Source organism: Anabas testudineus, chromosome 11 (genome assembly GCF_900324465.2).
Source record: "Anabas testudineus chromosome 11, fAnaTes1.2, whole genome shotgun sequence".
NCBI lineage: Eukaryota > Metazoa > Chordata > Actinopteri > Anabantiformes > Anabantidae > Anabas > Anabas testudineus.
In genome coordinates, this window is record NC_046620.1 from 6,443,250 (window position 1) to 6,513,107 (window position 69,858).

The 69,858-nt window shown below is 41.3% G+C and overlaps 7 protein-coding genes across 11 annotated transcripts in view; 4 read left to right on the forward strand and 3 right to left on the reverse strand.

The window, feature by feature from the left end:
- cdca5 (cell division cycle associated 5) overlaps positions 1 to 748 on the forward strand; it is a 1,585-nt gene extending 837 nt beyond the window's left edge. The window contains exon 1 of the mRNA XM_026349374.1: positions 1 to 748. This exon is cut by the window's left edge and continues 837 nt beyond it. Coding sequence (XP_026205159.1) covers positions 1 to 55 — 55 coding nt within the window. The 3' untranslated portion in view covers positions 56 to 748.
- A 10,315-nt stretch (positions 749 to 11,063) lies between these two features.
- Positions 11,064 to 14,440, reverse strand: LOC113153281 (UPF0500 protein C1orf216 homolog). 2 transcript variants are annotated; one of them, XM_026346838.2, is made up of 2 exons: positions 14,168 to 14,298; positions 11,064 to 12,646 (listed from the first exon to the last, which is right to left on the reverse strand). In XM_026346838.2, the coding sequence occupies exons 1-2, from the start codon at positions 14,170 to 14,172 to the stop codon at positions 11,551 to 11,553; spliced, it is 1,101 nt and encodes a 366-aa protein (XP_026202623.1). In that variant the 5' UTR covers positions 14,173 to 14,298; the 3' UTR covers positions 11,064 to 11,550. The 2 variants fall into 2 exon arrangements, 1 of the variants encoding a protein (XP_026202623.1); XR_003297966.1 differs by lacking the exon at positions 14,168 to 14,298 and adding an exon at positions 14,316 to 14,440 and having other exon boundaries at positions 12,510 to 12,646.
- A 3,510-nt stretch (positions 14,441 to 17,950) lies between these two features.
- LOC113155425 (claspin) lies at positions 17,951 to 28,492 on the reverse strand. Its single transcript, XM_026350147.1, has 24 exons — positions 28,281 to 28,492; positions 27,311 to 27,428; positions 26,798 to 27,210; positions 26,307 to 26,459; positions 25,992 to 26,054; positions 25,824 to 25,896; positions 25,632 to 25,734; positions 24,907 to 25,499; positions 24,622 to 24,810; positions 24,259 to 24,419; positions 23,966 to 24,156; positions 23,812 to 23,864; positions 23,461 to 23,654; positions 22,770 to 23,307; positions 22,548 to 22,581; positions 22,349 to 22,436; positions 22,113 to 22,246; positions 21,865 to 22,026; positions 21,555 to 21,676; positions 21,262 to 21,392; positions 20,938 to 21,061; positions 20,344 to 20,423; positions 19,604 to 19,765; positions 17,951 to 18,430 (listed from the first exon to the last, which is right to left on the reverse strand). The coding sequence occupies exons 1-24, from the start codon at positions 28,305 to 28,307 to the stop codon at positions 18,305 to 18,307; spliced, it is 4,032 nt and encodes a 1,343-aa protein (XP_026205932.1). The 5' UTR covers positions 28,308 to 28,492; the 3' UTR covers positions 17,951 to 18,304.
- Positions 28,493 to 30,602: 2,110 nt separating this feature from the next.
- Positions 30,603 to 50,075, forward strand: ago4 (argonaute RISC component 4). Of its 3 annotated transcripts, none has more exons than XM_026347955.1 (19): positions 30,603 to 30,807; positions 36,499 to 36,670; positions 36,785 to 36,905; positions 37,621 to 37,802; positions 38,556 to 38,692; positions 39,058 to 39,192; positions 39,758 to 39,845; positions 40,045 to 40,192; positions 40,340 to 40,459; positions 40,684 to 40,845; positions 42,770 to 42,918; positions 43,496 to 43,680; positions 43,781 to 43,940; positions 44,177 to 44,357; positions 44,446 to 44,589; positions 44,709 to 44,843; positions 44,939 to 45,040; positions 45,395 to 45,594; positions 45,904 to 50,075. In XM_026347955.1, exons 1-19 carry the CDS (start codon positions 30,789 to 30,791, stop codon positions 46,010 to 46,012), a joined length of 2,649 nt encoding a protein of 882 aa, XP_026203740.1. In that variant the 5' UTR covers positions 30,603 to 30,788; the 3' UTR covers positions 46,013 to 50,075. The 3 variants fall into 3 exon arrangements, with proteins under 3 accessions (XP_026203740.1, XP_026203741.1, XP_026203742.1); XM_026347956.1 differs by having other exon boundaries at positions 44,177 to 44,348; XM_026347957.1 differs by having other exon boundaries at positions 42,785 to 42,918; positions 44,177 to 44,348.
- Positions 50,076 to 51,977: 1,902 nt separating this feature from the next.
- Positions 51,978 to 54,288, forward strand: LOC113155515 (claudin-4). Its single transcript, XM_026350293.1, has one exon. The coding sequence runs from the start codon at positions 53,054 to 53,056 to the stop codon at positions 53,741 to 53,743; it is 690 nt and encodes a 229-aa protein (XP_026206078.1). The 5' UTR covers positions 51,978 to 53,053; the 3' UTR covers positions 53,744 to 54,288.
- c19h1orf109 (c19h1orf109 homolog (H. sapiens)) lies at positions 53,886 to 55,964 on the reverse strand. The gene is made up of 4 exons (XM_026350294.1): positions 55,511 to 55,964; positions 55,008 to 55,187; positions 54,801 to 54,919; positions 53,886 to 54,560 (listed from the first exon to the last, which is right to left on the reverse strand). Exons 1-4 carry the CDS (start codon positions 55,777 to 55,779, stop codon positions 54,520 to 54,522), a joined length of 609 nt encoding a protein of 202 aa, XP_026206079.1. The 5' UTR covers positions 55,780 to 55,964; the 3' UTR covers positions 53,886 to 54,519.
- A 143-nt stretch (positions 55,965 to 56,107) lies between these two features.
- Positions 56,108 to 59,913, forward strand: cdca8 (cell division cycle associated 8). 2 transcript variants are annotated; one of them, XM_026348798.1, is made up of 11 exons: positions 56,108 to 56,177; positions 56,502 to 56,594; positions 57,112 to 57,240; positions 57,963 to 58,003; positions 58,118 to 58,199; positions 58,319 to 58,386; positions 58,564 to 58,646; positions 58,751 to 58,849; positions 59,115 to 59,244; positions 59,372 to 59,458; positions 59,582 to 59,913. In XM_026348798.1, exons 2-11 carry the CDS (start codon positions 56,504 to 56,506, stop codon positions 59,615 to 59,617), a joined length of 846 nt encoding a protein of 281 aa, XP_026204583.1. In that variant the 5' UTR covers positions 56,108 to 56,177; positions 56,502 to 56,503; the 3' UTR covers positions 59,618 to 59,913. The 2 variants fall into 2 exon arrangements, with proteins under 2 accessions (XP_026204583.1, XP_026204584.1); XM_026348799.1 differs by having other exon boundaries at positions 58,121 to 58,199.
- Positions 59,914 to 69,858: the final 9,945 nt, after the last annotated feature.

Here is a 69,858-nt window from a genome sequence, read left to right on the forward strand (position 1 = left end):
AAAGATGAACGCAGAGTTTGAGGAAGCAGAGGAGTTTGAGCTGGTCGTGGAGTAAATGTTGACACTGAAAGACTTGGACAGACTGAAGACATGTCATCTGTGTCACTGACATGCTGAATAAACTCTGGCACTGGGAGGGACACTGTCCAAACATTGAACTTTTTATAGATTTCCTGTTCATATTATTGTTGCTGTCCATCATTTGTTGTTTCATGGTTGTTTGTTTGTTTAAATGCTCTTATGACGTATAGACACATGTGTTGATTCAGTAGCTAAGATCTAAAGACACACAAAAAACTTTATCCAGATTTGGTTGTTCCTGAATTGTTTTATTTTACAAGATGGAAATTGACTTGAGTTGCCACAGTTTTGTGAATCTCTCTTCAAAGTGGCTTATTGGATTAACTTCTCCTTGTAGTCACAAAGTTGTGAGACTTGTGATACATTATAGTAAAATATATGACAGTTTAATGCAGATTTATGCATGGTATCCTGTGAAACATTGGCAGAAATCACACAGTCAAAGAGCAGAGCCGTCTTTCTAAGCCAATAATAGAACTGAATTAATCTATTTCTTCTTCGTTCACTGTATTTTTAATGGCTGACAGATGTAAGCAACAGTTTGGAGGTTTCGTAATTTCAGAATAACAAATTAACACTTGCACCTATCAATGCTCTCTGACTATTCTCTCACGTCTTTTCTGAAACACGTGGGAAAATGTTTTGTTTATGTAAATAAACCAGTCAAGCTACCAGAATTTCTAACAGACGTAGAAGTTATTTCCATCACAGTTCTGTTCATTTGTTCTGCCTGAACAGTGCATTTAATCAGGGTTCACTAAGATTATAATGCGAGTGGAGGGTCAATCTTTAGGTTTGTTATATACAGTATATTTATAATATAGTCAAGTTGACACCATAGTTTGGAGAACTTCTAAGATATAAGATTACACTGGTGAATGTGTACTGCTTAGCGCTCATTAATGCACATGTTAATCTGCACAGGGCATAATCAAGCACTAACAACACTTTCTTACACGCTGCAGCATCCTCCAATGAATATGTTGAGGCAGGTTGAATGAATGAGTGGGCGATCTGTCTGGATTTAATGAGAGTGGTGGACAGGTAAAACATTTTCCTCCAGAGTCTCTTAAAGGTGTAAGTGGATGTGTTGCATAATTTACACTAACAAGGGGGGGATGTTATCAACTCTGACACCTGCCTCTAACTGAGGCGTCTCTCTTAGATAAACTGACATAATATGTTAATGCACATGCAGCTGAGACAGACACTAAAGTAAAAATGAATAAATAAGTAGAGAAACATAAATACAGATGCTATAGTTGTTTTATTTTTCACATCTCAAGCCAGATAAACACATATGGGAGGTTGTGAATGCATCATAACAACGGAAATAAATAGTGTTCAGGCTGAATTGTAATGCAGACGAAGGTACCGAAGAAGATAAAGGGTGGTAAAGGACTTTAATCTACTTCAGTGAGGCAATTTTTCCAAATAACATAAAGTAAACTTGGGATTTTTGAGGCCCTTGTTGGTCTGGGACCCTGGGTAGTCGCCCATGTTGCTCAGCGTTGAATGCAGGTCAATGAGTGAATTACTATTACTTAAAAAATGATAAACAACTAAACACAGAGACAGTACGACCAGAACTAGATGCAATACAACTAAAAACAGACTCAAAAAGAATGATAACAGATTTAAAACGACTAAGAGGTGACACATTATAATGAAAAAGAACAAAATCAGATAAAAAACATGTGAAATGACCAAAAGCAGGCGCAGTGCAGCAACAAATAGAAACAATGCAACAGTATGGGGCTCTTAAGTAGGATGGTTGGGGGCCCTTCACCTGTCTGTGCCCATAGGTCTCCTAATCCATCCATACACAGACTCTTATAATTGCCTATTACTGTTAATGAAGACAGTCCTGCCACAGCTTTCCCAGCAATACATTATTACAAGGAATCACAATAAATAAACCCTGAATATGTTTATGTAAATCGGGGAGGGAGCTGCAGAGGGTTGCTGACGAGCGCGTCTTCACCTGCCTCACCGACCTTGAATCCGACACCTCTGATCGAGCTGTGAAGTTAGATGTTTGCCTCTGCTCAGAGCACACAGGCTCACATAGTATTTGTGAGCGAGGAAGAGATGCGTGGAAAAATAATGAGTGTGTGTTCGAGTGTGTCGAGTAAATCCACAATTTGCTCACGCATTTGAGTGTGTGCAAAGCGTGCTCTATTTTCTTCCTCAGGTGCCATTTCATGTTCATACTCTTCATTTGGCATTTCAGCTCCCTAGGAGAGGCCCCCTTTTTTTTTTTTTTTTTTTTTTTGCAGAGCACAACACATGGTGGTTTTTACTTTTGTATATTTTTAACAAGGTATTCATGTCTACTTGTCACTACAACTGAAAGTTACAAACAGGGTGAACTGCCAGACACTGGTATTGATTTACAACACTGCTGCTGCTGCTGCTTGCTTTTGCTTTTCATGCTGATTTTTTTTAGGTGGTTGGATATTTTACACTCATATTCATGTGCTTTTTTCCCCCCTCTCTGCTTTTTCATCTCTTTTCTTTCCCCCCCACCCCTCACATTTCACTCACGGCAGTTGTCGCTGGTTCAGCTTGACTGCTTCGTTAGGGCTCATCATTTGCATTCAGATTAATTATCTAATTACCGACAAATGTCCGGCGGCCACCCCACACTCCGGCTCGTCAGCTCTCAGCCTGTAATTATTTTAATCATTTACTTTCATCTGGAGCGTTCCTGCCATACTCCTGTGTTTAGAGGCCATTCTTAATTACCCTGCCAAGACACTCTTTTCATGAGAGGGAGGGAGGGAGGGAAGGGGGAGAGGAGAGGAGTTGGTTTGAGGGAGAAGAGAGCAATTGGGTGAGGGAGTGTGTGTGTGTGTGTGTGTGTGTGTGTGTGTGTGTGTGTGTGTGAGACCAATGGGGATCCAGAGGCTTTGACAGCACAGAGGAAGCTCCCTGCTCTGCTGGATGCTCTCTCCTCTCTCCTCTTTCTTTCTCTCTCTCTGTCTCTCTCTCTCTGTATCCCCCCTCCCCTCCTCTCCCACCCCGCCCAAACAACTTCCTCATCTCTCTCCTCTCACCCAGCCACCCCTCACCCGCCCCGCTTCCCCCCGTTATACTTCCTCCCTTTTTCCCTTTATCGCAAGCACACACAGGAATCGCCCGTGGGCTTCAGTGCTCTGACTGCTAATACACTGACACACACACACACACACACACACACACACACAGAGGCAGACAACAGAGTCATGCGCCCTGTTTGTGGCACTCATCTTTCCACTATTTGCCTGGAAAATCCATACTCCCCTCAGCTCGTCTGTCTCTTCCTCCGTCTCCCACCATCCCTCCATCCATCAGACCTGCATGGCTGCACTCTGCACGTCTATCTGCTGCCTGTCTTTCTCTTTCCATCTCTATTTCCTCTCCCTCTTATTCCCAGTATTTGGACAGCCTTGTGTCAGGCCTGCTGCTCTCTGTCCTCGATGAGAGATGATGGGTCATCTCTTTTCCTCCCCCCTGCCCACTCCTTGTGTGACCAGTTCATAATGATGCTCTCACTCAACCCTTAAGCCACTCACCCCTCTCCCTGACTGCTCTTGTTAAGAAAAGCCAGAGTGTGTGTGAGCGAGAGAGAGATACAAGCTCTGTAATTGGGCTCTTGAATATTTAAGTCACTGGGGATGAAAGTTTAATGAAAAGATGATTATCTACCAGTTTATCACACCACTGTTTCATATTTCATTTTCATATTCTCGTTCCAAGCTGCATTGGCCGTTTTGGCAGCTGTTGATACAGAGTTTATGATCCACTGCTGGTTGGAAAATACTGAGCAAAAAAGATCCTGGAGACACTTAAAAGACAAGCAGAAGGGATCCTTTAGGATCAAGAGTGTCTTCTAACATCTCATCTTGTGCTGTCTCAGATTGATTGTTTACTTCTGCAAAGAAATTCATGTTGGCAGCTACATTGTCCGTTTTGGCTGCAGTGGACATTGAAGGTTGGAAAGTACAGAGCGGCAGGAGAGGCGAAGACCACACGTTTAGAGCAAGATGCACCTAAAGGAGATGAAGAAGAGACATTTATCACCTCTGAGGAACAAAAGTCATTAGCTTTTAGTTAACACTTTTTGTGCTATGAACCGATTTAGTGACAGTGAAGTTTTATTTCTGCTAAAATCAGAAAACCGCTATATTTCATTTTCATAATCTCTACTTAAGAAACAGTGGATAGAGTTTAGTTTATGTTCCAGTCTGACAATAAAAAAACATGATGCACAGCAGAATATTCATTCGTTCGTTATTTCTGTCGACCTCTACAAAAATCCAACGTTGTCGGTTCTTTTTTTAAAATATTTTTTGCTCTTTTTGTTTATTTAGTTTGTTAAATTTACATTTTCTATTACAATCTTCACTGTTGTTTCAAAGTCTACTTCACATCACTATTATCAATTCTATTACTTCAAGCACTCGAGTGTCAAGATGAGGACCCTAAAATATCAAAATAAACTTTTGAAATGTTTAAATTTTTAATAGCAACCTGTAAAATCTTCCTGTCACTAAACTCCCAAATATAAAAAAGACAAAATAAGGTAAATTTAAAAATGCAGATAAAATGAGTTCACTGTTGTTTAGTGTTACCCATGGTCATTTTCACTAATTGTTATCATCTACATGCTGCATGTGCACATCATTGTAAAAAAATAGCTTTTCATAGAAATAACAAGAATAATAATTTACACTTTATGGGGAAATTATTGCGGACGGGCTGTATAAACCTGTTTCCTCTGTGCACGCTAAGACACAAGAGGATCATTAGATTAATAATGAGGTAAATTTACCATTACCGTCATTTCTTTTAGCTGAAAACATCAGATGGCAACTTCACAGTGATTTCAGCCCGTTCTGTTGATTGTGCGTCACCTCTACAAACACCCTGAAGACAGTTCAATAAAAATCACAAGGACACTCTTTCTTTTATGTAACGGTGAAGGATGTACAGACGGCTGTTTGTTATTCATTCTCATTATTCATAATGGTGCTAACATTAATCCCTTTTTGCTAAAAGATGGTGTGAAAAAGCATTGAGTGTTTTGCCCTTCTGCCAAACCCCAGTGGAATAACAAGGTCTGCAGAGTTTCGAGGGGGATTATGTTGAGGACCCACACATAGCCTTGGGCCACAGTTTGGACGGCAGAGATTAGAGACCAAAGTAAAGTGCAAAGAGGCCATTTCCAGGCAGAGATTCAGCGTACGTGGGTCAACATGGGCGACTGTAATCTTCTCTGATAATGCGTTCTGGTTAAAAGACACCGATTTTTTTAAATGAAGGCATGAAAATAAAGATAAAAGCTGATGCTTCCACATGACGTGAGATTAGTCTGTGAATTTAGGTGGCGAACAATTTGCATTCTTTGTGTTGTTTGATTAATTTCTGGCAAAGTTACAGAGAGAAATTCATGAGCTGCATTATTAAACAGCTTCAGCTTCATCTACAGGCCACCATATGTTGATGAATGCACTTGAGAAAATCTCAAATTCAATATCTTGTATGAAAGAAGCCTCTGGGGACTGAAGTGAGACAGAGTTTAGGAGTGTGTTAACCCGGCCTTATGAGTTACTTGGCATTCACTTAGTCCCACAAAACTCCCTCGAAAAATGTGGGATCTCACTGCTTATCAGTTTAATCCACAATTTCACGGCGCTGAGACGGAGACGACCTGCGCCGCTTGTAGCTTTTGTGGACAGGGTGTCACCGTTTAGCCCTATCTCTTGGTCGATGGTGGGTGGGGTGGGAGACCAGCTCCATGCATTGGTCGGGTGGGAGGGAGAGGAGAAAAGAAAAAGAGCAAGTTAAATGGAAGTGACAATCTGCAAACATTCCTGCTGGCAGCTGCGCGGCATTCTCCACAGTTCACCCACCCTGTGCACAGGCACCGGCCCCCTGCGACCCCCGTGCTCGGCACACGCACCTGCTGCTCCCAGTTGCTCTTTCACTGACAGCCAGATAAGCTGTGGGCGGGTCCCGGCCGGGACTCCACTCAATGTGCTCTTGAGAAAACCCCTTATGCGTGAAAAAGCCCCCTTTCTCTGCCTTTTGTCCAACACAGTTTTATGGGACAACATTGGGCATTATGAGGTTTGGGGGATTTTTCACGGGACTCTATAGAAGGGTATAATCCTTTCAAGCACGGGACGAATAAAAAAGTTTTAACCTGCTGTTTTCATATTTATTAGCTGGTTATAGCAGACGAGGCAGCTGAACCATTAACAGACACACACACCCTCCTCCTCTTCTTCTTCTTCCTCCTCCTCCTCCTCAGACACACAAGCGCCACGTCCTGGAATCAGAGTCTGACAAGACAGGGGCCCTTTAAAGGACCTGAGTGCTTTAACTGAATTAGCCAAGAGAGTCAAGTGGGTGAGTGACACTCATGAAGACTTAAAGTGGTAAAGTTCAGTCAGTCAACAGGTTGTTAAAACACACTATCAGGTGTTAATTTAATATTCTGAATGAGCGTTCGACTTGTTTTTGTCTCCTTTGCCAATTAAAGTTCTGATAGCGACGAGCTTCTTTACGTGGATTTCAATTTAGGCCTCAGCTCAAGTCAAATTAAACCAATTTTCAGCACCAGTAGCTCACGAGAACAATTTGATTTTCTCATGCAATAACACTTTAAATTATTTAAACTCAATAACGGAGCTCTGCAGGAATGAGCATAATAACACAAAATGATAATTAATAGCAGAATATTATGAGAAATTTAATTAAACAGGTACTTTTCCCTTCTGTTGCATCTATCTATCTATCTATCTATCTATCTATCTATCTATCTATCTATCTATCTAACTATCTATCTATCTATCCTGTGTCTGTGTTGTGTTGTTTCTCCTCTGATAACAGGTCTTTCTATCCAGTTCATCATACACAGGCCTCAGGCCGCAGCCTCTCCTCCACCCTCTCTCACCCCTCCTCCCTCCCTGCTCCTCTACCTCCCTCCATCCCCACCACCACCACCACCACCACCACCCCCTTTCTGTCAAAGCTGATTGTTTCCACGCCAGCAGAGTGCTGCAGGCGAACACACTGTCACACTACATCAGGCAGAGGGGAGACGGGGAGAGAAAGTGTATGATAGGGTATATATGTATTTCTGTGTTCAAAAGCTCCGCACAACAGCCAAAGCTGCGGCTGCAGCAGGGAATCCCAAACTTTTTCATGTCAAGGGCATCTGAATACAAGACCGCAGATTTTGTCCTGAGGAATCTTAATCTGAAAGGACTTTCAGTGATGGAAGAGGATGATATAACTGTATCAAACTGCTGTAGACAGGACAGGGAGGTAAACGTGACAGCAGGGAGAGTTAAAGCTTTACATGAGGACTGTGGTGGACAAGAGCACGACATGTTTCTCTGATATGTACATTGATAACATAGGAAGAAACGGAAACTTTCAGCTTTAAGACAGTTTATAATGCAGAATATTTAACTCCATTGTAAATAAGATTTACTGTGTCAACGTCGACCCAGTTTGACGAGCAGGTTAAGAACCAATTTCTAGTTTGTAGTTTATTATTAGAGACAACAAGCTTTACTGTCACCTGTCACGATGTAGATCACAAATTGTTCACTATTTTTGACATTCAAAACAGCGAAGAGTGCACAGTTTGTATTATTATTTACCTTTAGTCTTTAGGGTTTCTATAATTAACCGAGCCGTGCTGTATAAACACATAATGGGTCTATTTAGATTTTTGATTTTTCCAAATATTAGCAAAAATATCTGTCTGAATTTTAGGGAAATAAATATGAAGTGTTGAATATTTCCCTAAATATCATACAGTTTCTCCACATTTCCACATTTCTAACTTGATAAATTATACAGTATATATACTTATTGATAGATATATGTTTTTAAGTGAGGCGCTGGAAAAATTCTGAAAACACAACATGTATTAAAGTAAAAAAAATAAAGATGTCACCACTGTATCAGCTGAGACTTAAAAAATACCTTTTAAGCTTGTGACCTCTTAAATCACATTATATTAAATTATAATTTTAATTTAACCAAAAAAGTGAGTTTTCAGCTGAAATTAACTGAAAAGTGAATTTATTCTTATTTTTATTCAGCAGATTAAATAAAACAAAGCATGGAGACAAATCTGAGAACATGTGCAATAGGATTTTTTTTTTTATTTGTCCTGCCAATCATGTCATGACTCCTCTGCTTTATGTTGTCCTCGACCCCCAGGTTGCTCTGCATGATATTAATCAACATGTGGTGCAAAACAATCCAGTGCTTCCCGGTGGGAACTCTTTCATGGATCCCAGGTGCGCCCTCCCCGTGCCCCCCCACCACCACCAGCACACACCCGATGGTTAAATGCACTACACACACACACACACACACACACACACACACACACACACACACACACACACACACACACACACACACACATTGCTGCCACCTTGCGTAAAAACAGGGAAACGGGAGCAGGTGACGGTCTGACCTGAGCGGGACTGTGATGGAGTGTCTCCCCCCAGTGGACACTGTTCACTGACGTGTGAACGCGAGTGTGATGATCCAGAAAGGGTGGAATATATTTTGATGGAGATTTTAATTACTCTACATATTCAGCAGCAAACTTTTGGAAAGACTTCTTTTTGGACATGAGGGTGGACTGAGGTGAACCATCAGAGGAAACATTAGAAACACTGCTCCAGACTTTATTGTGATTTTATCTTTGTTGATTTACTCCGCACAGACCCACTGTGTAGGATGTTTAACTCTAACCTATAATTAGAAACCAGACTTCTATGTAAAGCTACAATAATAAGGATATAGAACGATGATTTGAATGGGGCACTTATAAACATATATAACAATATAACATATATAAGAAATGTCTGTTATGGGAATATGTGAAACAGCATTAGAAACTATAGTAAATATGTTAATGTCACGAGTGCTGTGATCACACTATAGAATTTATTAGTGATTCCTCTGCAGTGGAATAAATGCACTGCATAAAAAAAACATTATAATCCTTTGTCAGACAGTGAAACAGGAATAATGTGTCTCGCTGCTGTTTGGAGGCGAACAAGGTGAAGTGTTTTACAAAACAAAACAAAACCAAAAAATAAAAAAATGCAGATCTGCCTCCTGGCGCTCCGGGGCGCCGTAGGGGTTCCACACGGCCCAGCTGTGCGCACCTATCTGCTCCTCAGGAAGTTTTGCACAGGAAAAAAAAAAACGCGATTAACACCTAACGTGCCATCTCCATGTCGTTTTGCTTCATGTTTTATTTCTGACTAAAACAGCAGGTTTGCAGAGCCAGACACAATGCACGTCGTCAGTGCGCAGCCAACAGGAGCCCCGACGGTCACACCAACACAGACGAACGTCTTTATGGTGACTAATCATGATTTTTCATATCAATTAGGTTCAGATGACTCAATAATCGTACTGCATAGAAACAAACTATCTTTATTATCAGTAATAAAACTAAGCACTAAATTCGGGGTTGCCAAGTGGTCTGCGTTTTTGTGGTGTTTGTGCTTCTGTATTGACATTTTTTGTCTCTTTAACCCTTTAGCTCATGAGGGAGACCACCTCAGGAGACCGTTTGACCTCTGACCTTTTGGAAAAGTGCAGGAAATTAAATGTAGATTAAACAGTTTGTCTGTGTGGTTAATAAAGTCTTTTGAATCTGTCTAAAAAATCAATTTAACTTCTGATTTCACAAAATCTATGTAGGCTATAATCCTTAAAAAACTAATTAGCCTATGGTTGCAGTAAATTATCGAAAACAATCGTTTATTAAAACATTTATTACATATTGACATTTATTACTTTAAAAGTTGTTAATTTCTTAGAGCATTTTGTATTTAGATTTTATTAATAGCCCGCTTTTTCACAACCTGGCAACCTAAATGTCGTCCAGTCTATAACTAGGACATGTTTTATGAACCACTAATAAAACTATTCATTACATCCTATAGTTGTCTCATGTCTGTAGACCTTTTCTTCTCAGACATGTCTCCACCTGGGGCTGATCAGGTAGCTCCACTTCCCCTCAGCTACATTTACCATCATGCGCTTTATTTGGCTGATTTTACGACCTCCTCTAACTACCCTGAAATCGCGTCTCGGTTTACAGAATCGCCGTCAAAGACACGTTTGTTTCTCGTCTGTATCCTTTTTTTTAGATGCTTTTGCTTGCACGCTGCCTACAAGTAACTATCCCGGTGTAAACATGTTATCCGCTCCGCTTTGACGCCTCGCAAACATCCACCTTCATCCAGGGAACAAGGGATCAATATGGAAATCGACTCAAACATCCACTGCGGTGCCTGCGTCCAAGAGAGGCGATAAGCTCTCAAAATAAACGGGAGTTAGTTGGGAGGCATGGTCGGGGATTATCCCAAACTTGCCCCGGGGTTTGGCTCTTCTGCGCGCAACCGGACCGGCGTCTGTTCACCGAGGCCGGATTGGGCCTGTCGGGCCCCGGGGCGCAGAGTGACAGGCTCCCCCGGGGCCTCCTGCGCGGCGAGGACCCCCACGACTCAGCTCAGGATGGAGATTATAGGGTGGCAAAGCGGCTGGTATCTCTGTGAACATACGCGCACACACACACATGCGCACCCACAGAGCGAGAGGTGAGATGATCTCGGAGCGCCCGCGGCAGCAGCCGTGCCCAGAAAGATTGACGCTGGAGCCTCACACGGCTATCATCCTCCCTGCAGAACACACGGTCCCCAGCCCCGTGTGATGAGCCGATACAAACCAACTCTGTTCATCACACAAAGACGCGATTGTGAGCTGAAAGGTCATTTGCTCAAGGGCACCAGAGGAGCAAGAACAGTTGGAGATAAAAACTTCTTCAGTCAAATGTGCAGCGAGGGAGGTTGATAAACCTTGAAATCAACAAGCTGATCTGGAAAGAAATGAAAGCTGTGGGACCTTAGATTCATTTATTAATAATAGGAATTTGACTCAAAACGTGTTTGGATAGAAGGTCGTTTTATTTCTTCTTTTAATTTATAATTATTTACAGCATCCCAGGTATAAATCATCTGTAACACTCTTAAATCTGTCTCTGTTCAATCTCCAATATATTTTGATACAGCAGGTGTTTTCTACTCACAAGTCAAGACAAACAACAACAGCATACACACACTCAACACTTTTCTATTAACATCATATCAATATTTTCTCGTTGCTTAGATTAACTACGTCCTGTCACATATTTCGATCTGGTGAAGAGGCAGCGACAGAGACACGTCGTCCTGAATGAAGATGAGGCCGATACATTTACTGATGCTCGCTGTGGAACCAATAAAGGAAAATCAACGGCACAAGTTTGTGTCATTACAATCAGTAACATGAATCAAACATGATGATGGGAGATTGTCTTATTGAAGGGGGAACGTCTTCAGGACAGAAGCAGACTCAGTAACCACTTCCTGTTTCCCTCCCTCCTCTCTCTGTTTATGACTGGCTGACGGTGGCGGTGGGAGCAGCGGTGGTGACAGCGGCGGCAGCGCCCATGCGCAGCAGCTCCTTCCTGTGTGTGAGGATGACGTCGAAGCTGGACTGCAGGCGGTTCTGTTGCTCCTGGACGCGCCCCTGCAGGGTGCGGACCCAGCGGATCAGCGCCAAGCGGCGATACATGGTCAGCTGCACCTGGTGCTTCTCCATCTCCTGGGCCTTGAAGCGCTCACGGTCCCGCAGGGTCCACACTGCGCCCATCAGCTCAGGCATCTCGCCGTCCGAGTCTGACGACCGGTCTTCACCGTCTTCCTCTTCTGCTCCTTCCTCCAGAAGATCCTGCGACTTGCAGCTGGAGATGTTCTGTCTCTCAGCTGCTTCTGTGTTTCCATTTAGACTCTGGTCGCTTTCCTGATGGTTCGTTTTTGGTTCCCCGACTCCGATACGGTCCCAGCCTCCCATGAGCATCCCTTCGCCTCCACTCCCCAGGTTGAGGGAGGACACGCTCCCGCCGGACTGGTAGCTGAACTCGGAGTCAGACTCGCTGTCGCCCCATTCGTCATCGTCCAGCTCTGCATCCTCCACTTCTTCCCGTTCCCTGAAGCTGCCTTTCCTCCCCTGCAGCTCTCTTTTCTCTCTCTGCTTCTCGTCATTTTGACTCATCATCACCCTCCCTTCCTCTTCCTCCAACCTCCGTTCCTCTGCGCCGTCAGGGGGAATGCGACCGTACCCGTCATCGCCGCTCTCGATTTCAGGCAGGGGCTCCAGAGGGCTCCAGCAGGGCAGGCGGGATCGCGGTGACAGGAGACCTGAGTTGTGGTGATACCCAGACGAGAGCGGGGAGTTTGGGGGGTCGCGACCCAGTGGGCCTAAGTTACGAGGACGCACCTGGTTTCGGTTCTCATCTCCTCCTCCGTTGCTGGTAAAGCTCGGATCATCTTTGCCCGGCAGGAAGTTAAAGTTGCCGTCTTTATCACACTTCCTGTTTCGAAGTGAAGCAGAAGACTGATTGGTGTTGGCGCCTCCCTGACCTCCATAAGCAGAGTTCAGAGGTTGGTCCTGATGGTGAAGCATCACTGACCTGGACTGAGACTCACTGAAACAACAAGAAACAGAACATTTGCTTCATTTTAGACCAACACATGCGACCATACCACAGAACTGTGTTTGACAACCCTATAACCCAAAGGTTTTAGTTCATGGATTCATCGGATTCTTAATTATATTTAAGAATTTGAACGATTTGGCTTTTTGTTAATGAAAAAACAAAGTTTCATCACTCAAAGTAGTTAGTAGTCTTTCTGCATCATCACCAAACACATTTCGATCACGAGACATTTGACATTTGAAACCCTGAACAATCAGCTCCAGGTTGGTTTTATTTACAGAGCCCAGAATCACAAATAGTAATTATACATGATCAGGTTCTTTATAATCCGATCTGTGTTCAATAGTTACAACCTTGATTTGGTTGGAAAACACTCTACCTAAAACAACAAAAGAGAAATGTCTGAAAAAGTGACAGAGAAAGTTCAAGTCCAACAGGTTGAAGGGTCAGCATCTGTGTTTTCCTGTAGTTTCTCTCACAGTTTTTTTTTCTGTCTGGCTGTTAATTCAACGTTGTCTGATAATAAACTCTATACTGTTGCACAATGGAAACTTCCCAGAAGCACAAGCGTTCTCAGAACAAGCCGCTGCATTATCAAGCCATGGTAAATTGAGGTTGACAGTAAAATAAAGATGACTGAATGTTTACTGTGACAGATTTTTACAAGCGTTTTCCCAGTCGCTGCAACATGAGTCAAAACCTGCAGCTGCATAAAAAAACGCATTAAGAAGCCATCAGTAGCTGGAAAAACAATGGCATAGATGAGCCAAAGCAACAGTGAAACTAAGGAAAAGGGGTAAATTAAAACACAAACACACACACACACACACACACACACACACACACACACACTCCTGGGTCGCACCAAACTCCTTGTTTATGTCTGTAACTACAGGCTGGTCTGCGCACTCCACTTCTATTAGCATCAAATATTTACATGTCTCCTCAGAATGGAAATTTCTCTAATCCTGACTTCAGGCTGCTGTCAATCAACACCCCAGCCCCCCCCCCCCCCCTCCTTGTCTATGCGGGCGCGTTCACGCCGGTGCTGAAGGACAGCTACTGTGGCTCAGTCGGGGGCGCGCATGTTGCAGACACTATTACGAGTAGAAATAAATGATTATGTGCGTGAAGTCGATGCGGGTAAAACCATGAACGCTGCAGGAAGAGGATGGAGAGTCTGCTTAGAAATAGACGTTCATTAATTTATCTGTATTCACGCGACGACTGACGGAGGAAAACCAAAGCGGACGCGCTGCTGCGCATCCAGACGCACGACGACAAGCGTAGAAAATGCGACCAATGGCGCTCAGTGGATGCACATTTACAGCACGGTGATGGATATAAGGTTAAAGAAAATCCGGAAAACGAGCATCGTGCATCATAATTCATCCACAGACGGACACTGAGGTTAAAAACATTCTCACTATTTGCTGTAAACCTGAGAAAATGAGACGAAAACGCAGAAATGCGGGATGTTTGATCCCCGTCGCGTTACGTAACGCTCACCCCATAATCAGTGCGTCTCCTCTCTATCCTTCCTCAGCAAAATCAACCCCCAGACCCTTCCTTTCATCTCTTATTTGCCGGTTACATAAGTGAAGTGACTGACACTGACCACTGTGACTAGATCTGCATGAAGCGGGTTTGTTCTTACCTTTTTAACGGGGTTGCTGTTCGGTGGAGACGCCTGACGCTGCGCCCTCCCAATTCCACCCCCCTCCTCCTCGTCGTCCTCCAAACCTCCTGTATATGCGATGTTTATCCTCCTCCTCCTCCCCCCTCCATCCTCTCAGTGCCACTGTGATCAGCACCGGCTGAGTAACACTTCCTAAACTGGGCTGGGACTGGAGGAAAAGGGAAACGAGCAGGAACAATGTGAGGACATAGATGGTCTGAATATGAAACAACACCAACAACCAGCTGACAGCATCAGAGTTATTAGTACAAGTTCATAGAGTTTCACAAAAACAGGATAAATAAACAGCTGACATTTGATCATATGATCATCTGCATGTTAGAGACTGACAGGGACAGTCCAGGATTAAAGCATTATTACATAACCCAGACACCACAGATCTGCTGCACTCCTCAAATTCTGTCCTGGGGAAGCAGAAACTTTTCTTTTTGGATTTTTTTAGCTCATATTTTGCACAACTAAACACTTTGTGTGGGGTTGGATCATTAATCTTCACTGTCACTGTAAATAAAGCTTCTCAAACCTGGATGGAGGTAGTTTAACCCTATTATTCCTAAAAGATTTTCTCAACCACATCAGGTTGGATGTGAAGCATCTGTGACCCTCCATCCAGCAGGTTCTCCTATTTCCACAGAGAACTTTCACTTTTCTTTACCTGCAAAGTCATGCTAAGCAGAATTATAGTTGGAAAAATATTAAAAGGACTTTGGTCTGGTCAGTCTGTAATAGATTGATTCAATAATCACAAAGATGGAGGTAATTAAAGTCCCCCTGCACTCAAGATATGTTTTTCTCATTTTGTACTTCACTGTGTTTTGCTCAGTTTTCTTTTTGACACTAAAAGTAAAGTTTCTCCGAGCTGCAACTGAAATATGAAGGATTATAACTTCCAGTAATGAGACGATAACAATGAGAATAAATGTCACAGAGACATTTTGTTTTGAATTATTACATTTTCAAACATCCAAGTAGATGAAAAATTTAAGACTTTGTGTAGAATAATCGTCTGCTTTTATTGTACCATTGAAAAAAATCTCAGAGTGAATATGAAATCACAACAGTAAATGCCAACACTTCTAGTTGAACATTGAATGCACCACGCTCGTGAAGTTGGTTTTGCAGCATCGGGTTTAAGCCTAACTAAACAGAGAGTCAGAGGTTAAAAGTCTTATCACAATATCAGGATATATCTACAGTTCCAGGTGTGTTTAAGGAAGCCAAGGTGTTACCCACAATGCAACACTGACAGTAAACATCATGACAAAGGCAGAATTGCAGGATTTGTTGCAGTGTGATATTTCTCCAAACGGGTGACTGATTTCTTTTGTGATTGTCAATCTCAGTTTTAAGGGCATGGCAGCTGGTTGTGTGTGTGTGTGTGTGTGTGTGTGTGTGTGTGGTGTAGGGAGGCTACATCAGACAGACTTAACAAGTGTTCACTGTCTCTCTCCTCCCTGCATCTCATCCCCCCTGATATGTCATCGCTGGCGGCAGAAAAAAACCTTGCACCACCCCCCTACCCTTCTACACACACATACACACACACACACACACACACACACACACACACACACACACACACACACACACACACACACACACACACACACACACACACTTCTATCCCTATCCTCTCCCTCCTTTTCTCCTTCAACAACATCCCCATTCAAGTGCATCAGCTGCAGGCATCCTTACTCCCTCCCCCTTCCCATCGTTCACTAGTAGCCTAAGCACATAAAAAATACATCAAACACAGCCGTCCGCCCAAGGCCTCGTCACACGCAAAATCATCTCTCTCTCCATCTAGCTCTCTAAATAAAAAAGAAAAACCCAAGTTACAAAAGACAACTACAGAGGACACTGATAGAACGAGTGATAGTCTGAACTCGGAGGACTGAGGGTCGTCTGCCAGGCCTCCTGAGGGAAGACAGATTATTGTAATGTTAACTCTAACCACGCTCTCTCGAGCTTAGACACATGGAAAGAGTAAAAAAAGGAGCATGACTTACCTTGTGCATAATAAGACCTTGTTTGAATTGTGCACAGCCTGCAGCACCGTGACCCACTTCCCTCAGTTCAGCTCCACGTCTGCTCCAGCACTAGCCTCGGCTGTGACAGTGGCCGAGGGCGGCCTGCAGCACCCATGGGCTATTCTGTCAGATCCTTGGTGCTGAGTTTCACAGACACTGTAAAGAGAAGCCTGCTGGACTTTGAGCTCACAGCCACGGCTCTTAAAAAATCAGCCAAATCAGGCAGGATGTGCTAAATTGAAGCACTAATCCAGCACGAGGTCGCTTTGCACACTAATTATACACTTTTTATTTTAGGCATAGATGTGAGTAGACACACACATACAGTGCATACGTCATGACACAAGCACACACACCCTTGGGTGCAACAGCTCTTGTTTCTCTTCAATTATTCCACCCTCTGCCCTTTCTCCTCCTCATAATCTGAATGAAGCCAGATCCGTGTCCTCTAGATATTTAGAAGCAGGGTCTCGATGCCAAAACATGTAACCTTCCTGCTTTTTTTCAAGTGTGGTGTGAATTGGGAGTTCGGGAGTGGGGGGGGTGGATTTACAGCACTGACCTCGTAATTCCCTCTCAGGAGTTAAACAAAGTTGTAAAATTCAGTTGTGAGAAGTGGGTATGGTGCTGCAGCGATGCACGCAAAGAGAATAAAAAGCAGAATTATGCCAGAGCTGAATTACTCCCCGACTTGCACAGGCATTATTCCTATTAAATTCTAATTAGAATTAATTTCTTGACCCTGCAAACAGACCCTCAGGATTTGGAATCAAGTCTTTATCTTGATTAATTGCATTGTAATGGCTCCAAAGTAATGAAAGATGCAGCTCCACAATTAAATCTATCAAATTGCTCCTTTTCTCAAAGCCTCCTGGACCCAAAATTCACAGAAACGCCACCGTGGTTTTGACACACAACCCTTAGATAAACAAACAAAACATCACCTCTTTGCAAAAGGTAAAAGCGTCATCACTGCTTTAACAACACGGGGACGTGTACGAAGGCCTGCCTGCAGGTACAGCAGCTCACCATAGGCTGGGCCCACCATGAGGTTCATTTCAGACCCTCCTGGCGTTGGCCTCTAATGATGTGCAATGGGGCTTCCTGCGCCCATTCCTAACCCCAGGACCTCCTCCTAATCACCGTGGCTACTAATGAGATGGAGAGACATGCAAGGGCTCGTTAGAGGACCTTTCCTTTAATGCCGGCCTATTATTAGCCTCTTAGCAAATCATTAGTCTCTAAACTGCAATTTACGTTTGAAACCAAGAAGAAAAAGTGAAATAATGAGTGTTGAGAATTGTTAGCAAAGGGCAGGCAGAGATGTGGAGATGGGACTGGAAATGCATGTGAGGCTGAAAGCTTTCCCACTTTAAAATTTAAAATGAATTAAAATAAAGCTAAGATTTTAGTTAAATTTAATTTATCCGATGACATATGTGGGAAAAAACACTAGACATACAGACCTGTTGCATGTTTATCCGTTTACTTTACACCAACACTGCAGCTGGTAACATCACACCTGAGCAGGGAAGACTGAAGCAAGCAGAGCAACGTCTTAAAATACACTTTTATTTACAATGTAAAACAAATACATTTCAATCCTCAATAGGAAGTCCCTAACCTTTAAAAAACTAAATCAGTCCTATTTACATGATAAAACATTTTTAAAAGAATCTCACGTGAGATGTGAACGCTTCAGGCATAACGGATATAAATGTAGACACACAAGTTTGTATGTGTAAGACCAAGTAAAACATCCCAAGATGCCATTTTAAGGCAGTATAAACATGTAAACACACACACGACCATTTGTATTTGTGTAAAAAATGCCTTGGCCTGTGATAAAATAAATTCTGTCTCCTCCTTCATCGGTCAGATTTAGCCGAACCCCAGTTCTCCTAGTGTAGTGTGACTTTAATGGTCCAGGAAGCTGAAGATGCTTCTCTGGGGCCCTTTAGTCAGTCCAGTGGGTTTGTTCTCCCTGCAGATCCTCTTGGCTGCTGGGTTCTCAGCCTCCACCTGCCCCCTCTTCTTCATCACCTGAGGATCAAATACTTTCAAAGTTAAATCATGTTCACACCGATGTAGCTGTATGACCGGAAAAATCTAAATAAATACATTTAATTAGTTGTAGTTTAAGCTTTAAGCTTAAGATTTTTCATGACTTCATCTAGATTTTCCACTCTGCTTCTTGTATGACATCATGTTATACATCTACCCTGTAATTACGAGTCTGTTTATGTTTGCTTTAATAACTAACCTAATAATTGTTTTGATTTATTATTAGTTATTGAAGAAACTGATTAGAGGGAGTATTTAACACAGGGTTTCTGAATTTTAATCAATAATACTGATTTATACGTTTAGTATTTTAATTAAATTATGCACCAGTATCAAAGTAGCTTATATAAAAGGTGATATATATATATACATACAAAATGATAGGTTAAACATTGCCTGTATTATTACTGTTTTAAAGATTCTTACTCATCTTCAGAATCAGTTAACGAAAACCCTCTTTCACTGACAAATTGTGAACTTATCCTTTAACTAGATCTCCTGTGAGCACTGTGGGATTTGGCTCCACCTGGTGTCACACATGGAGAATGCGTCAAAGGATAAATTCACGCATCTGTGACATGAGTGGTCGCTCTAAGATGTTAGGAAACTATTTTGTTTGTGTGGTTATTTCAGGAGAGTGAGATCTTGCCAAGCAGAATGAGTTGGGAAATGAAGGGGGGAGTGGTGGTGGTGGTGGTGGGGGCTAGTAGTGATTGACTTTCACTGTTTAAGCAGTCGAGTAGTGACTCCTCCATTACAAATACATTTTAATGTCACATGGTGTCAGATTTGTTTTTTTTAAAGAATATTACTATGAAATGACTCTTTGGAATATATTGTAATTTATATGTGCTGTTAAAATAGCTTTTGTAAGGTCGGTTCACTGAAGGCCTCCAACTTTAGCCTGTGTTTCACATTCTGTCTAGAATAAGAGGGGTTTTGTTTCCTTACAGGTGAACCTACATCAGTTTCTGGTTCTTAACTACTTCAGTTGATTGTTCTTTATGCTTTTTCCTGATATGATAGTTTCTCTTCTGTGTTTGATGTTCTAGTACATTTATTTGCCTGTGTTATGACAGCACAAAGCTGTACTGTCAGTAATCTTCCTGTGTCTGAACTCCTACACCTTCGCTTGATTTTTCTCTGCCTCACCTGTTTCTTTGGAGCATCTGACGGCGAGTTGTCCTTCTCAGGAGAGAGCGTTTGAAACAGGAATCCTCGGCTGTTTCTGGGCGCCAGAGGATTCCCATCAGAGATGGAAGCCAGCTTCTGGAGGACGGATTGAGGCTGACTTAGTAGTGAACCTCTCCTCACCTGGAAGAAATGAATAAAACATAAATCTTTTATTGACCTTGTACAGATCACAGAATACATAACAAACTTGATGGTTAAATGCTCAAGTCTACCCACATCTCTCTTTCTGCAACCTCTTAAACCATTTCCAGTTTAGTGAGTGACCAGCCACAGTATCCCGTCTTTTAAAAACATTTGGTTTTATGTTCTTAGTAGGAATTTAAAATGGTAAACACAACTTAACAGTTGTCCTATTGACTCTAGAATGAAGCCCGTCACATTTAGATCAGCTTGTTTTTAGAATAAAAACAAAAAAATAGTTCTCAGAATAAAAGCCACAAGTTACAAGAACATTCGGGCAACAAGTGGTGAAATAATGTTATTTTTATGAAGTCATGCTACCAGTTTGTGAAACAACAATGTTACACAAGAGCTATATTCCAACCTTAAAAGTCAAAAACATGTTGTGAACCGTCTGCAGCCGGAGTATCCACTCCGACTTTCTAAAATAAGAAATTCTCTACAAGTATCTGTATCAGTACAATAATATGAGACAGCAAATCAAATAAGTAATCACTCTTGAATTCACAATGTCCTACCTGTAAGGGCTGTAGGGGTCTCTGGAAGGGGTTCAGAGCTGAGGAAGTCTTCTTTTCTGGCTGAGGTGCAATGGGTGGTTCTGGTTGGAAAATGTTTGAGGTTGGGACAATGAAATAATCTGAATAAAGTTTCCCAGTAAAAAACAGTCAAACCATCATGAAGAGGATCTGTGCACAGTTCATCCAAATCAAAATTTTAGATGTTTAATGATTGTTTTAATACTTCACAGAATTCAACCTCTTTAACTGTCACACCGTCCACTATTATATGTCTCAGTAGCTTCTCCAAAGTTAGAGTTCTCAATATTCACTGGTAATAGTTGGAGTGTTTTCCTGTAAACATCCTTTTAAAAATGTCTAAGGTCAACATCATATCACTGACTTTTTAGCCCTCTTTATTTTTCAACACTATCTTTCAAGATAACAAAAGTGATGTTGCCTTTGTGCTACTAAACTTGGATTAAATCCTCCTCCTGTTACTGACTTCAACACTATGTTTGTCTTACTGTATTTCAGAGTTTTGTTTGCTTCTGACTGTTTTATGGTGAAAACATCATAAAACATTGCTCTTTTAGTTTAGTGTATCAAACAAACCTTTTCTCTGCAGAGTCTTGGCGGTCAGTTTCTTGGCCAGCTTCATAAATTGACTGTCTTCTTCGTCTCCAATCTTCTCGTCGTCTGCATCCAAATGTTCCCCCTTCTTGGCTTTCTGCTCAGACTGTGACACACGGAGGAAGAAATTAAGACAATAACAGCAGAGCCACTGCACTCACACAGCTTGTTTTTGTTTGTTGTTTACAACTTTAATGTCTCCAAAACCTGCATTAAATTAAACAAAGAGTAAAACAGTTTTTCTTTTATTATTGGTTTCTCAACATGTGTAACACTACTACTACTACAATAAACTGTACTGCCCACCTGTTCTCTGAGCCACTGCTCCCTCTCCAGTCTCTCTTTCCGCCTCTGGACCTCACTCTGGTCGATGTCTTCATCTTCATCTTCCTTGTCCTCACCCTCTGCTCCCGTCCTGCCCATTTCGAAAAGATCATCTGCAAAAAGTTTGCAGCATTTAAATTGATAACCGGGGGGACCCAAACCTTTTCTCCACACGTGAAGTAGAAATTGGAAGTTTAACAATTCCAATACCATTCTAAATTAATTGCAAGCATACGTTAATTAAGGTTAATTATTCCTTCATTCTGTAAACTCACCAATGTTTTTCCAGCGGAAACGGCGAGCTCGTCCCGGGCCATCAGAGTGCAGGTCTCCATCAGCTAAGTAGCGCTCTTGGTAGAGCCTCAGACGACGTTTGTCATCATCCATTACCTGCTTCCTTTAAAAACAAACAAACATATATGTTGAAAAAACATATAGAAGCAAACCACCTTGTAATACTACTCCAGGTTTTTAGATCATTTTAAGAAATGATATCTAATAAATTGATTATTTCGGCATAACAACAGTTTACAGAAGAGCATAGAAAGTAGATAAATATTCTGTTATTATGCTAATGTTACTCACATGTGGATCTTGTTGACCTGATCCTGCAGTTCTTCGTCTGAGGGAAGGTCTTCGAGAAGCTCCTCTTCCTCGTATTCGCTCCCTCGGTCACTTTCCTCATCATCACTGCCAACATCACTGCCCGACAGTTCAGCCTCAGACTCCAGGTAGTCAGCCAAACGCCTGAGAACAAGATGCAGGAAGCCTTTAAAATCTTTGCTGCCTTGTTGATTTTCTCCAACTTTAATTCAGTTTTTCTCCCCACTTACATTTTCTTCTTTTTCTTGACACGCTGTGGTGCAAACACGGCCTGCATCTCCTCTTCTTCTACATCATCATCCTCATCTGCACCAGCACCTGCCTCCTCTTCACTCTCTTCTCCAGCAGCCTCATCACTGTCTTCCTGTAAAGCCACAACTCACTTGTCATTTGCAACATAAGAAACATACAGTTTCTATTTCTAAATAAAAATTGGAACTTTTGCAGTGACAGTGAGACATCTTACCTGGTCACTATGACTTTCTACATCTGACAGAAGCCGGAACTCGCAGTCCTCTTCCTCCTCCTGCTCCTCTTCCTCCTGCTTCTTTTTCCTTTACACACAGAAATCACTATGAGAGTCGTTCATCTCATCTCAATGCTTTTCTGTCCAAAGTGAGTTAAGGCAATCAGTAAAGTGATTTTATCAGATCTGTTAACTGTACCTGTCTTGTGCTGGTGAAGCTGTCTGAGAAGAACCTGAAATTGGTGAAAGAGACATTTTTACTATTTTCATTGATTTTTGTCAAAATCAGATTTTGAGGCAATAGAAAATAATCTAATTGTAAAGGATGTACAGTAAACAACAGAAATTTAACTAAAATCATTAAATTTACATATGAATATTTCACAGGACATTGCTTCGCTATAGTTTATCACACTCTTACCTGGACTAGGGAATTTTCCTGAACACAGTCCCAGCAGCTGATCCATAGTATTGTCCGATTCTTGATCCTCTCGTCTCCGTTTACTCTTCTCTGTGTCCCTCTGCTCCTCTCCTGCCTGTGTTGAAGGAAATGCCCCAGAGCACAAACCAAGCAGCTCATCCTCCTGTGTTGATCCAAGGCCTTCTCCTCTACTTGTGCCACTATCAGCTGTACCAAAAACACCTGAGCACAACCCTAACAGCTCCCCCATGTTGGCATCCATTGCATTTTCATCCAGGCTGTCCAGGATCAACTGTCTTTTGTGGGATGGAGGTGCACCAGGGCGAGGCCCCACGTTCAGGAAACCATCTGCATCAAGTAACTGTGAATGGGCATCATCTTCCAGAGAGAAGCGACCTTGGGAGTCTCCTCCCATGCCAGGGCCAGACGCTGCTCCACCCAGGGGGCCTGAATCTGCACCTGGAGAAGGAGGTGCGTAAAGGTCTTGCGAGTCCTCAACGGGGAGGCAGAGAGATGGCTCAGAGAGTTTACCTGAACTCTGATGGGGGAAAAAGGTAAAACACAAATTAAACCGGCTCACTCTGAAGCAAAGAACAAAATCTAAAACCTGCACTGATCACATTTGAGTCTCCCTTGGTTAGGAACCAACCCCCCTCCGATATGTTAAACAAACTGAAAATCATTCTCTTACCTTAGAGGCAGAGCCGAGGAAGCTCGGCCTAAACAGGCATGGAGAAGGGGAGCGGAAAATGGATGAATTTGAAAGACCTCTTCCCGAGGAGCGCTGGTGATTGACAGGCTGGTAGGACGTGATCATGGATCCTGCAAGCTCAAAGCTGCTGTTGTGACTGTTGTCTTTCACCAGGGACAGAGAGTCGTCCTCTTCTAAAAACCAGAAGGATGTTTCATTTCACAGTAAATCCTCTTTAAATAAATACTTTGTCTTGACATAGAGGGGTCTTTCCCTTACAAACATCTTATTTTAATACTGGTTATTTATAAATTCACATTTTGTCTTGAATGCAAAAAATGTTTTACTCACCTATCTTGTTACTGTTGTCCTGTCCAGCGGGACCAGACCTTCTCACACCATCACTAAAAAGGAATAGACAAGTAAAGGTTTACTACCTACAGCAATAATGCAAGTGCAAATATGATAAGAACTTAATGTGCTCGGCACACAAATACACACTAACCCAGTGCGAGAGCAGGAGCTGCCGGGGAACAGCATGAGTGTGCCATCTGTGTTTACGAGATCAGGAGTGGGTGACGGTCCATTCAGTGGCACAGGAGACAGGCTCCTAATAATCTGAGCCACCCTGCCTTCTTCCTCCTCCTCCACTTCATCTTTCTCACCATCATCACCTCCCAGTAAGTCATCTACACCCTGGGAGACAAAGGAAGAATAAAAATGATATGTAAAAAAGGGACAAAAACATAGAAGTGATTTGATTGCTCCACAGCGATGAGAAACAACACATCCTCTAACCTCTTCTTCCTCTGACTCATCTGTCATCTCTTCCTCCTCTTCTTCCTCTCCACAGTCTTCATTGTCTAGACGGTTCAGCTCAGCCTTGCGGGCCCTCTCCTCCAGTCTCCGCTGGGCCATAGCGAGCTGCAGACGCTGCTTCAGCGTCATCAGCTTTTCTCCTACAACGTGGGCCAGAGGATGTAATTAACCTCAGTGTTGCTACTGATCAATGCTTGTACTTGTGTAAAAAAAAGCAGATTTCTCCATTTGTCATTAATTTGAAAGGTTGAGTTGCCATGTTTTAAATTCACATTTAAGACTTGCTTGATATTTATGTAAAAATATAAACCTGGTCTATATATGTTGCACATGTATACGTACCAGGTTTGGTGGGCACTGGCTCGTCTGCTCCCTCTTTCACAGTGACAGTGACTGATTCAGTGTGTAGCTCTTCCTGGCCAGATGGTGTGCTGTCTTTGCAGATGATGTTGAGCTGCATCGTACGCTCTCCTTGGGGCCGCACAGGTGCCTGGACGTGACGAAGGTAACGCATCTTCAGCGCCTCCACACCTGTTTGAAGAAAACAGTGATTTATAGGGTTATTATGACTTATGATACATTCTTACTCTTCATCAAATTAAGTAAATAAAGTATCACATGTCTCACCAGGGTTAAGCTGTGCGGGCTCAAGATCAACAAACGCAGCAGAGTCTGGACACAACTTAGCAACAGGCGGGGGGTCCAGTCCAAGCTCCTTCAGTCTGGCTAATTTATCTTTCCTTGTCTTAGTAGGTTGCTGCACTGAAGCCTCTGATGCATCTGGATTACTGTTCTCACGCTGAGCAGCTACAGGCTCGACAAAAGCCCCAGATATAGGCTCCTTTTGCAGTTCTTCAGAGTCAGACATGACTGCAGTTTGGCTTTGTTTTTGAAGAGTGGGAGCGTCTCCTCCAGATTCACAAGCAGGTTGCACTGCTCCATCTGCTGTGGCCGACTCCTGCAGACTCTCAGAGAGGTAAAGCATCGGGCCAGATTCCTGGTCAAGGTTCTCAGTTGATTCTCTGTCTTGGCTGATGCTCTCCTTCTGTGGGGACGAGGTGGCGGCAGGGTGAGATAAGGGCTGGATTTGAGTGGCAGAAAGATCCAGAGAGAGAGAAGATTCTTGCTCTACAGTTGGCTGCTGGGGCTCAATTGGTGGGTTTACAGGAGGTGGAGGAGCTGGTGTGGTCTCCAACATCACAGTTGAATACTTTCTAGATCTGAAGGGAAGAAGACTTTGATTAATGTGTGTCCTGCAACTAAATTAAAGTCTATCATAAAATAATGTATCTAGTAAATTTGTGCCAGTATTTTTTCCAGATGCCTATGCATTTGAACTTAATTTTATTTACTTCAACAATGCCATGGCAGGACCCTCTGGCCTGGATCTCTTCTTAAAGAACTGGTCGATGGTCTTCGGCTCCGGGATGTGATATGGCAGGCCAAGTGTCGATTCTACAAAGACAGAAGACAACACATCTCTTAATTACACAACCTTGAGGTTTATTGCCACAATTCATAAAGACCATAGAAGTGATTCTTACCTCTGATCAGCCTCTGAGATTCACTGTGAAGTTGTTTCATTGCCTCTTTACTGGCACGTGCAGCTTTCCTCTCCTGTAAATGTAACATGTTAAAAACAAATATCTTTTTTATATTTAGTATTAATTTTACAGCGTTTAAAGGAAATGAAGAATTGTAGAACTACATACCACACGTTGGGGTTTTTCTGGTGCTTCTTCTTCCTCCTCTTCTTCTTCATTCAGGAGAGGATCCTGCACCAATATTTAACACTGATCACACAATCAGTCTAAACAATATCTGTGATCAACACTGTGTCCCTTCTTTCGTGACACATTTTACTGAATCATTTAACACATTTAATTAAAGCAATACGAGCACAGATCAGCTGAGAACAGTGATAACAAAAAGCTTATGATTTGGCTAAAGCCTGTTTCAAACAGTATAAATCTACTGGAGTGTAAAGCACAAAACTAATGTCATATTAGCAGTCATTGTTGTTGTACCTTATGTTTCTTTATCTTTTGCTTGACTGCAGCTCTGATGGCATCCAGGGACTCTTCTTGCTCCTCTTCCTCATCGTCCAGCCCAGTGTCAAATAGGTCAGTGTCACCCAGTGGAAACCCACTGTCATTCAGAGCCCGAGGGAGAGGTGCATCCTGGGTAAAAATTGGTCTTTAAATATACTGTATAGCTATACATAAATAGGACTTGTAAGCACACCTGATAACAGTCCAGGCTATTTAGAGTATTATTCTTAAAAAATAAGACAGAATGCTAAACACAGTCCCAAAATAAGCATAAACAATGTGATATGTGCAGAAACACATAATTAAATACTTTTCTCAACACATGCCCAAAGTTGTAATGAAGGTATAACACTGTTATTGTTTCACAGTATTGTAGGAACCTTGATGTACCCAACACCACCCAGAAAATAATGAGCTGTAGCAAGAGCAAAAATACAACTGAGAGAAAATTCCCAGCTGCACTTTACCTCATTAGTTTCAGAGAACCTCTCTTTCTTCTTCAGTTTTTCCACAGCTTTGCTACGCTTCTCCCTTTTCTCCGAATGCCTCTGGCTCTTTTCCCTCTTCTTTCTTTCCTTCATCGATTTTGCTTGCTTCTTTGGTTCCTTCCGATGCTCTTCCATTTCCTCACCTTTCTCTTGCTCAGGCTCGCTATCAATGGGAACCCGGCTTATTCTCTTGCTCTTCTGCGTACCTTTCTCTCTCTTCTCATCCACCTCTTCAGTCTCCATTTCCTCTCCACTGGAGGCAGATAAGACCAGGGCTTTGCTCATGTGTAAATTGCTCTCAACAGCTGCCTCCTCTTCCTCACTGTCGCTGTCTTTTATGGCATTACGGCGAGGCTTTCTGTGAGCTGTGATGTATTCATCATCATCAGAATCTTACAATTTAGAAAATAAACAGTACAATGGTCATCCCAAATGATTTAGGACTTGACTTAGTATAGTATTAAGTGGAGAGAAAATGTACAGTATATTCACCTGGATGCTCTTGTCTATTGTTGGGTGTCTCCGTAACCAACTCCTCTGCTGGAGAGCCCATGCCGCTGTCTGAATCACTCTCTGTTGCAGTTTGGCCCACAGCTGGGAGGCCCTCAGCCTGGGCACAAAGAAAATCCATACAGTATTCACAAGTCATTAGGTGACTTTTTTCTGTACATGGTGAGTATGATGTATTTAGTGGAGCTGAATAGCTGTGTCAACAATGTTTTTTTTTTATCTATATGTGCCTACGCCCTGTTCACACTACATCCTGTATAAGGGTTTCTAATCCAAACAGCAGTGATCCAAGTGTGCTCTGTTTAGTGTTGCTATCCTGCAAATATATGCTGTACTGATTTCGTGTTTAAAAATAGAGGAAGCAACTTTAGCTGCCCAACCTTTCTGGGAAACAAGGTCATAGCATGTGCTGCATTTATGTATCAAATGTTAGAAACACTCAAACAAATTAATTTCTTCGCAAAGTTACAGTGAAACAAGGAGGTCGATGATGTGACTTTAACAGACCAAATGCTGTTAACATGACATTAGTGGCGCCTTGTAATAAACAAAACAATGAACACACGAGTTGGCTAAAGACATGGTTACGTTGAAGTTAGCTAGCCTCAAATCTACCGTTGCATGTACAAATGGTGTATTTTCGTGAATCATCTAGATCACGGTTGAGATATAACTAAAACTGTGCTCCACAAATACAATCTCCAACAATATGCGCGGATTGCTGTGACCAGGCCGAGTCGACAGTCACGTACCAGCTGGCTAAACCCTTAGCCTGCTAGCTAGCGGGCTAAGGCTAACAATAAACTGCAGACACGAACCTTTTTGATTTACAATACTTAGCCGTCTTATACCATAACTCCTAACAAACGTGAACCTATATGTCATGATGAGTTTAATCTGATAAGCAGACAACGAGATGACCGCATTAGCTGCTGATAAGTGATATCCTCACCTGCTGTTGAGAAAGCACCAGGCTCATCTTTGTCCGCCTTCTACTTTACGCTCTTCTGTCAAATAAACCAGCGGAGACAACGCTTCGTCGAAACTCAGCGACCACAACAGACGTCGATAAATGAATGTCTGCGTGGGAAAGGCTATATTAAGCTTGTAAAGTACATTTAGAAGGAGTTTGGCTCACTCGGTTCTTCTTCCTCCCGCCTGTTCCATCAGCACCGAATAGAAATTTTGATCTTTCGCGCGCCGTGACAGCTGGCCCCTAGTTTTTGCGTCATTCCGGTGTCAATCGTCCTCTTCTCGCCTTCCCATTGGTCCGTCGGGGACGTTTGTATCCGCCCACTGTGACGCCACCGCTTGTTGGGAGCTTATTATACACACCGCGATAGCGCGGGCGGGCGGGCGGGCGGGACTGAGGTCAGTGTAGGTTAGTAGGTAGTGATTGTTGTGATTTTGTTTTTGCAAACTTAGGGTTTTATTATCAAGAATTATTCATGTTAATGAAAACACTTATTTTTTCTTTTAATTTGAAAGTAAAGCAGTTCACTTGGATAAAAATGATTATTTGGTTAAGTCTTGCCTTGCCTGTATGATTTCAAACATTTCAAAGCATTACAAAATTAGATTTCTTCATTATTTTGACACTATATTTTCTCTACATAAACATAAAAATACACTGTGCATATTATCTGCAAGTGAATATGACATAAAAGATGTACAGCTTGGCAGCACTGCAATTATAATAATTATTATACTTACAATTTCATGAAAAATGACTTTTCAGCATATCATTTTAAATACAAAAGAAAACAATATGTTGTTGTGAATTAAAATCCCCAGGAATAGGCTTAAAAAGAGTTTGAATCCAAAATGTTTGCTACTTACTGTAAGTAAATTGTTTGGTTAGGTTTGATTCACTGGTGAAATACATACTCAGACAAAGTGAATACATAGTCTTTTACAAGTAAAGTGTTGAATCACAATTTTACTTACCTAATTTTAACTTTAACTTACATGAGAGCTCTAGTTAACCCTTAGATAAAAAAAATAGCCTTCAACAACTCTGCTCTTTATAAATGGAGTTAGTATCTAATCCTATTTGATGTTTTTAGGCATTTATTGTATTTCATGAATGTTTCTGATGCTGTATCTTCATGATTTAGTTTTACCTTTGCTTTGTTGTGTTCTTAGTTGTTGCTATGATTGTTTGGTGCTGTTCACAGATGTCTCATGAAAAGAGGTTCTGATTTCAATGAACTAACATGGGTATGTACAATAAAAATAACCTATCTTACCCTAGTGTTAATTAATTAAATTTGCAAATGTATTACCAGCCAAAAAAGTACTTCAAATACAGTAAAGTGTCCCTTATAACTGACACATTATTCTGCACAACACCTTTAGGCTAATATTGATGCATCAGCAGCATTTAACAATTTTATAGTCTACATTTACATTTAGTCATTAGACGGTTTTATCCAAAGCATCTTACAAGTCAGTACAAGGTAGGCAGGGCAGCATGAGGAGGTCTTGCCTAAGACAGTGATAGTCTAATGGTTCTAGTGGGGGTCCCCTTTTTTGGTTGTGATTAATGAAAAAACATTTGTATAATAATAATAATAATCTGTTTTTGTAAGCGTGCAAAAGAGGTTGGCAAAGGCTGGTGTAAGATCACTATAAAATGGAGTAAATTGAGTAAAATACAATAAATAGAGGCAAGAACAAGATATGCAGTAAGATTCTTTATTAACCATTTAGCAGTGAACATGGCTGAAATCAAATGTTTGTTAGCAGTTTGCAGCACAAATGTGACATTAGGTCACTATATGTGTTATCATTTTGAAAAATGTTAGTTTTGGTAGTGTGTAGTCCAAACATTTGATGTTTTTACTAAAAATAGCCAGGAAAAATTCAATGAATTCTAAAAAATAAGGTTATTAAGGTAGATCTGTAGGAACCGAATAAATATCTTAAGTTTGCAACAGCATTAAGTTCAGTTGTGTTTAAAATGTTTTACACACATGTTGTCACTCAGTTGTTTTTAGTGGAGTACAATCCTTACTGTAAGCTACTTAAAGTAGTTATTTTCGAGCATGTACCCAGCACTTCGAAGATGCACTCCCTCTTGTAATGCAGTACTCTCTTCGACAGCCGCTTGCGTTTTATTTTATATTTTATTATTTATGTTTATGTAGTTCACCTGTGATCCTGCTACTTTCCTGCACGGACATTGAAGTTTCATCCTCCAGTGCGGTACTACTACAAATAACGCATGCGCACTGCCAGCTCCATGGCCTCTAACTGGCGCATGCGCTCTTACAAATCCTCAGAAGCAGCAGTAGCGGCGGTAGCTGAGGTCCGTCAGCCCAGGCAGCCGTCATCCACGCATTTATCTATATTCCCTTTTCTTAAATTAGCCACTTTAAGCTTCGCGATACCGCCCCCAATTTCAGTGTCGGTACGGAGCCGCCAGGCCGGGACAGAGACGGAGAGAGAGGCCTCGGCCATGGAAGCGCTCGGACCCGGTAAGAGATCTAACCGATGTAAAGGGAGCGAGCAGCGGAGAGAGAGCGAGCCGTGTTTGGGGAGCGTGTGCGCGGATGCGCCGCTTCACTGGGGGCCGCGGCTGCAGCGAGGCCTCGACGCGTTGACGGGAAAACAAGCCGAGGCCCAGCCCGAGCGTCTGCGTGTATGTGTGTGTGTATGTGAGAGGGACTTTATTTACATCGAGCAGAGCACGGATGTATTGTCCGTACCGGGGGAGCTGGCGTTTTATCGGCTATCGAGTGGTGTCTGCGCGGTTTTATTTATCTGAAGCACGCACGGCTCGTCGTGTCGGGGCAGGTATTGTGTGAGTGGGGATTTAACTAGGACCTTCCTTCCTCCTTCCTTCCTTCCGCGTCGTAGTGTGTTTACGTTGATGTTTATTCGCGGTGTGTTTCTTTATATCCCCGTGGCTACGACCCCCCCTGTATCTCAATCGAAGCCTAATAAATCGTCGAAATATACTAAAATATCCCACCTGTGTCAAACCTTCCCCCCCCCCTGCTGTAGCCTTTAAATTTGCGCCATCGCCATCAGGAACAGCGTGTCTCTTCGGGCTGCCCCCGTCCAAGATGACAGCGGTGGGTGGAAAAACAAAATGAATGCCAATAAAACACATGCTACAGGCGTCAAATGAGCAGACGTGCGTATTTTGTGGCTTTTAATTAAATGTTATTTTTAATGTGAGGCTGTCATTGGGTTACGCGCCTCTCTTTGGGCAGCAGCCATGCACCCGTGAGAGCACAGCAGGAATGGATGGCGCTTTTATCGATCAGATCTGCAGGCCAGCTTCATATTATTCATCCCCTATATGATAACAAAGGCACTTATTTGCAGCGGTGCAGTGATATAATGATAAATCATGCGCAGGCGACGATGGCACGCACCTGTCCACCCAGTAATTCAATGCGTTTTCATTGTAATAACATGCAAAATGTGTTTGCTTCATTTTTTTTTTCCTCCCCTCAGAGACAAATTGTTCTTTTTCTCTGTGAGGGGCGTCTTTTGCTAAACGGGGGGATTTAAATGCATCTTGCAGATGAAATGAAGTGTTTTATTTTTGTGTTGACTCGCTGGATGGACACACATGTCGCCCCACAAGCTGCTAACTGAAGGTGGCGGCATTAGGGGAAAAAAGCAAATGTCGTATTTAAGGACGAAATTTGCATTGTAGCAGTACTAAATGTTAAACATATGCACGGTGCTGTGTTGGCCTACTGAGTGTTTTTGTAAGCGAAAATATTGTTCAACCATTCACAGGTGTGTGGGTTCGTTGTCACATATAATCAATGCAAGCCATCCGGCATTTAACTAGGATGGCAGCAGCTGCCACACATCAAAATTCAACTACTACTTCTGACATTTACACCTGTCAGCTACATTTTATGAAAGGGAACTTGTATTTAATGAATGTGTACCTTGCACAGTTGATTGAGGCTGCAGGTTTGCCAAAACAAACATCATTTGATTGCATTATTAATGTTTATATAGGATACAGCAATGTGTCTTTTTTGTGTCCAGTACAAAAAGAAAGAAATGTCAGCCTCTGCTAGGATGCATCTTAACAACTTAAGTTGAACTAAGTGGTCTCTGGTGCTTATTCAACAGTAGTATTGCGATATAAACTTCAGTTTCTGCAGTGAACCAGTTGTATAATCTGCATATTGAACTGCTAACAATAGTGACGAAGTGTGCACGTTGCACATTTTTACTTGTGAAGTGCATTTGTCAGCTTTTTACACATTTATCACTCACCGCTTTTGTGGTAGTTTAAACTCAGTTGTAGCTTTAAATGTGGACATGTTTTGTAGCTGAATTAGGAAATTACATGATCCGACTCTGGGAAGTTTGCATCACAGCTGGATGTCCTGTCACACTGTGGCTCAACAATAGAACCTGCTCTCAGTCAGTTGTAGAGGATTTCTTTAGAAACATCCACATTTTGGCTTGTGTGTGTTCCAGTGTGGCTGGAATTTGGTCTCTGGAAGTTGTGTGTAATGATGTGATGTACACAGAGGAGCAGTTGCTGAATCTGTGGCCGAAATTGAGGAAAATTCAAGAACAAATCTTAATTGGTGTCATTCAAAGAACAGTCTGCTTTCAACTTCATCAAGAAATTCATGATTATCCCACAATATGAATCTCAAATAAACAAAGTTGGTGACAAAAATGCAAAAGCCTGGAGGATAAAGAAATTAAGAAAATTCAGTTTCCTGTAAAATCACTCAGTGTTTGATGTATGAGCTGGTGCATGTTGTGTCAGAAAACAGCTGAGCCGACGTTCAGAAAAAAGAACCATTGGTGTTTTGCAAATAATCTTTGTTTTTTTTTTGTTTTTTTACCAGTTTACCAATTTAAAACCAGTTCCTAGCAGCTAGATGTTTCCATCTTGTGAATGATCCTCAGGACTTTGAGTCCAGTGTAGCACAATAATCCAGGTGATCTGCAGGTGTGGGCGTCAGCATGGTTCCTACTCAGCACCGTTGTGAGTCATCAACTGGCCAAGCCATGATTCTCATGCTTAGCTTCAGCTGTCTCTGTGCTCAATCACACTGTCATTAACCGGACACACACGTCTTTAGTAGACTCTACTAGTCCACTGCAAAAAGTCAAATGGTTTTCAAACATGCAACTTAATACAGATGGATAATAATCTTTGTGCCGCGTTAGTTTTTAGCTTGGATCCAAAGCAGAAAGATGCACAAATAATACACGAGGAGCAGTAAGACTCGTTGGCCTCAAGTGCCTCTGTCATTTTCTATGCCTGGAAAAGCCAATTTCACTTCCTCTGTGACTCAAAACTTTGTCACACTTGGAGCAGAAGCATAATATTATGGAGGAAGCTCTGTTTTCAGATTGGTTAAATCAAACTCCACCTTTAACAGATCTTCAAATCTTCTTTTGCCTTGTTTAAAATCTTTTAGTGATGCATTATCCTGCTTGAGTAAAAATATTTACAGAGCTGTTCAGATTGTCAGCTCAGTGCTCCTCAATATTGCACGATTGAAATGCTAAATGAATGTACAGAACACATAAATTACATCAAAATATCTATCTATATATATTTTAATCAAGTGCAGCATGTAATATTTTTTAGCTTTAGCCTGAAGCTTTTATTTATAAGCTATGCTGTAAGATTAATTTTTCATGACTGCTTGTCTGTGCCCATCATTTACCTGTAACAGGTTCTGTCTAGCTCTACTGTGCATTGGTGATGACCAAATTGTTTGTAGCAGTACAAGATTAAAATCAAAATAAAAATTTGGTCTAAAGATTTAATCTTCTTACTTATTTACACACAACATACCAATGTTTTATTTTGGTGTTATATTGTTAGAGCTGTAAAGGTGAATTGATGGACAGAAAAACTATGCATTTTGCTAATTGTTTTTGACTTAAATAATTTAAAATGTCAAATATCATCTGGTTTGAGCTTCTCACATGCGAGGACTTGCCGCTTTTGTTTAATTTATTATTTAATATAATTGGAAATGAAATCGAATAGATGGCTTTTAGGGGACGAATGGGTCCAGGCTTTTCACTTTGAGACACTAGCACACACTTCGAAGTGTGGCAGCTGAGGAGGCTATATATAGGTACAAGTATGTGTTTGGTGGAAGAGGAAGACCTCGAATGCACTGCGCTTCACACACAGTGAAACCTTTTCTCTACATGTACCTGCAAATGCACAAAAATCTATTTGGTACAACTCAAATCCACAGTATTGCTGGATGTTAAAATCTTAAAGCATCAAGTTAAGTTGGAAGGCATTAAAGTGTTTAATTCACCAAAGTTTTAAATATGTTCTCCTTCCAGCTTTAGGCGATAATGTAAGGTATGAAATCTTTTCGTAACCAGTTAAACACCTATAAATGAGTGTTTCAGCAGTTTATTTAATTAACTCTTTGCCTATGAATGCACTGAATTTAATAATACTGTTAGTAGTTATTGTTAAATACAGACAGAAAGAACTGGGAAAATATAAAAATAATAAAATTTACACCATATTGTCCCTACTAGTTCTTTATTGGTGTTAAACTGTATTTTATGTGACATTTACAAGGTCTGTAAATGCCTTGTAACATTTATCAGCTTTGTGAAAAGTCTAAGTCTTTGTTTTTTTTTTAATGTACAAAAGAAGCTTTGACTAACCTGTGCGAGTAATTTTTGTGGTATTGGTCTATATTCAGTTTAGTATTGAACTACAGTACACTTAAAGTGTAGCGTGCTTGTGATACATAATGCAGAGCTGAACGCACAGTGGTCAGTTTACAGCATGGCGGGGAACACTTTTGTTGCCGTCAGTAACAAGGCCAGTAGGACAGAGTGGAGTGAATCATATGATTTTAATCCAAGTCGTGACAAAGAAAAGCAGACACATAATGAGTTGCTTCTTATTCAAGACTGTTAATATAAACAAAATGGTTTACAAAAGCGTAATGACGTTACTGTCAAGCTAATGGTTTATTTGTATGGTGGAGGAGGAAGAGGAGGAGTGGGTAGTAGGCAGGGAGCAGAGAACGAGATCTGGGGCCCAGGCTGCGTGAGGGGATGGTTGGAAGTGTGCTTTCAGGAAGCGATGGGGAGGGTCCTGATTGTCCATGCTCTCGCGCTTCACTTGGTAACTGGAGCGTGTGGGTGCATGGAGTTCAGGAGGACCCCCGCAGTCTCTTAGCTGTCAGTTGACAAAAGGCATTAAGCAGCCTCCTCGAAACCCCCTTCGACATCCCTAATGCTGCATTATTAACTTTTCTCACACACATCATGTACAGTATTTTTCCAGTCTTTTGAGTTTGCTCTCAGCCTGTTGCTCACTGCTCCTGCTTTTATCTATACTAAGTGCACACTAAAGATGTATTTTGTATATGCTTTTGTATGGGTGATGTATGTCATAAAACAATCGCAGACCAGGTCAGGTTTTAAGACGACAGGCGTTATAGGACTGATTAGAGGAGACCCGAGGTTCATGTACACTGGTTTTAACTGTTAATAAAAGTACCTGAGACGCTTTGTAGCCTAGGCAACACACCTGTGTTCAGTATCTTGCACATACTGTATATAATGTGTATGTGAATGAGATCTGTGTTTACTGTGTTTAACGGTAATCCCAGACCCTTGGCGTGGCACCCCTCCATATGGTCCGCTGCTGTCTGTCTGAGAGGAGCTCTGTCTTTGTCTCGATGTGAGGGGTGGCTGCCCTACGTGTCTGGGTGGAGCTGGGGGCGGGCCGAAGGATAATTGGAAGTCATTGTTTCGCCATCCCCTTGTTGACCCATGTAGGTCAGGGGCCAGTGTTACGGAGCAATCAACGCGAATATGTGCGCCTCCGAGTCTGTGAGGCCATTTCAGTGCATTCAAGCAGGTGCCACTGATGAGGTGGTTAGCAGCAAGCTTGGCGTTATGCTGCACATTCATCTTTCAAATTTCACATTTAATGGAGAGATAAACCTTCACCCTCTCTGTCACCACCATTGTTAAGATCCGTCATAAATGTCAGCCATGCTTCATATAAAACTGGAACCTGTGCATGCTTTAGAAGACAATGGAAAACTCACCTTCACTAAAAGTTTGTATTTGCTGTCTCAAATGCCATGTCAAAATCAAGAACTCTGTATAACTTGAATCATTACTTGGCATTACATTGCAATCACTCTTCTCTCTGTTCTCTCCAGGCCCGCCTGCCCCTACGTCTCTGTTTCAGCCGCCACGGCGTCCCGGCCTTGGCACGGTGGGGAAACCCATCCGGCTCCTTGCCAACCACTTCCAGGTGCAGATTCCTAAGATTGATGTCTATCACTATGATATCGACATCAAACCTGAGAAACGGCCTCGGAGGGTCAACAGGTAAATCAGCAAGGTTTGAGCAGAACGTGCAAATGAGGGGTAAATGTTGATCTATAGAGATTAACAGACTGTCCAAGGAGAAATGTCTCCTAACGTGTTCCTTCTGTTTTCTAGGGAGGTGGTGGACACCATGGTGCGGCACTTCAAGATGCAGATCTTTGGAGACCGACAACCTGGCTATGATGGGAAGAGGAACATGTACACAGCACATCCACTGCCAATTGGAAGAGACAGGGTTAGTATTAAACTTGATCCCACACCTTTTTATTCTTGGGAGAAATGCTCCTGATTTGTTCATATTTTAGGAAGGAGGTGGCAGGCATGCAAAACGCTTTTAGTGGATTATGTTGCGCAAGCAGACAAGATGTTTGTGGGGTTTTGAGTGGAAGGTTGCCATCTGGAATTAGTGCCAGGCTGGAAAATCTGGACCACGAATCTGAGAACTATAAATTCCTGTAAATTAAGATGCATCTCCAGACACTCTTAGGCTTTTATACTTCATTAATGTGTGGTTCATTGCCCTGTGTGGCATAGTTTTGCAGATGGTGTCGTAATGAACCAGTTTCTGTTTCCCTGTTGTTCAACATTCATCTGAAAGAAACAAGAACAGTAAAGGTTTTACATTTAAATGCATTGTTTCTGATTAAATTAAGAGGGCACAGTGGTAAGAAATAAAACTAGTCATTTGAAATACTTTCTTGATCCTTTTTTGTTTTCAAATATTTTGGCTACTGCAGTATACGAGTTTAGTGAATTTCTTTTCCTAATTTTTGGTTATTTGTTTTCACCTATTGACACAGTGCTAATTAAATGTTGTTTCAAAGACGGATTAATTTTTGTTGCTCATCTTTCAGCCCTCTCTGCCTCTGGATATTTAGTGCGTCTCACTCCTATGACGTATTCTTCAGTTAAGTCCCACTCATCTTTTGTTTTCTTCCCTCCATCCTTAGGTGGATCTGGAGGTGACCCTGCCTGGTGAAGGGAAGGATCAGACCTTCAAGGTGTCTTTGCAGTGGGTGTCTGTGGTCAGTCTACAGATGCTGCTGGAAGCCCTGTCAGGTCACCTCAACGAGGTCCCCGAGGACTCTGTTCAGGCTTTGGACGTCATCACACGGCATCTGCCTTCCATGAGGTACTATTACTCACAGATACATCACCTACATTTTCATTTGTTGTTGTAGTTATTTTTATTTCTGGTCTTGTTCTGTCTCTTTAATTTTCTTTGTCTTCTTCCTGATTAAATCATGTCTCACACTATAATGTGTCTATACACAGTTCACAGCAGCTTTTGTAACATTAACACTAAATGCTGAACTACAGGCCTCAATATGCACAAACTCTATTTAGTCCTTTAGCACTCTGAGGATATTATTTATATTTAATGCAGATTTGCAATAAATTAGCATGCTGCAGGTGTACAGGATAGTCTGAGCTTCAATACTTTTCCTCATGTTCTGCTCAGTGTTTTGTATTTTGTAAATTTCACTGTACTTTGTTGCCTCAATTATCACACATTCAACTAGTCATCTGTAAATTCTGCCTCTCAAATTTGACCAGTGATTGTAGTTTCAACAATTATTACAGTCCTCTGTGCAAAACACTGAGCCATATCTCGCCAAACTCTCCTTCTTGTTTGTAGTTGTGAATATGCAGCTTAGATGAGAGCTCACATTAAAAAAAAAACAAAACAACATACTGTTAAACACCATGAAAGGCAGTTCCCTGATGTTTTGCACTCATGGAATTCTTTAAGGACTGTCTGAGGTACAAAAAACTGAACACAACAGCCTCTGTTTATTTGTCTGTAAGAAATGTGCCATAACAGAGCACCCAACTCAACTAACTTTGATTGTTAGTGACTGATTGTTTGTGTTTGTCTTCATAGGTACACTCCAGTGGGGCGATCATTTTTCTCCCCTCCGGAGGGCTATTACCATCCTCTTGGTGGAGGCAGGGAGGTGTGGTTTGGTTTCCATCAGTCTGTCCGTCCTGCCATGTGGAACATGATGCTCAACATCGATGGTGAGACATGGGCGAAGCTTATCTGCTTCAGCTGTGATTGTCGATTTGCATCGAGTACATTAATTTACAAACCAAACCCACAACACAGTGATCAGTTAGATCTGATATGTCTGAACCTGTTAAACGGTAGCTGTTTATTTATTTTTTTTTTTTTTTTTTTTTTTGATGTGGGTACTTGGAAACTGATTAGGTCTGTGTTTGTTTTTTTAATGACAGACCATGCCTCCTTTATGTTACTGCTGCATCACAGTTCGACAGTCATGGACAACTTTTGATATATCATGGAATCATTTGCCTTTCTTTTAAGTATTTTTTTTTATTTTTTATTTTTTATGGGACTGATGTCATATTTATTTTACCCTCAGTGTCAGCAACTGCTTTCTACCGTGCTCAGCCTGTGATTGAGTTCATGTGTGAGGTGCTCGATATTCAGAACATCAATGAACAGACCAAACCACTGACTGACTCGCAGCGTGTCAAATTCACCAAGGAAATAAGAGGTGAGTGCTCATTACAGGCAAACACATAGTGGTACTGACTTTCATCAAGCAACAAGTGAATTCACAAGACGTGCACACACTTTGTACACGCAACTTGTATGATTCACTGTGTATCCACTTCAACACAGAGATTACATGTAGGTGTGGACCTGCAAGACTGATGCATGATTGTTTTTAGGCAGTCTGTAAGTCCTACAGTAACACCCACTTCTGATATGGAAACGTGCTGTATAAGCACTGCAAATACCCACTGCTTCGTCTAAACACTTGTTCTTGACCTTAAGGGACATGGGCAGAATCATGGAGTTCTAAGTAAGAACATAAACTGTGATATCCCCAAACATTCACAAAGGATAACTTCTGTTTGTGTTACTACTCAATCTGCAGCCAAATAATCTTGAAGGTGGTAGATGCTTTTTTTTTTTTTTTTTTTTTTTTTTTTTTTAAACATTTGAATGTATTGTAATAAAAAGTACATTTGAAATCCCAGTTGGTGAGAGATAGCCCCTACTTCTGTTCATCTGTTATTTAACTATTAATCCATATTTTCTTGCTTGATGTACAGGCTTAAAAGTTGAGGTCACACACTGTGGTCAGATGAAGAGGAAGTACCGTGTGTGCAACGTTACACGTCGACCTGCCAGCCACCAAACGTAAGTGCCAGTCCTGCTCTATGTTTGCCCACTTATTAGCAAAGGCAAAAATGAAAATAAAATCGGGGCTGGAAAAAAAGGGACATTAAACATTGCAAGACCTCATAAATATTGAAATTGCAGAACTTTGGTAATGTGTTCCTGTTGTTTTAGTTTTACGTAGTTGTGGACTTGACACAGAATTTCCATTTATCCACAGGTTCCCCTTACAGCTTGAGAACGGCCAAGCCATGGAGTGCACAGTAGCTCAATATTTCAAACAGAAGTACAATCTGCAGCTCAAATATCCACATTTACCCTGTCTGCAAGTAGGGCAAGAACAGAAGCACACCTACCTTCCCCTGGAGGTGAGAAATGGGCTTAAATATACTGTGGTTAAACAAAAATGTGTTTCATGTCAAGCTGTGACCTTCTCCATTTTTATTTGACCACACTTGGTCCTCTTATCTAATTGTTTTTGTTAAATCTATTAAATATTCCTTCCTGTTGTGTAGGTCTGTAACATAGTAGCAGGCCAGCGTTGTATCAAGAAACTGACAGACAACCAGACATCCACCATGATCAAAGCTACAGCTCGCTCAGCCCCCGACAGACAGGAAGAGATCAGCAGACTGGTGAGTGCTGTTTCCCTCTTGGGGTGGGAAAAAGAAGAGCAACTAGAGCAGCATTAGGTTTATATTTGTCCAAGGGTGTGTAGTTTCAGCTGAAGCCTCTGCTCTAGACACACACTAAATACAGACAGTTGTGCTCATACCTCAGCACTAAAGGTTTTTTTTTTTTTTTAATTCAATTCACAAATCTAATTTCTTCTTCTCCAACCTTTACTATTTACTCCTAGGTCAAAAGCAACAGCATGGTCGGGGGTCCAGACCCTTACCTGAAAGAATTTGGCATTGTGGTGCACAACGATATGACCGAAGTGACAGGGCGTGTTCTCCCAGCGCCCATGCTGCAGTATGGGGGCCGGGTGAGTACAGACACAGGGAGGGACTGTGGCAGGGTGAGTACTGGGCAGGGACTGCATTCTGAGGGTGCAAGCCTGATGGGAACACACAGGGTGGGGGGGCATCGCAGAGTGAATGCTGGGACATGGCGGGAAGATCCAGGTCTGAAATATATGCTCTGAATGTATTTTTATTTTTTAAGTGTATATATAATTTGATAATTTAAATCATATATGATTGAAATTAAATATTTATTTTAAAATGTTATAACAAATATCTCTTACGTTTAATTGATAAGTTCAGGTGGTGACTAGACATGGTATTCAACTTTCACACATGCAGACCTGTAAAGACCTGGAGCTTCCCTTGTGTTGTAATCTGGTGGTTAATCTCAGCAGTCTTTAAGTGCGTGCATACGCTGTCCTTTCTTAGACACAGCTTCTTTGTGTTATCAAAGTAAACATTAAAGTGCATGCAGATGAGAACTTGTTGCATTCAGTAGTGTCTGTATACGTGGAAGATAAGAAACTAGTTGCTGCAGACTGCTGAGATTTACCTGCTGAATCTCAAATCAGCCTTTTAGAGAATCTAGACTAGATGGTGCAGAGCAATGTGAACCCGACAACATCCAGTTTGTCATCATAAAACATAAATTTATCAAAGGAAATTTGCCTTAGTCCACTACTTTACAGAAATATGGATCTGACTTGTACATTGCTGTTAAAATGTGTGAGAGCCTGAATTGAGATTCAAGGATTGTGTGTAAGGGAGAAAATGAGATGTGCTGGATGGAACGACGATAAGACTCGTAGCTACCTAGCATTAAGCGCAGTCTGGCTTGTAAAGCCTGTGGAGTGAATCTGACTTTATTATTCCATCTGAGAATCAAGAGGTCTACATAAATACCACAGGGCCTGGAATAAAGCACCCCATTCAGAGGCAACGTTCAATGATTCTGCTAAGATAATATGAAAATTTAATGATCTCTGCAGGGGAAAAAGGTTCAGTCTTTGGATGTCAGGATTGAAGCAGATTGTTGCTTGAAAAAAATTGCACTCGTGTACCAGTCTCGAGCTTAAATCCCACTATTAGCTCCCTGAACTATAATTGGTTCATTCATCTAACACAACACTGTGTTTCTGAAAAACTTGGCCACTTGCCTGCTGGGATATTGAGTCTTATCGGCTTCCAGTGAAATGCCCTTAAATGTGGACTGAAAGCTTTTCCCATTTCTGTGATCACTTGGTGTGAATGAAATGCACACACCGATCATTTTCATCTGTGCTGATGATGTACATACAGCTTCATCACAGTATTCATACATAGATGAATACTCCCTGATGAGACGTGAGATGGGAAAGGCTGCAGTCTTATTTCCTGTGTAAAGTGTACTGTATTATTTTGTTATTGCTCACAACAATACTTTATAATGTAGCTTTAAATCCTGAAACTTTTCTAATAAGAAATTGTGGATTGAGTTGGACAAACATTTCTTGGCACGTGACTCAAGTCGTTAATTGTTATCACTTGTTTTGGAGAATGAAAGCTCTTAATGGACTAATGAACAAATCTTATTACCTTAAGTGAAAGCCACTGCCCTTTGAATTTGTATTCACAACTACACTTGAAGTTGGAGCACTCATCTAATTATGTACAAACAATACTTCTGTTTGCTATTCATGTCAGGGCTCCTGACGTGGGAAGCTGTAACAAATGTATATATATATATGGCAATAATGCCATATATATGCATCATGATGCTGAGGTTACCATTAATGTTCAAGAGTTGTGTGCCAAACCTTTTAAATGTATCTATATTCCACTTGCACAATGTGTAGAACACTTGATATGTACCCACTAGACTGGCCTTTAATGCATGATGTTTGTAAATGTAAGAAAAGTTAAAAAATGAAATTGTGGTTTGGCCTTTAGCACCTTTTGTATTGGCTCATCAAATCGGGGGGTTGACTAAGAGAGTAGGGACTCTCTCCGCAGAATAAAACCGTGGCCACGCCCAACCAGGGCGTGTGGGACATGAGAGGGAAGCAGTTCTACGCCGGCATCGAGATCAAAGTCTGGGCTGTTGCCTGCTTCGCCCCACAGAAACAGTGTCGGGAAGACCTGCTCAAGTGAGTCTTGGATTTCTGTCGTGTTGTAGCTTTGTAATGAAACTTGCTAAAAAATGAATTGATAAATGAGGTAGCTTCACAAATCTTTGCTCTTTAATATCTATGTAAGCTACGCAAATAAACAGCAAAATGCAACGCAAGTCTGTGTTGCTAATGTGTGGAAAACATTGCACCATCTTTGGCCTCTTATTTATTTTGCCGGTGGCGGTTCAGCAGAAGCAAAATAAAGCATGCCTCTTCTGTAGCTATTTTATTTTTACTGGACAGGTCGCCTGACCTAAGTGGCATTATGGGATACTCTGTATTACTGCCCCAGATAAACAGTACACCGCATCTGCTAAGACTCAGAACAAATGACTTGTACATAAAATACTTGCATTTACAGCTGCTTTTATGTAGAGTATGCAACGGTATTAAATGATTTGAGGTTCTGAGTGAAGTTTATTGATGAAACGTTTACAGGTTCGCTGTATGTTTTTTTTTTTTTTTGTTACAACACACATTAATCTCTGAGCTGCTCGTAAGCTGTAATCTACACATCCAAACGTGGTCTTTTATTTGTGATGTTTTTCAATAGGAGCTTCACTGACCAGCTGAGAAAGATCTCCAAGGATGCTGGGATGCCCATTCAGGGCCAGCCATGTTTCTGTAAATACGCCCAAGGAGCTGACAGTGTGGAGCCCATGTTCAAACACCTCAAAATGTCTTATGTTGGTCTGCAGCTGATTGTGGTCATCCTGCCTGGAAAAACCCCAGTTTATGGCAAGACACTGAAATTCATCATCATGATCTTTAGTTGTGGGAAAGGTGAAATGTGATTCTTTGATATTAATCTCAGTGGCATCCTTCTGTTCCTTTGTAGCTGAGGTGAAGCGAGTGGGTGACACCCTCCTCGGCATGGCCACCCAGTGTGTGCAGGTGAAGAACGTAGTGAAGACGTCCCCACAAACTCTCTCCAACCTCTGCCTCAAGATCAACGCCAAGCTTGGAGGCATCAACAATGTCCTGGTTCCTCATCAGAGGTCAGCCATGATATTACTATTTTATTTGTTGCAGCCCAGGTGTCTGTCTGGAAAGCTTATTGGCTTTATAAATTGTTTACTAAAATTGTTTCTTAATAAAAATGGTCTCCTGGGTTTGAATCATGTGTTGGATCTTCATAGTAGTGCTGGTCTTGGTTTAGACATTGAGTAAGAAACATGACTTACAGGCCAGTGATGCAGTCTTTTCTTTTTTGTGTGTCCCGTTTGTGGTTCAGGCCCTCTGTGTTCCAGCAGCCTGTCATCTTCCTGGGTGCTGACGTGACACATCCTCCAGCAGGTGATGGGAAGAAGCCGTCCATTGCAGCAGTGGTGGGCAGCATGGATGGACACCCCAGCCGATACTGTGCAACAGTGCGAGTTCAGACATCACGACAAGACATGTCCCAGGTAACACCGGTGTGTAACTAAATATAACTAATTTTACAAAACCTCCCACTTCCTTTTGTCCCTGTTGAGTCTAAACCAGATGTTGTTGTCTCTCCAGGAGCAACTCTTCAGCCAGGAGGTGATCCAAGACTTGACCAACATGGTGCGGGAGCTGCTCATTCAGTTCTACAAGTCTACACGCTTCAAACCCACGCGCATCATCTATTACCGTGGCGGCGTGTCTGAGGGACAAATGAAACAGGTGAAAGTTATTTTCATTTATACTGTTGGCTTATTTATTTTTCAACAAATAATCAGCAACAACACAGAACAAATGCTACATAGACAGATTACTTACATTTTTAATATATTTATTTTCAGGTAGCATGGCCGGAGCTGATAGCTATTCGGAAGGCATGTATCAGTCTGGAAGAGGATTACAGGCCGGGCATTACCTACATTGTAGTCCAGAAACGTCACCACACTCGTCTCTTCTGCTCTGATAAAGCTGAGAGGGTCAGTGGACTCTTGTATAATGTGTAACATCACTTGGGATTTATTGTAAAAACAGTATTGAGTCTTTACTATAATCTGTCTGATTGCCTCTGCAGGTTGGAAAGAGTGGTAACGTCCCAGCTGGTACCACCGTGGACAGCACCATCACACACCCGTCCGAGTTTGACTTCTACCTGTGCAGCCATGCTGGGATTCAGGTAATGGATACAAGCTCACATGCTGATATTATCTCAACATTTGCAAACAATAAAATGTCTACACTTTCAGAACAATTATACAGTTTTTAACTTCCTTTTTGTATGGTTGCTTTGTGGTTAGCAGTAATAATGCTGTGTCTACAGACAAACACTTACTGGATTGTACACATTACAACACTTGCTCTGTTGTTGGTCAGGAGAACTGCTCTGGCTCGGCTCACTTACTGCAAAGCCTGGGGCTGCGCTTTTATGAACATAAATCACAATCAATTCCTGATTGTTTTGTACAGAAGAGCTTTGAAAATGATCAGTGCTGTTTTGACATGTGCTGTGCAACGTTCTCTTTTCTCTCAGGGAACCAGTCGTCCTTCCCACTACCACGTCCTGTGGGATGACAACTGTTTCACGGCCGATGAACTGCAGCTCCTCACCTACCAGCTTTGCCACACCTACGTACGCTGCACACGCTCTGTTTCCATCCCAGCACCAGCCTATTATGCCAGGCTAGTGGCTTTCCGAGCCCGCTACCACCTGGTGGACAAAGACCATGACAGGTGAGGCATTGCTTAGGTTCCACTGTGTTGGCTCAGACCTAGTAAGATAAAGCATCATTTAAAATTAAAATGCTTGTGCGGTTCCAGACTGCTTAGTCATATCATGAAATTATATTTTGTTGCAGTTTGTGATTGCAGGATATGCATTTACATTGTGACACTGATTACACCCCCTACCAATCACAGACTAACCAGCACACAGCTCCCCATTTTTTCTTTTTCTCTCTCTGCCTTCTATTTCCAACATTTTGCTGTTTTAGTTCTATTCCTGACAAACTCAAACTAAATCCTGTAAATTTTGTCTTGCAGTGCTGAAGGCAGCCACGTGTCGGGCCAGAGTAATGGCCGGGACCCTCAGGCGTTGGCCAAGGCAGTTCAGATCCACTATGACACCCAGCACACCATGTACTTCGCCTGATCTAGGGAGAACGTCAGCCAGTCCACCCGCGGATTCCCTTTCTTTCTGTCTTTTTTTTTTTTTCTTTTTCTTTTTTTTTTTTTTAAATCTCTTATTTGCCAGTCTCTCTCCTTCTCTCACATCTCCTTTACCTTGTAGTCTGTCTTCTTTCTCTTCATAATCACTCTACGTTTTCTGAATCTGCACCAAAGCGGCTCTGGGACAGGAGAATCTGCTGTGTCTCAATTTCCAGCGGATTCCGTTTCATGGAACAATCTCCAGCCAGCGTTCCCAATCGAGTCGCCTTCCTAACCAGCAATCCAGCACTGTGAACCCTGAGGGTTCTCAGTACACAAAAGAAAAAAAAAAAACACGAAAAAACAAAAACAAACCATACACACACATACTACAAGTTGAGCCATTATTTTGTGTTTGTTTTTGTTTTTTCTATTTGAATGTCTGCACTCTTGTGTTAAAGATACACTGAGCAAGAGAGTAGATTGGCACAATCTGTGTCAGCGCAGCTCTTGAGCTCTTCCAGCTAAGCAGGACTCTTATCTACTTTTACCTCAAAGCCCCTTTGGGCAAAATCTGTCACAAGGTCTTGGGTTTATTGGGTGGTGGGAGGGAACTCTACATAACAAGAGATGAAGGGGAGTCGACCTTTTGAGAATGATATATATATATTTTTTCCTTTTTATGAGCGTGTGTTTTAACCTTTTCCTCCTTTACAGACTTTTACAAGCGAGGTGACCTGTGTGTCCATGCCCATTACTACTTTCCTCCTATCTTAGCGAAGAATATGTTAACCTGTTTGTGCGAGTGCGTTTGTGTGAATCTGTATATACGTGTACTGCTGTATGAGAGTGTTTGTGTATGCATGTGTTTCATGGCAGGCCACTGAATTGTAAAGGGAAATCAAGGAGATAACTGCTGTAAATGCCTCAGATTCGTTGTTTTTATATTCACACATACAGTACATATAAGCATATATTTACATCTATAGAGCAACTTTGAAACATATGACTTAAACGGGCCTCATTGAGGCTGGTGTGGGTATTTGTAGCAGTCCTGGGTCACTTATTAATTGAAATGCTTTGAGTTACATTGTGAACACGTGCTGATGCTGCGCGATCGGTGGGATTTGCACCTTTGGAAGCCAGCTGTTCCTTTTGTGCCTCGAAACAACAAAGAATCCCAGGAAAAAAAAAAAGTAACTTAATCCAATTCAAGTAGTAGATGAAGCCAGGTCTGACGTGTAGCAGTAGCAACCGTGGTTTGCCCGGTGACTGGCTCAGCATTGGGACCTGTTGAATGGCTGAAGGCATTAAACGCAGAGTAGGGTCTTAACAGCCTGTCTTTGTGTGAAAAGCGGGATCTTATTTTTCTTTGGACCTGATTATCTGAAAGATTATATGACACTGCTGGACATGGCTTTCTTCTTTTCCTTTTCTTTTTATGATGTAGTTTTAAGGGCCGGAAAAGATAGTTTTTTTTTTTTTGTTTTTTTTTTGGGGTTTTGTTTTGTTTTTAAAAAGGTCTCCTTCGCTAATACTGGCCAATTCATTGCACTGACCCGGGACGCTAGGCAAGCAACAGAGGGCACTCTCAATCTCTCTTACCTTTATGCATTTATACATACGGATCAACAAAGCAGATTTGTAAAAGTTTAATATAAGATGTTTTGTGGTTATCCTAAAGAAACGTGTTTAGAATTAGTAGTTTACCATTGATGTTGTTATTGTTGTTCTCAATGTTGTTACTATTGTGATGAAATTTAAGGTTGGCAGCAAAGCCAGTTTATAGTTACTAGTGCGACTTCAGGAGTTCAGTTGCTGAGCTGCAGGTTATGGGGTAAAGCTTTGAGTTGGACGTTTATTTCGTTTGTTTTGTTTTTTTTCTTGTAGCATTCTGGCTAATGGTGAGGAGAGGTAGGCCCCAGGATGGATGAATTCATGCTTCCTCTGTAGGTTCTGATGTGAGTAAATATTAGCAGCAGGCTGGAAGGATTGTGTAGCACTCCTACTGCTTATATAGATCTGCTTTGGTGTTAAATCAGCTGATGTTGGATGGTTTTGATGGGATAGATGGAGACAATCAGGAACTGTAATCAGAGTGAACCTAGGTTAAGGGATTTGTAGAAATGGTTTGCGATAGGCAATGAGTTGAAATTTTAGACTTTTCTATTACCGTGTATTTGAAGTATACCCATCTTAAAATCTCTACTATTTAACGGTGTTTGTGTCATATTTTTATGCATTTTTTTTAACACTGGATTTAATGAATTGACAATAAGCATAAGCACTGCCCTTGGATCCCTGTAGAAACACATGGCAAGCTATTATCATGTAGTGACATCAGCAGTGGCGCACCCTGGTGTTGTGGTGGGATAAAGGTGTGAGACAGTCAACATGCACGCCTCATCGGGGAGGATAGCTCAGTGAAAACCCTTTTGTAATAAACCACCCTTAAAGCAACAGGTTTACTATGAATGAGTTTGAGCACCTGCCTGTTGAAGGCGTGGACGTTGGCCCAAGAGCAGAGAAGCAGGAAAGGAGGAGAGCAAATTAGAAGGGCGCTGTCCAGGGATTGTCTACAAGAAGTTTTACTTCGTTTAAAGGGGGCAGATGAGTTTTTAAATGTGCACTAGTTTTACCAAGCCAAGTGGGCTGTGATTGAATCTCTAATGCAGATTAATTTGTATAAAATTACGAAGCTTGACCATTAAACTCCAGTCGGATAAATGATCACTCCCTATTTATAACATGATTGCAAAGCAATATTAACCCAGCTCTAGTTTTCAGATGTGGAAAAACAAAGCTATAATTCTGCTCATTGTGGTTGTTGGGTCTACACTCGCTATTGTGTCTCTGTACTTTTTTTAAATTTAATTTGCTTGTATCAATCAGTGGGTATGTGCATTTTGGTGGAATAGTTATATGTAGGCTTTAGACGGTTTTCTTTAAAGTAACAAAATGTAGACTTTGCTCGCCTGCATGCCAGATTATTGTCCTTTTTAAAAAACAAAAACAAAAAAAAATCTTTTTGGAATCGTATTTATGAGAAAGGAAAAAAATATAATTGCTTTTTGGTTTGTTTTTGTTTTTTTTTTGTTTTGTTTTTTTGGTTAAATGTTTATCAATTTAGTGGGACTGTTTTAGGCTAGCAATATTTGTCCAGTCTCTCTACGATGTATTTTGAAGATTCCTACACAAATGTCAGTAATTTGGGGGGTACAAGCTCTTTCCTGAGGGGAGGGGGGCCGGCTCTTTACGCTGTGTTCAAATTCAAACGAGGTACTTTCTTCAAACGTGAACCCGTTAAAGAAACCGAAACCCCTCTCCTCTTTGCCAGGAGCAAGCATCTGTTTTATCTCCTTGTTCCTGGTTTGTACCCATGGCCACACCTCTTTGTGGGGGTGGGGGCTCCCCTGTCTCCATGGCAACTCTGTTGACCCCTCACAAATGCACTTCCTCTTTGTGAAGGGGTCCCCATGGCGGAGCGGGATTACCTCTTTTTAACCTTTTTAAAAAATAAAATTTAAAAAAAAAATCACAATTCTTTCTGTGCCCCGATAGAAGGAGAGCATGAATTATTTTTAAAGTCCTCTCACTTTGATATATTGTTATATCTTAACGGATTTGTAATTTGACATTGTGTATCGTGTATCCTAATTTAATTTTCCCTTTTTTTTTTTTTTTCGGTTCCTCGATTTGGGTTTGTTATAGCTCTGCTCTGTTTATTTGATTTTTTTTTGTTCTGCTAGTGGTCTCTGAAGCTGTGTGTGATTGTCCAATAGCAATAGAACCATAGAATTGGAACATTCCAATTCTGTGAATGGAACGTTCCGATCCTGTGAATGAACGGAACCTTTTTATTATTATTTTTTATTGGACCAGTTGTGAGAGGTGGGCATTCGAACCCCGCCCCCCAGCAGAAGGCCATTCACTCGCTGTTATTGCTATTATGTGACATGTTCAAATACTTTTTTTTTTTTTTTAATTTTATTTTATTTTTTATTTTAGCCTGCAGGGAATTCTTGTGTTAATGTGCAAAGTAATAAATTGGTATTTTATGCCTATAATATAACTGGTGTGTTCTTGTCTTTGGCACCTGTTGACAAAGGGGTTTCTTTAAAATGTATTTATGTGCATGTGTTGACACTAGGTGGCATTCTTTACCAAAGTAAACAAGACCACATGATTAGTCAGCGCTAACGATGCTGACTCTCACCTCGATGCTATAGACTTACAGGAGCACGTTAACCGATATAGGATTAATTGAAAATGCACAGTGTGAGTCGACACCGCCAACAAAATTAACTAAAGCAAAACACAGAGAGGAGCTGCTCATTTAATTCTACTGCTGTGGCAGCAAATTTGCCCCCAAGTAATAAAAGTCTTGTCTTTAACCTCATTCACAATGTTTACTATACATGTTTATGCAGCACAGCCCAACAAAGAACATACTTCACCCAAAACATTTAGCTCATGTTTCAAAAGTAAATCCTTATATTAATGAATAAATAAGCAACTTCACTCTGAAATGGTCCATTGACACTGTATAAATCATCTATTTCCCTAAACACTCTTCCTCTTAAGGGTCACAGAGGTGCTAAAGCTTATCCCAGCTGTTTTTTCATCCTGGACAGGTCGCCAGTCCATCACAGGACATGGAGACAGACATCCACACCCACACTGATGGGGAAATTTAGAGTCTCCAATAACCCTAATATAACTGCATGTTGGACTGTGGGAGGAACACATCATAATGCAAAATAGTGATGTTTCAACATGGTTTCATGAATTTATTGAATACAGTTTTAGGGGCAAAGAAAGATTAAAAAAAAAAAAAAAAAGATAAAAAAATTAATTGGTGGCTTAAGTTTTACTGAATTAAAAAAACAAAAAAAAAAAACTTCTCACTTTTCTGTTTTGTAAGCTATGCTCAGTATCTCCCCAGTAAGGATACAATGCTGTGGTGACACGATCTCACATCGTGTCACCTCAGGTGAGAGAGATTATGTCTCTGGATAAAAACATTAACATAAGAATGCCATAAACTGTATTTTGGAGTTTAGCATGTTCCCAATAAACACTGTATCTCATTCACCCTTTCATATAGTGATGTCAAGCTAAAATATCTAAGTATCTCTCTATATTAATTACAGAATGAACATTTAGTGAGTGTAGCAGTACTGTAATATCACTCCAATCCTGTGCTGAGGTCCTGTACTCACACTGTATATCTGTTTATACATTCACACAGATAACCATCATTGGTATGTGTCACCTTCCTCTGCCTCCCTTTGTGTATCTTCGCCTCTTCTCTCCCGTTTCCTGTGTCCTGGCCGGTTGTCATGACCACCGTTACCAAGGACGGCGGAGGCTACAGAAGAAAGGAAACCTGAACCGCAGATCTTGATGCCATGATATTTAATTCATCAGTACGATGGCACACTAAGGTTCAATGTAATGCAGATGTAGGGAGAGCGGTCACGGGTACAAGGGACATTTCTAAATATGAAGACAAAGAGCTGCTGTCAGATCCTTCTGTTACACACAGGGTCAGCATTTTACGGAACAATAAGTATTTTGTGTATCATACGTCTTGGGATACAGACCTCTAATGTCTGTTAAGGTCTCAGCCACATGTATCACATCTCTAACTTGTTTTAATTTATTAGTCTAATTTGTCCTGTGTTCAGTCATTGTTAGAGAAAACTAAACATTAAACATTCATGAAGCCATTTCCCCCTTTCATGATTGTGTCAAACAAAAAGGGAAAGTGAAATTTTTGTGAATGCTCCTTTAAAATAGATGAATTTGTGTGGTATAAACAACAAAGGGTTTAATCCCCATTGTAGAGGCACTCCATGTTGTCTTTGTGTTAACTGATCCACCTACAGACTCCAGTCCATCCCTCCCTCCCCCTTTTTGTTGTCTCACCCTCTTTTGCCCTCTCCCTCCCTCCTGCATAGCTGTTTTTTTTTTTCCTGGGGTTCACTGTTGCTTTCGCAGGTTTTACCAGACTGACCCATTTGGGCTGCGTTACTACTGAAGGAAGCACTTGGGGAGCGAGTCAAGGCGAGCAGCAGCTGAAGTGGCCTCGTCAACGTTTAGAGCGCCAGCGTTGTTCATTGTCAGCGAGGAGACAGCAGCAGTGTTCTGCCGTTTTCCTCTGGCGACCTGTGTGTTTTTGAATCAGAGACTCAGATTAAAAACCTGTGTCCTGTGAGGTTTGGTGTGGATTGAAACAACCTCTGATTGACACAGCTCACTGCTCATCTCTGGTGGATATTTGGTTCATTTATCCTGTGAGGACTGAACATTGGATTCGGTCTACCAAGAGGTAAAAAGCTCTGCTGATCTATATTTTGTGGAACTGAACATCACAATTTCAACCTTTCTGCGACAGGATACACTTAAAGCAGTGTCAGTGGCCTTGAAGCCAAGTATCAGGTTATATCAGTTGGATCCATCGAGGTAAGGTACACCAAACCAGGAGATTGACACTGAAATACACTGAAGCTCCACAATCAGTCTCCAGGGTTTGTACCGCAGTCAAAGGCAAAGAACCTGTTCCACACACACAAGGAAAAGCCTGGCTGAGATCCATTTCATCCAACAGGCCCGGACTGTGAAGTCAAATCGATCCTACTTCTGTGGGCTGCCACAGGTGACTGCACAGCTATCGGCTGCTCAATAATGCATTGAGTCAAACTCAGGAATGAAAAGGAGGAGAAAGTGTGTGAGCCTCTGATCCTTTGTAAAGGCGGATGACTGCCGAGAGAAAGCAGGCAATTACTTCTGGATAACCCAGCCAATCCGGGACACGTGGAAGTGAAAACGTTGAGCAAATGTTGAAAAGACAGGAGATGAAAATGGAGGCTGACAAATGACACTGGAGCAAGGCTCATAAGCTTGACCAAGACAGACAGGAAAAGACAAGCAGAGCAAAGCAGCAGACTTTGAAAAAGATCTAAAGTAAGATATCTCCAAATACAATACTTTAGTAGTGACACATACTCAGAAGAAGTTCTAAGTTTGAAGAAGCGTCATCATGGTGAACACTGGCATGCAGCTGATCAGCTTCACTTGTGCAGTGACTGGTTGGATCATGGCGATCGCCGTCACGGCTTTGCCTCAGTGGAAGGTCTCAGCCTTCATTGATGGAAACATCCTGACGTCAGAGATCAGGTGGGAAGGCATTTGGATGAACTGCGTTTACCAGACTACAGGTCACATGCAGTGTAAGACATATGACTCCATGTTAGCCTTGCCTCCGGACATCCAGGCGGCACGTGCCCTCATGTGTTTGGCCATCTTCATGGGCTGGCTCTCCTGCACCGTGTCCTGTTGCGGCATGAAGTGCACCACCTGTGCTGGGGATGATCGCCGGGCCAAGGCAGGTATTGCTCTCGCTGGTGGGGTTCTCTTCATCCTGACAGGCCTGTGTGTGCTGATTCCAATTTCCTGGACTGCTAACACAGTCATCCAGGATTTCTACAACCCCAGCGTACCCACGATGCACAAACGAGAGCTGGGCCAGGCTATTTATCTGGGCTGGGCAGCTGCGGTTATCCTTATGCTCAGTGGAGCTGTGTTGAGCAGCACCTGCCCCCTCATGGAAAGAAATGGAAGATACCGCAGGGGTTATATAGGCCGGAGTTTTGCTAATTCACCTCCTTCAGCACCAGATCCCCCAAAACCTATCACATCCCATAGCCTACCAATGAGAGAGTATGTATAGGAAGACGAATACAAAAGAACACAGGCAAGGGGAAGCAAAAGAAATTATGTCTCCGAAGTCTGTGAATTTTAAGCTATACATTCAGATTTCTATATTTATTGATAAATTCCAAACTATATTTTGCTTATTTATATATCTCTTTGTGATGTTAAACTTGTCTTCAGTAGAAAACATTCACATTTGTTTGAAATTTGACTTTTACTGCTCTGTGATTTATAACGGTGCCTGAAAGAAGCCCATTGCCTATACTGTGAAATCAACAGCAGTCCTGATGGCTTTTATGATGGCTTGTATTGTGAAGACTGCGGTGACTTCTTACACAATATCATTACCTCTTAAATTTGTCACAAAATGCCTTGACTGAGTGCGTCTACATGAGAAGTGTGAAATAAAAAAGTTTATTAAAGTGTGTTTCACCAGCTGCGTTTTGGAAATGTCTTTATCCTTGTTGTTTTTGTTTCTCAAAAATAAAATGGTAAACTTTGACCATCACAAACTACAGTGGCGTACAGTGCGGTTTACTGTATGTCATTAATTCGTTTGTGTGAAAAAATGGTGTAATCAGCATAATGTCTTGCCATTTTCTTTTCACTTGAATTCCCACATGAAGTCCAATACATTCACAAAATAAAAATCCAGTCTTTTTTCTAACATGGACAGAGAAAGTGTCCATTTGAATGTTGTCGATATCCTCTGACGATCCCGCTCTTCTTCTCAACCCCCACGAAGAAATTAAGTCAAGCTGGTCAGAGATTAATTTACAACGTGTACTCTCTTCACTGGGCCTCCATAAAGAACGACACTTTGCAAAGTGTATCTGAAAATGGACAAAGAAGTCTTTATCTTTTAAAATATTAAACCTTTATCAACATGGTACTACACTACTAACCATAGCCTATGAACATGCCAGCCATTGGAGATTGGCTAGCTGGTACTAAACTAGGTCGACTGCATGTAAATAAAATCTACATTGTTAGAGAAAACATTATGTTAATCATTCATTATTTGTTCATGTATACATTATAAATAAGTAAATAACATTATACAAGGATTTTACCTGCTATGTTTTCTTCTGCACTTGGAGACTCCAAGGATTTCCATCTCTCGGGAGCAGATTCCAGAAGGGAGAGGTTGTCTGCTGTCAGCAACTGAAGCAGAGTTTTCCTCCTAAGAAATCTGAACACACGTGTTAAGAGAAAAAAAAAGACCCTGAACATGACGCAAACACAAACCACTGCACCACAAGCATTAACACAAAGGATACTGTTGTCGAAAATGACGCTCGGCATCCTGCAGCCACTCCAGCATGTCAGCCACTGACGGGAAGGTGGCCGAGCGCTCTGTTACAGTGAGCAGATCCAGACTGCTGGTGTTCTGCTCGTACAGCTGGGACACTGCAGAGACTTGGTTACTGAAGGTATCTCGGACAGACTGGAGAGAGGACCTGAGGGAAAGAGAAAGAGTATGACAGGAAATCTGTGTCTAATAACATTATAACAAAACATTACAACCTTTTTATATGGCATATACAGGTACATTGCCACGTGCCTTCGCTGATCAACACATGCTGCATTAAATGATAGATACCACTTTCCACCTGTCATATAGAAACAGTGTACCTCTCTGAGCAACATCTCTTTTTGAAGTGCCATATAATGCCATAGTGACAGCAGGGACATACAACTAAATGGACTGACTGTAACTAAATGTGACTGTACCTCATAGCTGTGTTAATTTGCATTGAACAGAATCAATGAAGGTACTTACATCTTCTCGTTGAGTTTGCCCAGTACAGTATCAGTTGCTTGTAAGAGCTTGAAACGAAGTCGCTCCTCCAAGTCAGGGAAGATTCTGAGTGGTGTGTTGGAGAGTTGGACGTTGGACAGAGCCCTGGACTGTTCTGCTAGATTCCCCAGAGACACAATCAGAGGACTGCACTCGTCCAACACATCCTTCCAGACTTTGTGGTTGTTTTCTAGAGTCTGGAAACTTTTCCTCAGCGCTTGATGAAGCGCTGATGATGCAGGTTTGGACATTTCACGTCCCTAATTTAGGCAATAGCTGACCAGGCGCTTAAAACCGCGTTTGCCACAAAGCGACGCTGATATCCTGAAACATTTCTTTCGTTCTGGACGATATTCTTTTATACGATCTGTCTATGAGCTTCACGTGTGATGATCTTCGCTGCTAGTAACATCACATTTCTTCCATGTTGCTTGAACTCCACTTCCGCTCTCCTGATGTAAACACTGACGTACGGCTCTAAAGCGCTACGATTGGCCGAGAACACGTTAAGCGTGACGCATATGAAACGCGCGTCCTAATTGGCTGATTCGGGACTTTGGCTCCTCCTCGCGCGGAGATTTGAAAAAGGCTTTATCGGAGAAGAGCGAGCGCTGTGCTGCTGCTAGCGGAAACGAAACGCGTTGTTCAGGTAAATATTGTTTATAAGCTATGTCTTTGCACATGAAGACGAATTATTTAGAGTGTTTTAACAAATGTTTGTACATAAGAACTAAACCGATAGTGTTGCAAATGGTGGTACAAGCTTATGTTCATGTTAATTAGTTAGCTAGCGGAGCACTGACATTAGCATCAACTGTTAGCTCGCTAACGAGCTAGCCTCCTTATTATATTGTGTTTTTCCAAAGGCTGAAAACGTTTATAACACGTAGATACATAATGCAACTTGGTGATATTACTCTCTCCTGTTGGTAAATGTACTTCTATTTTTGTATTTTTCTGCCTACCCATGCAGAAATGGCTCCCAGAAAAGGCACAACCAGAAAAAGGAAAAACAACCCCAAGTCGGCGAAGCTAGAGGCTTTTCTGGATGATTTCGACAGTGAAGGTAACTTCGACACTGAAGTTAGAGTTTAATAAACAGAATAAAGTTGTTCACACCCAACCAGAAGCCCCGAAGAGTCTTTACGCCCTTGTTAATCTAGGCCAGATTTGACAAATCGACATACATTTTATTTTTGAGGCAGACATATCAAAAGTGGTCTGGATTCAAGGGAAGGGGCAGTGAAATTGCTATTGTTGTTTGCAATTGGAATCATTTTGTCAAACAATGGACAATTGCTCTTAAACTCTAGTTAGAGCTTTAATTAAAATATCTAGATTTCACAACAAGAAGTGGATGAAAAATTATAAGAGCTGGTTGGTATTGTCTTTTTAGTTGTGGTTAACTTTGGTTTCAGCTTTGTACAATTTCTTCATAATACATCGTCATTTTATTAGTAGTCTGTAATATATTACTGGATACAAATACTTCCTTGTTTAGGGAGCATTTTAAGGTTGTGTTTTCTCAATGTGGAACCACTTTAAAACTGTAATGCTACATCATTAACACCTTATTTTCACAGTGAAAACCAGAGTTGGACAAATGAAAGAGAAGCTCAACCAGCTGTTGAAGGATGTTGACAACAGCTACAACATGGCACTAATTAAACTCCCCATGACTGTCAGGAAGATGGTCTGGTTGGAGCATTGCAGTAAGTTGTCACAAATCCACATTAGTTTCATTAAAACGATTTTTTTGAAAGAACCTTTAAAGAAATTAAGCCACAGGCATATTTTTTGTAATTTTTTTTAAAGTCATAACTGCTGCTCTGGTGTTTTTCTTTCCCAAGAAAACATGTTTGCATGTTTATCTTCTGAGAGAGTTTCATGACTTTTTAGACATGTTAAATCTTAAGAGATCTAAATATTAAGCTCAGACTTCTGTTTTGTCAAGAAGGCCTTTAAATATGTTAATGTCTCAAATATATTTTCTATCCCCCAAAAGGCAGTGATGCTGGTTATGAAATTCTTGTTTAATGTGACCCTTTTGGTTAACGCTAATAATACTAATGGGTTTTCATAATTCTTTTGTTGCTATGATCATGATGCATGCATTGAATGGGCTTTGGTTTTAAATGCCTTGATAAACCTTGCATAAAAAAATCTGTTCTCTGTATGCTGCAGTGTACGAGTTGCACATTTTCCAGTTGTATTTTTATTCTGCTTTATTCGCACAAGTTAGTGTTAAAACTATCTGAAATGTGCACAGTCTACCTACAGTATGTAGGCAGCTGCAAAATTTAAGCACATTTGCTCCAATAGCCAGGAAATGCATCATCTTCTCTATAGTGTGTGTATTATATAAAATAAACAACGGAGGTGTTTTGTCATTTGCTTAGCATTAAATGATGATACTTTACTCCCATTTTTGTAGAGTCTGAGAAACCAAAGTCACCAGAAGCAAATGATGCAAAGGTAAGTTTCAGTCTCTACAGTCACAATGTCACAAGTTTTAGATTCTTTTTTGGCTTATAGAGTTACACCCTGTGCTGAATTGAACATTCAGTTTTATGAATTCTTATCTCTTAGCAGAGACAAGAAGAAGAAGCTGCTGTTGTTAAAATCGTTGAGGCTGAGGACCATGCAGTCCTACTGAAATCAGTCAAGAAGCGTATGTATTAACTAGATTTTGTGTTCTTAAGCATCCTTAAAATCAGAATTTTATTGGGATGCTTGAGTGAATGGAGTGTTTATACTCACTTTTCACACATTTACGTTGTTTCCAAACAGTGTCAAAGAAAAAACGTGGCGGCAAATCTAATTCAGAGGATGAAAACACTCCAAGCACAACCAGGAAGGTAGTGGCTGATTTTCATTCTGATGCATGTAAAAGGGCAAGAAAACACAACTGTGTTAGTCTCATAGATTATAAACAAATTCTCTTTTCAATTAATAATGTTTTTTTAATCTTGAAAAATGTAGAATTTCTGTGGAATGCCACTGTTGTTTTCTTTAAATTAATTTTCTTAATTTAGACGAGAGCTGCAAAAAAACCACCTACTACATCAAAAAGGGCAAAAGCACTATCTGTCAGCAAGCAGAGCACCTCCATCAGACGGTAAGGCATTTCCCTTCTTTTTCTGCTTTTTGTCTTCCTCCCAAAGCCCTGTCTTAATGTTATTACTTCAGTAGCATTAGACTAACACATCTATCTGGATTCAGATCCACCAGGAAGCCCTTGGTAACTCCTGCTAGGAGCATGCTGGACTCGTCTCTGATGATGGGCCCTACTCCGCTCATCACTCCACGCTTCGACCCAAGGTAAGCATTACATCGGTGTATACAGTGTGTGTAATAGTTGCTATTTTTGTAAAGGCACCTGGACAAGACCTGCCTGATAATTGGGATTAAACTGACCAGGATTGATGCCTATCACATGCCTAAAGTACTTCATGGATTGTGGGGTTATCTTTAAAGACCTAGCTGCGTTAGATCAGTTATTTTCTTCCATCTTCTGTTTTCTTTTCAAACATGTAAGTGGAACACATTACTCCCATTATATCCTCTTTTTTTTTTTTTTTACCAGGCTTCCTAAGACCCCTGCTGTGAGAGTTCCCCGCCACAAAGAGAGGGTCTATAGCATTTCTGTAAACGGCTCTCCAATTGCAGCAGGCAATGAGGACATCGTCATCAACGTCCCCATTGGGAACGGAGAGGTGGGTGCAGAGGACATATTTTGTGTTAGGCGAAATCTTTATTAATTATATAACTCCTGACAAACCTTAACATTAGGCTCATAGAGGAAGCTAATTAAATGCCTGATTATCTTGTTCATTGATCCAGAGCATTCAGCTTTTGGCCAGTCAAATGGACTCAGTGGACCTGTCGCTGCTGGATGAAACAGCCCTGAGGAGCATTCGGCTCCTGCAGGTATGTTGATCACGTTTCTGTTGTCCTACAGAATAACCTGTACCAGTCTTGATACAGGTTCTAGTTTAGCAATTCAAATGTAAAATGATCTCACTATAATTTTGTTTGTCTTCTTTGTAACAGAATCGCCTCACAACCCTATGTGGGACGTCAGAGTGACCTAACCGTCAAACGTGTAAATTTGGACTAAAATGTTATTTTGCTGTTGTTGTTTACTTTTGTAAGATAGTCAAGTTAACTTTTCTGCTGCTTCTTGAGGATTAGGCTAAATCCTTTTGAGGAATCCTGCCTGTCTCATTTTAGTGGTATTCCAGTCTTTATTTGTTTTTGCCAGTCAGACATTTATGATTATTGAATGAATATGTCCATTCTTTGTTTGTAAGTAGTTTCACATTGTCAATCTGTCACTCATTGAGTCTTTTTGACTGCAAAACCGATAAAGGATTTTTACCACAGTTGTACATTTGTGTGATATGGTTTATTTGGCATTAAAATTATTTTATTATTATTTCAATAAGAGTGTGAATAAGTAGATCAAACATGATTGAAATGTTGTTTTTGTGGATTAGTTGAATTGACAATAAGATTCAGTTGAGGATGGCTCACACTTGCACTGTTGCATAGTGAGCAGCAGATGGCAGCATTTCACCATAGAAAGATTGATTGGAGCAATCAGAGCATTGACTCTCCTGATTCTCCCATTGAGACAAAAATGAAACAGTTAAAGGCTGCTTTAAGCTCTTTTTCCCCCCAGGTTCCTGATATGGTGTGGGAAATTGCTGCTGTCTTTTGCCATACTCTAGTTTTGAGTGATATTTATAATACTGGAGTTAGATTAATATTCAGTACTAAGGTTGTCCTACCAGAGGAGTCTACTTTCCATTCGTCCTCTATAAAATTCTATATTTTCCTACCAAACTCTTGATTTTTGCTTACGAGGAAGTTCTTGTCCTTTTAACGACTTTGTTTACTCAGAGGGACGCTAGTGAGTCATGTGACAGGGTGTTGGCAGGAAGTGGAAACCTGTCCCGCTCCTGGCACAGGAACCTGCACTCTGACCTTCGGGGACATCATAACGCTGCCAATTAGAAGCTTGTTAAGCTTGTTTAGGCCTGATGAGCTCGTTAGGGTTTCCACCTGGGATAGTGACCTGGGTCAGACTGGGCCTCACCTTCGGCACATACAGACAAGCATAACTCTTTGCTATTCCTGTTGGATTCTCATGTATCATATGCTACCAAACAACAGTATGGGAACTCTGTGCCCCCAGCTGAAACCGGGCCTGGTCCCTTCCATCTGTAGCCATCTTAAGCACTTTATCATCTTCTGTCTCTCGCTGTGCAAACTGTGCTGCAGAGGTAAAAACCCAAGTTCTGCATCACTACAAACGACAGATGTTGTGGTCAGCAGTGCGTGCAGTTCAGCTCCCTCGTTAGCGGAGTACCGGGCCCTTGCGCACCTGCTCTACATATCATAGAATTTTCCTGGTATTGCCTCTGAATGGATTGGATCCTTTTTTTATTCTCTAGGTGGGTGGAAAATTGCCATTTTGCACGGATGGCTTGGTTTTCAGTAAGCACGCAGGCAGTGGCGCAGTGACAGGTGCGGTATGGATGGGGCGGATTTTGAGGTCATAGAGCAACACCGCTACATAAATCATCTGCTGAGATGTTCAAGATGAGGGACTGGAACCTGAGATAGAGGAAAGGAGGGGAGAAGCTTTGACACCAGTTCTGTATTAGCATCCATTCTATGCTGTTTTATTCACTTTAATCTGAAGAATGTTAGATCTAATATAAGACGGTCATGTACAATTATTCAGTGAAGCTGCACTAATCAGTGCTCTTAGGCGTTAACCTTGTAAAGAGCCACATATCACTCTTGAGTTGGAGACCAAAAAAGACAAACGGAGTAATGATTGCACTTATTTATTGGGTAGTTGCAAACGTGACTCACATACAGTACTATGCTAATGCTTGCCACTTCTTGGTAAACATGTTACCATTACCTACTTTTACCTTCCACCTTCCCCATTTCTCAGATTTTGTCTTCCCAGCGTTTGTTACCATGAACATGACTTAAACATGATTGTGGTGTATTCCTCAACAAAGCTGTTCTTTCCCCAAACTGCTGGAGCCGTTGGCTAATTGAGCACCAACACCTGGGGAAACAGCCAAATTTCCTTTCCAAGACAAATGAACCTGGCAAAGACATGTTCTCCCAGCGAAATTAATTCTCTTGTGCGCCGAGGCCTCCTATAAATCCCATCCATCAAGAGCTCCGCTAATCGATTTATTCACATGCCCACACCTCCGTCTGCCACTGTCTCTCACTCAATTCATACTGAGCCAGCCAGGGGTCACGACTCATCTTTCTCTAAGTTGGTTTGTCAGCACTGACCAAAAAAAACATCATCATCGAATACTTTGTTCTGTCAGCTTTGGAGATGGAGAGTGGGCCAGTGTGCTCCTGATGGCGTTTTGATGGGTGGCCCCTCGCTTAGACACTCTTGATCATGGGCGGAGCTGAGAGGAAACTCTGCTGCGAAAAAAAAAAAATCCAGTGAAAATTATGTCCTTCAAATAACGGTCTTCAACCCAAGGAGGAAATTGATGCCATTCACTGATTGCACAGGGACCAAATGTTGCTCATTGCTTGTTGGTGAGAGACATGGAACCATTTGTTTGCACTGCATGATAGTAGTAGTTATGTAGTAGATGCTGGATTACAACTATTACAAGTATTGGGGGGCTGGAAACATAATTTAAAAATAAGGCTAATGTTGTTTGACCCATTTAATTTGTAATTTATTAAAGTGCTTTTGGTTTTGGGTCATTTGGTTTAGCAATTTCATGGAAAGTCTCTTTACGGATAAACAAAGTGTGGGAAAAAAAAAAATCTAGTTTGAGACCTGTAGAACCGTGAAAGCAACTCAATGACTTAAATAAAAGTTGATTGACTTAATCACTAATTATGTGTGAGAAATGAAGATACGTGCAATTTCATTTGAGGAGCAACAGATTCAAGTTGCAATGTCTTCTAAACTATAAAGAAATAGTTACAACTGAAACTAAACTAGACTGTGGTTAGGACGATAAAGAGAGGTGAAGTGAGTGCACTTGCTAGACCTTGAAACGGTTAAATGGCTGTAAATGTAATTGCTCAAAGCACATTCAATTTCAGTTTTAGCCATATAGGTAGTTACATTTGTATGTACAATGCAGAAAGCAGTGAAAGAGACAGTGTCAGATATAAAACGTGATTTTAAATCAAGTGCTAGAATAAATCGGTTGAAACTATAATCTATAGGTGTTGAATAGTAGTAGTCGCGTGTATTTGTCACATTTTAGGTTATATCCTATATTAAAATGTTTAGTGTTTTATTGCACATACACTGGCTGGCGGAAGAAGTCTTGCTGTTCAATGGAAGCCTAAGAATCTCTCGATAGAAGAATCTAAAGCTGTTTGAAGAGTCAACCTTGTAATGTTGACACAGCTTTAGATTCTTCTACAGAAAAAGAAGTGTGCGGTATTTCCTTTGTCTCCAGTCTAATTAGGAGTTTATTGGTGTCATTCTGAATCTCTGATAGCAGTGCTCTTATCAATGTGTACCAATAATACATGGATAAAACGGTCTGTCTTTCTTTCTTTTGTTTTTTTTTTTCTGTGAATGCTTTTCAGATTCAAGAGTACACACTTACTCCTTCCTAATAGGAGTAAAAGCGCAGCATTCAGAGAGTTTTAATATGGGATGAACTAATAGTGGAAGCATTAACCTGACTTCTGCACCTTTATTATGCTGGACTTGGCCTGGGCAGGTTCAAAGTAAGCTTTTCTCTTGTGGTTAGATGAATATGAGATGCGGATACCACGAAGGGCAGCAGAGCAGGGATAAAATAAAGTGAATTCTCACCATTCATTACCTCCATCAAAGAAAGAAAGAAAGTGACCATAAAATCAGAGGTGGAGCAGTGACTAGGATTGCCTTTGAGAAATAATTAAAGCCTCTTTGCAATGCTCCCCAGCCTCCGGGAAAAATCCCCATCTTCTGTATAGTCTACAATTGATGTTTGGTTTACCAGCCCCTCTGTATAAAGCAGACCTTCAATAAACTATATCACCCTATTTGTGAGAGTAATACAGCCCAGTGCGGTCCTCAATTAGGTGTAAATGACACAGCAAATTGGAAAATTAGGAGGAGAGGGAAGGATAATTTGCTCCAAAACAGGCTAAAACCAATTCATTAGCAGACCGGGAAGAAGACAAAGGGTCCGTTTGTGTCTTCCAACAGAAATCCCACTTTAAGTTCAGACGCCTTACTGTTCACCTTGTCGCAGGTTGCATTTGGAGGCCGAGGTGATTTATTATGACTCATACGTTGTTCATAGTGTTTGCATTTACAGGTTGCACTTATGGGTGATGTGTGAGCAGGGGAGGGAATAGAATCTCCATTGTTAATGCAATATATTTTCCAATTTGACAAATCTTAATAATAATAGAAAGTAATAACATCCACCATTTAAATGTGAACAGCACACACTGTGTAGCATTGCAGATAATGATTCTGGGGGTGTGCAGTGTGCTGCTTAGTGAACTACTGTGGACGACCAGGGTTAAGTTCATCATCCTGGTGAGTTTCTGATGATTATTATTATTATTATTGATAACGTAGTGACATTAATGCACTAAATTTTTCAATAGTTATAAAATTGGAACTTTAGTCATCGTTACCACACACAGAGCTCATTCCGGTTGTTTTTAAGCAATGACATGAGAGTATGACCCGTGAGTCAAGAGTGATGTCTTTAATATCACAGTGTTTGAATTTTATACAGCTTCAAAAAATAAAATACAACAATCAAACAACCCGTTGGTTGTTTGCTACGGTAGGGTCATCTGAATTTTGCTCTAAGACTACAAATAGGACTTAAAAGGAGATTTAAAAGCAGTAATAATATGTCATGGATACAAACACAGTGCTGCGTCTTCAGTGTATAGTCAAGCACTTGTCCTGTCCACAGTTTTAGTTTTGTGCAATGTGTCCAACAAAGTCAAGCGGTTTTGAAGTTTGATGTCAGAATAAGTTCACACATATCTCTTATTCTTCCTATTTCAGCTTATCTAAACGTTGACATTTTCCCAAAGTGTTGCTGTCACTAAACCTTAATGCTGCTGTTCAGCTTTAGGTGTTGCTCTGTGATATTCTTCAATCCCTTATGTATGATTTTATAGGCTGGAGTTACAGCCTGTGAAACCCATATGTTGCACAATACACTGCACAATCTTAAAACTCACCAAAGATTCCCACATTTAAAGCTAGCTGCTGCCACGATGCTGAGCTTTGTAGGACCCCCCCTGCTCACTACACTGTGTCTGGTTTCTCGGTGTGACTGCATTCCTGTCCAGGTGTTTGATTTCTGGACACAAAACAATTGAGAGATGTTAGCGGTGAATGTCGGTGCTGTGAGGCATTAATTACAAACACATTTGCTCCTGGATCATTTGAGAAACACCTGTCTCTCTTGGATTCGTGGCAGCAGACCTATGTGATAGAATACGTTTGGGGATCAATTTGTCTTCATTTCCTGCTGCTCTTTTCATTAGATGCAGTGGTGAGTGATATGATTAGGGGCTTTGCATCAAGAGCAATGATCCTTCTTCTTCTTCCGCACTTTGCATAACACACACAACCCATTTTAGCACATGAAACAATCAGTCTTTACAGAAGAAGAGTATAGGTTTTGAAGAATGGGTATTGTGTGGTGTGTGAGATTGTGCAGTAAATTTTTGAATGGTCTGCTAATGATCACTTTTGTGTAATTCAGCACTTTGATGAATGAAGTGTCCTGTAGTAACTTAAAGTGACGCCTGAACTGAAACGCTCCTGCGGCACCAGGTGGTTGTGTTGCCCGAAGACACACATCAATATTTGTGGTGTGTTACTGACTGGAGCACGTAGCCCCGATGTTAACTTCATCTGAAAAACTAGACTAGGACACCAAGATTATAATTCACTGGCAACTCTAAAAACATATTTCTGATTAGTCTACTTGTCCAGAAACATAGGTTTTAGTTGACAGGACCATGTGAGCTTGATCTCTCTTTCATGCCTCTTCCAAATGACCCAATCTTAGCACCAGATAGTCTTCAGCCTACAGAGTGAATATGAGCGTGTGGAGATATATGGAGAATATGTAGAATATGTCACATTAACATCCAAGTGGGAAACTGAGATTTTCTTGAAAACGATCTGACCTGGCAACAAATATACTGCACATCCCCCAGAGTCTGTTGCTGAATGTACTGAACCTTTTGTAACCCACCTATGTAGGATATGGCATTATATTGTCATTGCAGTTGAGCTAAAATGCTTTAAAGTCCCCATCTCTACCAACCAGCCCATATGACAGAAATAGATGTTTTCTATACAGCAAGGCTTAGGAGGGTGCTAAATTAGCAGCGAGAGATAATACAAGCATCACACAAGGCAGCATCTAATTGCATGTAATTGAGAGTACATGGCATTTGTACCACTAGGCTGAGTCACCGGGGAACATTAGAGCCTTTTTATTAAACGGTCACACTGCAGGGAAACAGCAGAAAATAAAGCCAAAGACTCACAAGTTATGCTGCTGAAGTACTGGAGAACTCCTAAACATCCTGCTGAAAGTAGTTTTATGGTACAAGTCATCTGCCAATAAATCGCTCCCCATCAAGGGAGGAGATTTGACTCTTTAACTTTGCGAGTTTTCAGCTGAACATAGTGCACTTATTGATTCAGTATCTCCCATCGTAATGGTTGTCTCTTTACTGAGAGAAGAGAGAAACACACACAATGAAGGGATGTCAGAAGTAATGTTGATGAGGAAAACCTCATTGCTCGCTTTCAAAGAACAGTTTATATTGCAAAAATATACAATAAAGTAAGAGCATGGTTTGCAGTTTCCCAGTTTTCTGCATCAGTTCGACATGAAATGTGATCTGATCTTCAGCTAAGTCACAAAAATCAACAAAGCCAAAGCTTCTAAGCTGATAAAACACAAACATGCATCATAACTTTCTTAAAAACACTCATTAAACAGAGTGTTTAGCAGTGGACCCTGTTGAGGGCCACTCGTCATGTGTGAAAGGAGCTCAAGTACAATGCTGACTAGTGCAGCTTTAACATGCTTTATTCTGTGCACTAGGTTTCCACAAGTTACTGTGGTCACCGACAAATGCACAAAACACTGCATGGGCACGCAAACACTCACAGTTGTAAGTGAGTGAAGACAGGCTGCTGGCCCATCAGTTTGCTGATGATGTGTCTCGGTGGTCTTGGAGCGGAAATCAACAGCCGCGGAGTGAGTGCAGAGCGAAGTGAGTAAAATGCTGACCTTGCTGTAAGCAACACCAGCGTGCTGTTAGCAGAAAACACTGTTCCACTGTCATGCATCACAGAGCTGTCGACCTTCAGCCCCCCGTGCCTGTTTGGTCAGCCGCATAAAACGTGCAAAGTGTTTTTAAGTGCTCGGGCCTCAAGTCTCTGGTAGCAGGTGCCTATTTCCTCGCCTCTTTTTGTGGAAACAACTCATAACATTAAACAACCTGGAAAACACACCAGGACTGTTAAGTTGAGTTGAGAGTTACATTGCTGAGTCGCTGATCCCCCCCCTTTCCTGTGTAATCACATTAGTGGTGGTGGGCTGGTGCATTAATTTGAACATTTTCTTCTGTGGCCTTGAAGGAGAGAGATGACAGATTATGGGAAAGCAACGTGAATGAATTCCACAAATGCATTTCGAATGCGTTTGGAGCCAGTGTTTTAACATTTACATAACATTTGTAGTCATGCTTAGCACTTGTGTGTCTTCACAAATTAGTTCTCCCCCCTCCTCACATGTGCTCACTGTTCCTGAGAAACAATACGTCTACAGATGCCAGTGCTGCAAAAACACGTTTCTTATTTGCATCGTGATTGGTTTTCTTTTGACATTGCAGTGGCAAGAGAGTAGAATCGGCGTTCCCGTGGCACGTCTGTGAGCGGGTCACGCTAATGTAAAGTTTCATGGTGATCAAGGCACTGCGGAGCTTATTCAAACTGACTGAACAAGGCTGCACTGTGGTGGCACCTGCCAAGAGCTTCAGTAATACAGCAGTTAAGTAGGTTCACCCCAGATTAGTGCTGGTACCCTGCTGCTCTCTATTTTTCCTTGTTCTCTTTTTTACAAGAAGCAACAGTTGACGCAGTCTATTACATGTAAAACAAGTTTTATATCCTCACTGCAGAACCCAGAAGAATAAAATTGTGATTGTGGAAAACTTCTTTTTTCATTTCAATTTAGCTTTTGGGAAGACAGATTCTGTATAGCACTGATGTGATTTAAATTGACTTAGGATAGTGTGGAGTCTCAGGTGTCTCCTGCTCTGAGACTGTTCATCTCTCGGCTTCACTTCTGCAAATTAATACTACAGCTGAACCCATTTTAAAGCATATTGTAGATATTTTTCTATTTAATATAATTGTAACCTATGCCAAATAACTAATAATGCATGAATTGTGGTCAGAACACTGAAAAAAAGCTTGCAACTCCATCCATTAACACAAGCAGTGATGCAGCCATATGCAGCATCATATGGCCATCTGCAAATATATTAACCAGTAAATAAATCTCAGTGCTGTTCTTCTCTGAAGCATGTTGGCTTTTTATTCTGCAGATGTTTCACTGTAATTAAAGCTATGACTTACTGCCTGTTAGTCCTGTTTGCCTTTTTTTCCAGAATGGGCAAAGTTTAACACAGAGGATTGAAAGATGTAATTTGTCACATGCTTATACAATACGTGCAACAAAATACAAGTTTGCATTCGCTTAAGGCTGTGCAAAAAATGATCAATAAAGCAATACAAATGACAAAGATTATAAATACAAACATATGTAATATTATGTGTTTGTTTTCTTAATGCATCCTTTTATTATAGAGGTACAGATGAGGATATACAGTGTGTGTGTCAGTGTGAATCACTCTGCTTTTATTCTCTTTACTGCGAATCAAATCTACCTACAGGCACAAATAAAGTAACCTGAGCCTGATACCAAGCCCCAGCAGTTTGACATGGTTTGCTGCCTGAGGCCCTGAGGTCCCAGTAGCTGATGCACAATGAAAACACTAAAGCAGTGCTTTGAACTGATCTGCTGACTGGTCTGGTCTCACAGCCGGTGTTAAAGCTTCCTTAACAACATGCTGGATAGAACCGAACTACAGGCTAGGACAGAAGGGTTCAAAGGTCGCAAATAGGTTCTTCAACATCTCTAACATCGTTAGTTTCAAGTAAAAACAATTCTAGGTTTCAAGTTAAGATATTTCCAACCTGGAAATGTCGTTTTAGCCATACAGTACTAGGTGCTTCATAAAGCTCAAACAATGCCACATTCTGCAAATACAGTAATGTACAGAGAGACACAAACAGAATAATAGATCAGATAAGGGTGATGTTAAAGTTCTGACATGTACGTGTGGATTGGCAGGCGTGAAAGTGACTTTAACTTCCACTGTATGGTGCAGAAGTGACGGGGAAAAGCACTAAAAGTGACACTCCGATTGACTTTTCTGTGACCTTGTTCATGAATGACAGGTTGTTCCACTTGCTGCATGAAGGCACACTGCGTCAAAAAATGAGTAAAAAGGCCAAGTTGAGAAATAAATCACTGCCATATTATCATATAACTGCTAATAAGACACAAATAAAAAAGTAATTTCGGGGAGCATTCAGCTGTGCTGACAGAAATTATTTAAACCACTTGAGGACTTGACGTTGGTGAAAGGGGATTTTCTGAGAGCTGGTGAAGTATTTGTGTATTGATTCGAGGCTGAGCCCTGTAGCCGTTTTGATACTGAATCAATGCATTTCAGGGCAACTGTATGTGAACAGGAACATTAGGTGTCAGATGGAGGTAATGAAAGGAAATAGTTTGCTGTCACATATGACCTTATTACCAGGCTGCGCTTAGATAGGTCAACATGTCTGCAGGTTATGAGTAAAGGTGTAATCATAAATTATATCACAGGCTGCAGGGGACACACGGTGTCACTAAAAAATAAACCTTTATCACAAGGTTTAAATACAGTACGTAATGTAACTGGAAGAGAAACAGCGTTAGTGTAGTTTTGTTTTTGACTGACGCAATTACACAAACACAATTTCTGATTATTTTAGCTTTGGAATAATGAAAAAATATTCTTTTATTGTTTGCAAGCAAGGCTTTGCATATATTTTATAACCAGAACAATAAAAAATCTTTCATATGATATATTCCTTACCTTGCCTCTATCCTTATTTGTCTCCAATCCCCTGATATCCTGGTGGCTATATTACACACCTGAGTCTATCTTTGAAGGAATCAAGGCAATAAAAGGCTTTA

Bases quoted from the DNA above. Each gene is read 5' to 3' on its own strand.
- LOC113155425 (XM_026350147.1), bottom strand. From the start codon at position 28,307: ATGAGCCTGGTGCTTTCTCAACAGCAG. The intron at 27,211-27,310 runs GTGAATATACTG...CTAAATTGTAAG, and splicing joins CAATAGACAAGAGCATCCAG to ATTCTGATGATGATGAATAC. The intron at 23,655-23,811 runs GTGAGTAAAACA...TCTGGTTTTTAG, and splicing joins GGACAACAGTAACAAGATAG to AAGAGGACGACTCTCTGTCC.
- ago4 (XM_026347955.1), top strand. The intron at 40,846-42,769 runs GTGAGTACTGGG...CTAAGAGAGTAG, and splicing joins CAGGGAGGGACTGTGGCAGG to GGACTCTCTCCGCAGAATAA. The intron at 44,358-44,445 runs GTGTGTAACTAA...TTGTCTCTCCAG, and splicing joins ACATGTCCCAGGTAACACCG to GAGCAACTCTTCAGCCAGGA.
- LOC113155515 (XM_026350293.1), top strand. From the start codon at position 53,054: ATGGTGAACACTGGCATGCAGCTGATCAGCTTCACTTGTGCAGTGACT.
- c19h1orf109 (XM_026350294.1), bottom strand. From the start codon at position 55,779: ATGTCCAAACCTGCATCATCAGCGCTTCATCAAGCGCTGAGGAAAAGT. The intron at 55,188-55,510 runs GTAAGTACCTTC...TCTTTCCCTCAG, and splicing joins GGCAAACTCAACGAGAAGAT to GTCCTCTCTCCAGTCTGTCC. The intron at 54,920-55,007 runs GTATCCTTTGTG...ACGTGTGTTCAG, and splicing joins GAGCGTCATTTTCGACAACA to ATTTCTTAGGAGGAAAACTC.
- cdca8 (XM_026348798.1), top strand. From the start codon at position 56,504: ATGGCTCCCAGAAAAGGCACAACCAGAAAAAGGAAAAACAACCCCAAG. The intron at 57,241-57,962 runs GTAAGTTGTCAC...CCATTTTTGTAG, and splicing joins GGTCTGGTTGGAGCATTGCA to AGTCTGAGAAACCAAAGTCA. The intron at 58,200-58,318 runs GTATGTATTAAC...GTTTCCAAACAG, and splicing joins ACTGAAATCAGTCAAGAAGC to TGTCAAAGAAAAAACGTGGC.